The 71,732-nt window shown below is 42.5% G+C and overlaps 2 protein-coding genes across 3 annotated transcripts; both read left to right on the top strand.

Annotated features, from left to right (window-relative positions):
- The first annotated feature begins 17,098 nt into the window (after nt 1–17,098).
- Nucleotides 17,099–27,838, top strand: CRYBA2 (crystallin beta A2). Of its 2 annotated transcripts, none has more exons than XM_034433732.3 (6): nt 17,099–17,197; nt 17,637–17,694; nt 19,220–19,388; nt 21,287–21,428; nt 26,009–26,151; nt 27,580–27,838. In XM_034433732.3, exons 2-6 carry the CDS (start codon nt 17,649–17,651, stop codon nt 27,725–27,727), a joined length of 648 nt encoding a protein of 215 aa, XP_034289623.1. In that variant the 5' UTR covers nt 17,099–17,197; nt 17,637–17,648; the 3' UTR covers nt 27,728–27,838. The 2 variants fall into 2 exon arrangements, with proteins under 2 accessions (XP_034289623.1, XP_034289622.1); XM_034433731.3 differs by having other exon boundaries at nt 17,101–17,197; nt 17,634–17,694.
- An 11,899-nt stretch (nt 27,839–39,737) lies between these two features.
- Nucleotides 39,738–52,758, top strand: FEV (FEV transcription factor, ETS family member). Its single transcript, XM_034433733.2, has 3 exons — nt 39,738–40,009; nt 40,495–40,569; nt 50,779–52,758. The coding sequence occupies exons 1-3, from the start codon at nt 39,961–39,963 to the stop codon at nt 51,279–51,281; spliced, it is 627 nt and encodes a 208-aa protein (XP_034289624.1). The 5' UTR covers nt 39,738–39,960; the 3' UTR covers nt 51,282–52,758.
- The last annotated feature ends 18,974 nt before the right edge of the window (nt 52,759–71,732 follow it).

Genomic DNA, 71,732 nt, shown 5'->3' with positions numbered 1-71,732 from the left:
TAGAGTGAATGGCACCACCATGATGCCCCCCCCCAAAAAAGAGAGAGAGAAACTAAGGAAGATTAGTTGGTAAGAACAGAAGCCAAAGTTAGCTAGTCTAGGAGCTTCTTCCTCCCAACACCCCCTGGGTATCCCAACTGTATCAACCCATATTCTCAGCCAAAGCAGAGGGACAGGTTATCTGTGGCAGATTCTTATAGATATACACCTGGAGTTTAAGTCCCATCTCGGTATTCACTGAGAGAATCCCAGAGGAAAAGCACATTCCTCTCAGCCTCAGGATTCTGCCTGTACAATGGGCAGATTGTACAGGGGCTGACTGAGGCGAACGGTGAAAAGCATTCAGGAGGCTAAGAAAACAATTAACATGAAGAATGGCCCTTGTTTCCTACTGGGTAGACCAGCGCAACAACTTTCCATATGTCTTGCAAAGTTTTCCTAGTGGTGTGCATTTATTTGCATTGGGCTGTTACCTTCCTGAGTCCCAGCCAGCCTGTGATACTCGCTAATCCCTCTAGCCCATCCCAAGGGTGCTGAGCCAAAGCACCAGAGCGCTGTTCCTCCTTCAGCAGGATTTGAACACCTCAGCCTCTCCCCGCATGAAGGAGCAGACCGCCCGCCTTCCTGCCCCACAACCTGCAGCCTTGCTCTTCTCTCAGGTGTGCAAGGCCAAAGACTTTCTAGACTTTCTTCTCTCTTGATCGCTCTCCCCGAACCTCAGCCTACTTCCTCCCAGCACCTGCCAGCCCTCCCCTGCCCTCCCGCAAAACCAGGACGTGGACATTTCCCCCTTCTCTCCCTCCCTCCCTCCCTCCTTCTGCCCTGCCTCTGCCAGCCCCTGGCCATCCCCTCCTTCCTCGTTCCCCACAGCACCCCATAGCTGCCCTGGCCTCCGCTCCCTCGCCACTCTGCCAGCCCTGGGGCAGCAAAGAGAGAGAGGCAGGTGGGTGGAAAGCGACAGCTGGTGTTGTTCCAGGGAAGGTTTAATGAGCATCTTTTCCCTTCCCTCCCCCTCTGCTCTTTGTGGAGCGAGTTGCCGGGGCTGCTGGCTCTAATCAACCCCATTAGCAAAGGCTCTGGTGCTACTCTGGGGGGCTCCCAATGCCCCCTCCCCCTGCATGCCCGGCTTGCCTTCCTGCCCTGCTGTGTCAATATTTGCCCTGAGTAAATGCAGAGCCCATGACAGGTGTGCAGGGGAGACGGCACTCTCGGTGACAACACAGCCCTCCGGCTTGTCGTCCGTGCAGCCCCCAACACCCCAGCCCCCCCTCCCTGCTGCCTGCCAAGCCAGAGCTATTTTTATCAGGCCTATAAAAGGCACTGCCAGGCCAGCATCACCCTCATTTTCCACTCGCTTGGCTGGGAAGGTGAGTCGCTCACCTGGAGCTGCCGACGTGTCACCGGAGCCAGGTGAGATCTTCCCAGCCTGAGGCTTAAGGGGGGAAGGGTGCTGGGAGGGGCTGGGCACTGGAGGCCCCAATGGCCACTGCGCACCCTAAGTGATGGGGGGTCCTTTCAGTTATGAAGCAAGGTTGGGGAGGGGGAGGCTGAGAAGAAGACTTCTTCTCAGATGAAGAGCTGCCAGGGTTGATTGCCTTAGCACTGTACTATTCGGCTTCTAGTGGCTTTTCAAGGGACAACCTAAGTCACTAAAACTTCTGCCAGCATGGTGGGAATAATTACATTTGCCAGAATCCTCCCCTCTGACATTACTATTACTATTATTCAACCTACAGCAACTAAGAAATTAATTGAGTGAAAGTGAAACTTGAGTTTCAATCCTCTGTTCTACTTCTAAGAGTAAAGCTGCTGGATCCTGCTCTAAGTGTTGCATAGTTATGGCTATTGCTCCTCCGTTTCTTTTATTTGTTTCTTTTATTCCTTTCTTCTCTCTCTCTTTTTTTTCCCCATTAATTGTACCCATTTCTTCTATTTCCCTCTTACCCGCTTTATCGATGTATGCTTTGTCCTTCACAGATGCCATCTTCCAGGAGAGCCGTGAGACCGCAAGGGGCCATACGCAGTGGCTGATGGGCCTGGCAGAGCAGGACCCTTTCCTCATCCTGGGTGCCAGCTGGGCTTGCCTGGCGTCGAGCCCCACGCACAAGACCTGACGTGAATGTTTTGTTCGTTCGGCTCGCGTTAGGCAGGTCCAGCCTGTCTGCAAACACATGCACCTCTTACATGGCATGCAAGCGTGATGAAAATGTAGCATGTATGTAGCATTCATGTCTATGTGCACAATTCAGAAGGCAAAGTGTATATAAAATTGTACACTTATCTCCAGCAGCTTATGCCTCAAGAAATCTACATTTGGCACTGAACATAGAATAAAATTGTCTGGTAAAATTGCTTGCCTGTCCCATACAAGTCTATCCACAGTGGGATATTTTGAGATTTGATGTCCCTTTTTTTTCCTGGCAGCCAGGCTTAGAAAAAGACTTTCTGGAGGCTTACAAGCCCCTTAAGGAACTGCTTTCAAAAGCCAGCACAACTTTACAATGGATGTTTGTGTGCTGCCAATTTTGTTCTCCATCTACAACATCTACTAATTTACCTTAACCATTCCAAATTCTTTCCCTTGCCACCAATTTCTCTGAATTCCCACCAAGCCCAAGGGATTTGGGGTTCATTTCAAAGAAGGAAACGGAATGCTTATCTCTACTTACGATCCTTTGGAGTTTAGCTTTCTTGGCTGGTGAATTCACGTTGTCAAAAATTCAGATTCTTTCTCCCATTTTGCTTATCTTTTAGACAGAAAGGATGACCTTCCCTATGGGGTTGCGACAAGAGAGACACAGTTCTTTCTTTCCTTGCAAATGGTTCGCCCGCTACAAGATGCTACTGAGAAAACAGGCTGTGTTTGAAGGTTCAAAAAAGGGTCACCATCCCCTTCTGCTCAGACACAAAATTAGATTAGGAATCAACTAGGGATGTGGATGGGAGTCTAGTGGGAATGGAATTTCTAGTAACAGGCTGTTATAGAATGGCTGGATAAGTGAGCCTGAGGACATCCCCCCCTGCCTCTCAGCCCCATTGGTCCAGCATTCTAGAAAGTTCCTAGAGTGCCTCAGGTAGAGAGCAAAAGAGCCTAGGGTTCTTCTCTTTTACATAAGGTCTCTGTTCTCTCTGAGAGAAACCAGAGGAATCGTTTGCATCTGGGAAAGATTAGTTCAGCCAGCTCCAGTTTTGAATAAAAAATTACCTGACTGTGAGCTATTTTGGGAAAAGCCAGAGTGCAGTGATAGACCTACTAACATGTGCAAGAAAATACACACCCAAGGAGGGTGACGATGCCATGTCAGTGAAATTCTTTACACAGAGCAATGTTTGCTATTACTATTGCTGTAGTTAGAAAGAAAAGAGAGTGACTCCCTTCAACACAACTAGATAAAGATTTTAGGGTTGAGATATATTACATGGATCTCATTGTAGCTTAGTTCAATGAGATCCATGATTAATCTGATTAACAGACTAATTCCTTATGTATATCTCCTTGGTACCATTGTTTTAGGAACATATTCATATGATCTCAGTTTAAAGATGTCAGTCTTTTATATACTTCCTTGACATTTCCATAAATGACGTGCATATTGCTCTCTTGAACTCTGGCAAGTTTATCAATAATTCCATACAATATTTTTTATCGTAGTCAGTTTTTTCTTGTCACAAAGAAATTGACAATTTCTCTTTTAGGTCTTACAGACTTCCATATCAACTTCTAGTTATAATCCACCTACAAATACACTAGAGAGCTGGAACAAATGGTGTACATTAGGAATCTCTCAGATGGCATCTAATATTTCATGCATGATCATATATACATTATTTATTGTGCATAAAAAGGTCCCTTAATCCAAATCCCTGTATTTTCAGAAGACAAATAGTTTCAGTGTTACTACTCATACATAGCAGGATGAGTTGAGGATCCAACTTCAATATGAATTTCTTATTTTTGTCAGAGCTCATTAGGGCTGTAACTAGCCCTTTTCTTGGCAGGATTTACTTTTACACCAATGACAAACAGAATTCAAAAATATGATGATCTTTCAAGTATGGATAGGGAAAAATAAATATACAAAACAAATAATAAATAGCCACCCGTCTTCCTTGGCCCAGTCTCATAAAAACAGCAGAAAGCTTTGTAATCCATTCAGATGCAATTAAATGGGGCTTCTGCACAACGCTTAGTAAACGTTCTTACTTTTCAAGCAGACCTTGAAGAGTGTGATGTGCAGATATTATCAGGGGATGATGCTGATCTCCACGTTGTAAAGATTTTTATCTCCTGATTTCTTGCATCAAGGGGATGTTACAGGCATCAGCGCAGGTCAAGACATTTCTTATCCTCCTGGTGATCAACCTTTGCTTTCTGTTGCCTTTCCCTAAAGATTCAGAGATTCAGAATAGGTTATTCAAACAGGAGCACTTAGTGTCTTGGTGTCTGTACAAAATCAAGTTCATCAGCTATTAAACTTGGTTCACTTGTTAGAGTTCAAATCCAAAGGTTCAGAATATAAAGTTGCCACGTTGTTGTCTGGAGATGGCATTTAATTATTTAAATGCCTTTGTTTCTTCACATATTATTTCTTTGATTATTGGGTATTTTCTCTCCAAAAAGAAAAAAAGCAGTTCTCTCTCTCTCTCTCTCTCTCTCTCTCTCTCTCTCTCACACACACACACACACACATGCACACACGCATGCACACACACACGGAGTGGGAGAGAGGGGGGGAGGGAGAGAGAGAAGAAAAATATTGTCAGAGAAATGGCTGATTTACTCAAAAATAATTGCAGTTTCCCCCAACATAGTGTATCCCACCCATGTAGGATTCCAAAATTCTCCAATTCCAGAAAATGTTGGTTTATATGTTTGCTATGCTTCCTGGATCTCAAGCATAATAAAAAAATTATAGCATAAATGTAAATGATCTTTAGGAAGTTTACCCCACTCACTAAAACGACAAGCTGCTCCTCTGAAAGGATAGCAAATTTTACTTTCTTGTAAGATCACGTGATGAATTCTGCCTATTTAATCCAGCCTCTCTTTCCCACTATGACCCTCCCCAGAGGAAATAAACAGGTAGAAGAATCCTGATCTTGTTATGGTGGTTCTCCAGCAACTTGCCCTGGTTCCAAAAGTAACACATATTAGCTTCTGATCATTCACACTGTCTTTATTGATCAGGGGTGAAAAAATCCAGCAGGTTCTGACAGGTTCTGGAGAACTGGTAGTGGAAATTTTGAGTAATTCGAAGAACCAGCAAATACCACCTCTGGCTGGTCCCAGAGTGGGGTGGGAATGGAGATTTTGCAATATCCTTCCCCCAGGAGTGGGGAGGGAATGGGGATTTTGCGGTATCCTTCCCCTGGAGTGGGGTGGGAATGGAGATTTTGCAGTAGCCATCCCCTGCCACGCCCACCAAGCCACACCATGCCCACCAAGCCACGCCCACAGAACCAGTAGTAAAAAAAAATTGGATTTCACCACTGTTATTGATGTATCAGTTTGTTTCTCTGTTAAAGATGCTGAAAATGGTAGTCATCACCAAAGGATCTTACCTCACCTACCCTGGTTTAGCAAGTCACTGTTTGCTAAATAATTGTTTGGTGTTTTTTACATCTGCCATCATTCAGCTTCTTTGGACGAAACCTCAGTAAATGGATATGGAGCAGAGTGTTGTTATACTTCATGAAACAAAAAGAAATACATTCTATAACCTGTAATATTTGTATGTTTGCTAAATTGGAAAGCTCTTCAAAGCAGCCACTTTGAATCAAAGTGATAAATAGCCAAGCAATAATGTATCTACTATCATCTCCCCGTCAACTCAATTCTTCCAAGCGAATCTGTCTGGTAAAGGACAAAGAGATAACTGTGATAACTAATTATCACAGACTTTTTTCACCCAACATACTATCCCCAGGCTTCAACATAAAATGTAAAAAAGGCCCTGTTTTTCATGGGTTCCTCTAATCTTGTAAGAGTTCCTGTGTGTGTAAAAATTAACATTTAGGGGAAAAATGATTGATGTTTATTCTCTCATCACTATTGCATTTTGATAGGAAAAAACACCAAGTTATTTCACTTTTTGGTACAACTTTTACAGATATCAAATAAGGCCAAACCAGATATTTTGTCAGATGAGAAAACCCTCAAGATTATTTTCTGTCTCGATTTTTACACACACCGTTGAGTGGAGCGCACTGGTAGCTGACTCTTTCTTCAACGTTGTTCAAGAATCGCATCCTCCATCATGTCCGAAGACAAGCTAGTTTCAGAGGCACCCATCTGGCACACAAAGTTTGTCCTCTGATAGATAGACAACTGCTGGCACCCAATCCCACCTTACTACCTGTTGCATCTGCCCTCTGACTGACGCTAAGGCTGGCTTGAAACAAGGAGCTCTTTTAGAATCTGAACTTTGCACCTCTCTCCCAAAGAGCTGGCCTTTGTTTTTTACATTTTTGACCTGGTATCTTTCGTCAGGTTTTTTTTAAACCCTTCCACTCAGGAAAAAAAAATAATAATAGTGAAAATAAGTTCCCAGTTGGAAAGGGTGAGCCACCAGGATGTGGTAATCCTGCAGCGATTTCTAGACTGTTTGACATCTTATTAGGCAAGCAAATACAAAGCAGGAATGCAAATGTAGGCAAAATAGGATTTCACAGGGTGGCATGATGTAAAAGGAAACGAAGCTCCTGTGTCTTGACAGAAGAAGTGGGGTGTGGTGGTGGGAGGCTTGGTAGATGTATCTTATCAAGCAGAAATGATCATTAGCTTTTTGCTCATGCTCCCCCCAACTCTAATCTCTGATTTGTTACCCTTTGGGAGCAGGTAGAAAATAGTTCTCTTGTCATGTCCCACAACCAGTAAAATTTGGAATAACTTGTATTCACAAGAGCACTAAATAGACCAGTGATGGCTAACCTTTTTCGGACCGAGTGCCCAAAGCCCCCCCATGCATGCACACATGCCCCCACACATGTGCCCCACCCCTGCACATGTATGCACCCCTCCATGTGCCGCACAGCCCATGCATGCACGTGCGGGGGTCCCCATGTGCCTACCCCGTGCATGCATCACAGAGACCTGAAGACCAGCTGGCTGGCGGGATGCACATCAGAGCTGAACTGGAGCAACGGCTCGCATGCCATTAGAGAAGGCGCTGCATGCCACCTCTGACACGCGTGCCATAGGTTCACCATCACGGAAATAGACAAACCATATACAGTAAATACCAAACCAGGATAAAAAATACATATTTTAAATAGTCATATTGAGTGACATTTCTGCATTGTCTACAGCAGCCAATAATTCAAAAGTCTCAAGCTTAATGCAGAGGATGACTGGAGAGGGGGGCTTTTGTTGTAATTTGGAGCAATATACCCATTGAAAACAAAACTGCTACCAGATATATTTTATACTGTTATCTTAGAAGCGTGCATTTTCCTAAAATCTGGAAAGCACACTTTAATGTTAACACAGGCAATCCTCATTTTACGACCACAGTTGAGCCCAAAATTTCTGTTGTTAAGTGAGACAGTTGTTAAGTGAGTTTTGCCCCATTTTACGACCTTTCTTGACTCAGTTGTTAAGTGAATCACTGCAGTCAATAAGTTAGTAACACGGTTATTAAGTGAATCTGGCTTACCCCATTGACTTTGTTTCTCAGAAGATCGCACACAGCAATGGTCATAAATATGAACCAGTTACCCAGCATCTGAATTTTGATCACATGAACATGGGGATGCTGCAAAGGCTATAACCTTTGTGTTAAAAATGGTCATAAGTCACTTTTTTTCAGTGCCGTTGTAACTTTGAACGGTCACTAAACAAACTGTTGTAAGTCGAGGACTACCTGTACAATACATTGAGAGGGGGAAAACTGTACACTGAGTGTTACATAAAGAAGAACAGTCAACTCAAACTTTCTGAATGTGTGCCTATTGATTATTGATTTTAAAAGGGGGAGTTTCTGGTTCTAGATATTGTAGAAGGAACTCCGTTGTCAGTTTATGGCATTCAAAAATCAGTCTGGTGACATCACCAAATTTTATTAAAAGTTATAGTTTTGTAAGATCAAATGTGATGTGCACGTGTCCATAGGCAGACTCAGCTAATTCTGTTTCTGCTCTCTGATTTGACAAAGGGAGCCAATCCCCTCCATCTTTTAATACGCAATAAGGAAGGAAAGCAAATGAGCCAGGCACAAAAATATCTAAGCATTATTCCCAGGGCTTGCACTGAACTTCTTACTGCCTGAGGTGAAGAACAAGGAGGCACTGCCTCCAGTGAAAGCACAAAGCTGGTCAGACTAGCAGGAGCACCTTACTTGAACGTTGGCAAAGAGCCAGTATCTTTTTACCACATGGCAGACAGCTGGCAAACCAGGGAAATGATAGGCCATTTGCGTATAAACACATACAGCCGTGTCTTCCAAACCTCTTGGCATTGCCTCTAAATATAGCTATTTTGTTCTCTTCAATGGCCAGCCCTATTTACCCCTCTATCTTTCATAAGGCAATAGAAATACTTCACTTCTATATCACCTCTACTATCAGCTCACTGAAGAATGATTTCAGTGGGCATTGAGAAAACCTACTAGTGAAAAATTGGACTGTGAGCAGGGGTGAAATCCAGCAGGTTCTGACAGGTTCTGGAGAACCGGTAGCGGAAATTTTGAGTAGTTTGGAGAACTGGCAAATGCCACCTCTGGCTGGTCCCAGAGTGGGGTGGGAATGGAGATTTTGCAATATTCTTCCCAGTGGTGAAATCCATTTTTTTTTTTTACTACCAGTTCTGTGGGTGTGGTATGGCTTGGTGGGCATGGTAGGGGAAGGATACTGCAAAATCCCCATTCCCTCCCCACTCCTGAGGGAAGGATATTGCAAAATCTCCATTCCCACTCCATTCTGGGGCCAGCCAGAGGTGGCATTTGCCGGTTCTCTGAACTGCTCAAAATTTCCGCTACCGGTTCTCCAGAACCTGTCAGAACCTGCTGGATTTCACCCCTGATCCTTCCCCTGGAGTGGGGTGGGAATGGAGATTTTGCAGTATCCTTCTCCTGGAGTCAGATGGGAATGGAGATTTTGCAGTAGCCTTTTCTGCCATGCCTACAAGCCACACCCATCAAGCCATGCCCTCAGAATTGATAGTAAAAAAATTTGAATTTTACCACTGACTGTGAGGAAGTAATACCTATGGCTTCAAGTTGCTATTTGCTTTGAAAATAGCCTGGGGCAGGTGTATTTTTCCAACTTTTAGCAAAGACCTGCATTTTAGGGGTCCAGAACGTTCTTGCAGTCATAGATCTTCTACCTTGTTAGACCAAGAAGTGGTATTTGTAAAAAAAAAAAAAAAAACTGAGTGAGCAGCTTTCCATGGCTGATTGAACATTACTACACTCCTTAACAGGTCACCTTAACCCTATTTGGCTAGTACCTGGCACTACTTTTCTAAGGCTCCTTCAGACAATGTCCTGGCTGTGAGACAGGGAGTGGTTGCCATCCTGGACCATGTTGGGGGTCACCCAAACTAAATACTATTCAGTGAGCAGATCAGTGAATCCATTTTGACAATGGCGTGACTCATGTGAACAGATTTCTGTTGGGGGCATAAAAGGGAGATAAGTTTTTAAAAGAGCAACGTTTTGTCTTAGGGTGAAGTGGTGAATGAAAATGGAATTGTGTTAGCGTAGCTGGGCTCCTCTGCTTTTTCCCCCTTTCCAGTTTGGGAAACGTTTATAACATTCACAAATTGGTGCTCAAGCCATATATTTAGGATGCCGTGTTTATTTCTTAATTTTATATAGCCACCTATCTCACTGCCATAACTCTGTCTTGAAGTAATCCAGGAGACCGCTAGAAAGTAGCAAAGAGGTTGAATTCTCTGAATCTATTTGTTGCTATTGAGGGGTCACTCAGATTTCTGCCGCCCACCTATGGCCAACCTATAGCTCTCTTAAAAAAGAAAAGAAAAAAAAGAACAAAGCCACAAGTTTCTTCATAGAAAAAGCCAGGATAGACCTTGTCTTCATTGAATCTCAAAAATAAGAAATGGAAAAAAAACGAAAGACCCACAAATTCAAAAGAATGAAAAGGTAAATAAACTATGCACAGTTCAAGAACAGGACACACAACTTGAAACTGCTGCTGGTTCTAATCTCACATCTTGGCTGTGAACCAAGAAGGTGAATGAAGGAAGGAAGGACAAAATAGTCAGGAACTGTATCGGCCCTGTTTTCCAAGCCCAGTTGCCAGGCTGGGAGCCCTCAGGCACAAGAATGTTCTGTTCTCACACAATTTTTCCTGTGTGTTTTCATGGATGGGAGGAACAGATTTACCTAGCAGAGTTTTCATTCACGAGATATTGCAGGCAGGTTTTATTGCTGATGATATCAGTTTTTGTTCTGCTCCCCTTATTATCTAATCTGTTTGATTCTTTCTCCAAAGGCAACCTCTATTTCCCTCACTTAAAAGACTGCCATTTTATTTATTAGGAAGAGTTAGAAATTATTAGTCAAAATGCTTTCTTGGCTACAGCTGCTGATTTCATGCAGCTACTGAAAACACAAAGCCTCTGATGATAATAATAATAAGTGGCATCTTCTGCCCCAGGGTTGCCAACTTCTTTACCAATTTATTCTGGGCCATGAATATCAGTGTGAACTGCAGACATAAGAAGATGATCACTTCTGTCTATCAAAAACTTCACCAGTAATTCTGTTTTTTTTTTAAAAAAAGAGCTAAGGATGAATCCTTATGGTGACATATTTTTTTTGCGGACTTTTTATTTGACTGAGAGATGGAACAAATTTTCAGGTGGAAGAAAATTCAATAATAATAAAAACAAGCGTTATTCTTTAAAATTCAGTGCATTTATTGATGCAATTCTATGAAGTTTGACAGCTTGAACTGTGGCATGGCATCAATTAGATACCCTTGCTTCAGTTCCAATAGGCAGGCATTGGGAGACGTCATCATCTGCATGGGAACAGCTGGCTGGTCCTTTGTGGCCTTCTAGGTGGATTAGTCCCCATAGCAATCAGAGAGGCCAGATAGGTAACCTGATGTTGGTTTGTGTGTGTGTGTGTGTGTGTTTGTGCTATACTTAGGATGGTTGCTGCTCTGTTTCTTTTCAGCCATCCAAGGGCAGAGTAATATGTTTCTCAGCATCCAAATGCAGCCATACATTAAACTAGCACTCCTTTTAGATGGCTCTTCAAAGAACACTTCTCCTTCAAAAGTTCCCTCTTGGTAGAACTCAAGAACCAATCAAGAAGAAGGTAGATCCAGCTTTTACTTAGACAGATTTCAGTGGATGCCCTTAGATGAACTGCTGTCTCACCTTTCTTCCTGATCTGCAATCCCTGGCCAGCCTCACAGGAAAAGATTGTCACGATTAATCTGATGTATATGTAATGTGTTCTTTGGTAAAGAGCTCTGTAAATGTTCTTTAAATCATGACTCACTTAAATCAGGACTGGGCTAGTTAAAGCTACTTTTCACAGCCCTCGGAGCTCCCTAGGACTATGACGGACGACTCAGTTTCTCACCATTTTGATGTGGGAAGCAGAACAAAATAATATAAGCTGTAAAATAGGCAAATCATAACTAAAAACTGAACAAAATTTTTGCATGTGTGGTGTGACCACATTTGTTTTGCAGCCCCCACCTCCCACAAATGTTAATAATGCCCTTTGGCATTAGGATGCTGAAAAAGTTGTGCGTCTCTTCCATTTCACTGTTGTTTTCATCCCCCAGTTTAAAATGGTTTAGATATGACTTCCTTTTGTCTTCTAGTTTTGAGAGCTGAGGGGTTGGAGTCTAAAGAAACGCAGAAGGTACTTATTAAGGACAGGAGAGGCTCACACATTCCCATCAGACAGATAGGCTATCAGAAGCAGCAATATATAGTGGCCACCTATAGCAGAAAATATGGCTTCTCTTGGCTTATAATAAGGGAATAATTAGCAAAATTCCCTTCTTCTACATCTTTATTTGAGATATCGTAACCATCAAAGCTGACACCAGCCAAAGCACAGAAAAACACAAAGTAGTGCAAGATAGAAAGATTGGGGGAGATCTGGTCCAGAGAATTGCCAGTTGGACATGACTGGATAGATAACAACATCATCAATCTTGCTGCATTCGACAATCCTCAAATAGGCCCAAGCAAAAGCCAAAATAAGAGTCTTAGACCTTTTCCCTACTAGAGTCTTAGAGCATCATGAATCCACCCATGGTGCCAGTGGGAACAAAGACTATGAAGGCAAGCCTGGTCTAAATTTTCTTCCAAAAATTTACACTGGTAAAAAAGGACTAGATAGCTAAGACAGGAGAATTGTGGAAACTGCTGTGCTGGAAAAATATGCCAGGCAGCTCAAACAGGTAGAAAGGCCTGTCTCTAACCATCCAAGTGGCAGTGAGGCTTAAGAACTAGAAGCACAGTTGGGGGACAGAGGCTAATAAACACCAGTTCAGTATATTATCCCCACCTGAGACAATTGAAGTAACTGGAGAAATGATGGCTGCATTAACCATGGTCAAGCCGGTTATGCAAACACAGTTTGAATGTCTGGCATGGCTATCTCAAACTTAAGGGAAGGCAGTATTTCTTCCACTGCTGCTCTTGCTCCTGGCATGATAGGAGAAATCACATCCCTCTCTTCTCTGCATTTTCTTCCTTTGGGTGCAGAGTGACCCCTTAGTGAAATGAGATGGGAAAGAAAGAGAGAGCGAAGGGCAGCAGCAGGAGGGATTCCTGATCTAATCAACCAGGCCTGGCAAATAAACCCAGCTGTGCCTCTGCCTGCAGCAGGAAACAACTTTTGGAGCAAACACTGCACCGGGCAACCGGTGGCAAAATAAACAGGGTTGGCGCTACTTCCATCTGCTCTAGGCAAGGAGGGAAGGATGAGATGGGGCTCAAGAAAAACTGCTCCCCCTGGAAGAAAGTGGAAAACAATCTACATTGCCCCAAAGGGCTCAAAACATTCATTGTAGTACAATGTAGTAGCACACTTTTTCATAATGTATTTTCCAGCTCCTTTGGCCATGAAAATCTAGACAAGGATCATCCTTACCTCGTTTAGCATTTCTTATTGCCTCACTTCCTTATTGAAGATGCATCTAATTTATAAGTGCAATGTAAATGGCACAGTCACAAAATATGGAAGAAGTTTCTTCAGTGGTTGGGTTGCTTTTAACGAAATAAAAAATTTGGTCTCATTTCCCAGCTCAGCAAATGAAATTATGCCTTGTAAATTTATGACAGCCTTGTGCTTCAGAAAACAAAGTAAATAATATTTTGTTCTTTGTAGATCACTTAGAGGTTTATTAAATGAAACAAAGTCCATATAATATAGAAACAAATTTACAAACTGTTATTTTTAAGCTTATGTTAGATTTAAAACAGGTATTTTGTCTGCTGAATATGTCCATCAATATTGGTAGGATGGTCAAGTGCAGACAGATACTGCTTCACTTGCTTTTGGAATATATCAAAATGGGGTGGGGGTGGGGAATGACAGCTTAAAAATTGGTGATGTGAAATCAGCCTTTGTGGTAATTTGATCCATAGCTTCCCACAAATTAAATCCAAGCAAATCTTCAATTAAAAAAAAAAATCATTAACCCAGGATTTTTAAGTGATAGTTTCTTCAACAAGCTATAATGCCTTGTTTGGCATAAAATGCTAAGGCATAATGGATACATGGTACTAAGCTAATGAACAAAGTACACAATAGTTTAACACAAAGAGTGAACTCAAGTCTTTTATTCAATCATGCCAAGCCAGTAAGCATAAAGGACAGTGAAATAGGAAGGCCAAAATAGAGGTTATATAAGTAGCTTGGCCCTTTAGTATAGCTTGTAGGGAGTGGGAAATGTGCCTTCAAGTCAGTGTTGACTTGTGGGACTACCTGGACAAGTGCCTGCAGTTTTCTTGGCAAGATTTCAGAAGTGGTTTGCCATTGGGTCCTTCTTAGGGCTCAGAGGCAAGGACTAGCCCAAAATCACCCAAGTGAGTTTGTGCCTAGGGTGAGACTACAATTCACAGCCTCCTGGTTTCTAACCTGGTGCCCTAACCAGTACACCAAATTGACTGTTCTTTAACATGTAAACCTGACATTGTTTTTAGGGGGAAATGCAGTTGCAGGTAATCCTTGCTTAGCAACCATTCACAGTTACGGCAGTGATGGAAAAGTAACTTTATGACCAGTCCTCACACTTATGACCTTTGTATGTCTGTAAAGCAAAGAAAAGCTGAAGCAAAATAAGAAGCACACTTGTAGTTTCACTCAGCAACAAGTTCATTGCCAGGCCTAACTGTGGTCACTAAACAAGGTCTACCTAAACTATTTCTTGCCGGGTATAGCATTCTGTTTTTCTGCAGTGTAGAATGGGCTAGACCAATCCAACTGACTTACACAGTAGAACCAAACAATGTAAAAGTAGCAAGTAAGCTCAGAGAACATTTAGTCCAACCTTCACTGCAAGAGTCCACAACTGTCCCATCCATGACAGATAGCCATCCAGCCTGTTTAAGTCCTCCAGCAAATGAGAGACTCTTCCATCTCTGGAAGAAGTAATGATTAGCCCTGACATAATCAGGGAGAGTGAAAACTTGATCAGAAAGAAAAGATTTCCAGCTGCAAGGCTAGATGCTATTCAGAATATCTTGGAGATAACATTAAGTAGCCACAATGGAGCAATTGTTCTCCAAGCAGCTTTCCACAATCTGTAGAATGTAGAATTTTCAGAGATGTAGAATTACAGCTCCCACAATTTCCAGCCGAGATTAGGTTTGCTAAAGGTTCTAAGAATTATACTGGAGTCAAACATCTCTAGATGTTTCAACATCTTCAGATACTGAATCAGGCAAAAGATGTTAGAAAACATCTAATTTTTTCTTTTTTTCATCCCATCTCCTTTTTCCTGATAGTAAACAAATTCACAATCTCGCTATGATTCGATTCTATTTCTCCATCTGATGTTGGCTTTTTATTGGGTGGAAGCACAATTCACAACAAATCCATATTCCTCTTAAGAGTACGGCAAGCAACAAAGTGATGGACAGCCTGTGAATAGGGTCAAGGTAAAGTACAGAATGACACAAAGAGAACATTCAAGGGGCCTCAAATAAAATACACCAGTAGCACAACTGTAGTCCTAAACAATTAGGCAGGAAATCCCAGAAAAAAAGCAGTGTGAGGTACATTGTATAGTGCTTCTCTTTATCTGCCATGCTTTGTGCCTCACCTTGGGGAACCTTTATTTTTGTTCAACTCATAAGCCTTTTCCCAGGGGCATGAACTGTTCAGGAATTGGATTTTTTCACCTTTTCATCCCACTAAAGAGGTTAAACAAATACACAGCTTAAACACTTTTTTAAACAAATGCTGTTTTAAATTTATGTACTCAGCATTTAAACAAAAATCAAGGAGCTTCTGGTAGCAGCTTTTCCAATGAGCAAATTTATTAAAATTGAGCTTGAAAAAGCTACTACTAGTTTCTCACTAAAATAGATTAACACAGGTCTCCTATAATACAATCAGAATTTGACATGTCATTTCCATGTATAAAACGGCTCACTAAGGTTGGGCAATTTTTAAAAAATGCACCCCATTCTAGCTTAATCACTATAAAGCACTGCCTGATATAATATATAAATATATTTCAATAGAAGAATCGATCAAAGTTTATTAAAATATATTACTTTATTTCCCTGGGCAAAAACCTCATTAGCTTGATATATTCTTGAATTTATTTCAGGTTTATTTTGATCAGATCAAATTTCAGACACATTGTAATTTTTAAAACACCTAAAATGCCTTAAAATGCTACACAAAATCGCACAAAGCACAGGATCAGGATCATATGTATACATTTTTTTCAAAATGTATACATTTTTCAAAAAAAAAAATTTCAAAATTGTTTCAAAAGATCTGAGAGAAGAATACCACAATAGAGGTGAACAGTGGGCGGTGGGACTAACCCACCTTAATATGTATTTGTATTTGTATTTGTATTTGTATTTGTATTTGTATTTGTATTTAACATGTATTTGGGAATTATCATTAGGGAGAACTCCACGAAAGAAAATGAAGTTTTAATTATTTCTTAGGAAATAAACTGCCAGCTAGTCTCCTCGATTGCAGTTCCATGTACAATTCCTGCCTTTTTATGCCCTCTAGTGGGACCTGAAGAGATTGTACAATGACTAGCAAATCTTAATGGAACCGATTTTGGTTCTGGGACACAAAATTCAGTGTGGCTCCCATAGGGCTTTCTCTGGAAATGCAAAGGATCGAGCCGTGCTCACTTTCCACCCAACTACGAACTTTTGCAGATGGAAGGGAAACCCCGGTGGTTGTGAAACGACTGACATTTTTATCCATGATTTCCCGACCCCGTTTGCTGCTGCCTTCTGCCTCCCGACCAACCTCACAGGGCGAGGCCTGCTGATTTGGGGGGGGGGAGATATCTCTAGTTCCTGCTGTGAAACGAAGGAAAACCTTCCCGCGAGTTTAAAAAACAAACAAAAACGCGTGTAAAAAGTGCTCTTGAGAAGCGTGGAGCCCGCTCCTTGGGGGGGGGGTATGATTTAAGAGGGAAAAGCAGCCGTCGAAGCAGGCCAGCTTGGTTCCCCCTCCGCTAGGTAGTAAAAGCCAGGTCATTTGGAGGGTCCTCGAAGAACCGGCTTAAGCGCGACTCTTTCTGAAGGGGGGGAAAAGGCCGGCCATTTCGAGGGAAGGCCTGGCGCTTAATCACGCCTAGCGACGGCGCCACGGGCGCTTTCCCCCTGCGCTTTGGAAGGGCGGCCGGTCGGTCCCCCCCGCCGCGCAATGGCCTGGGAAAAGGGCGGCGAGCTTAATCCTCCAGCTGAGCTGGGCTTTGTTCCGAGGTGAAAGGGAATCGGTGCGTCAGGGCCTTTATCTTTCGCTCTTCGACTGCTAAGCTAACATGCCCGCTTCATCCCTTTATGGGCCTCGGGGAGGCGAGGCATCTCGCCAGGATGGGCAAGAGGAATGGACAGGGCCCGGCTGACCGCCCTCCCATAGTTGCCCCTTCGCTGACTCAGCGCAACCTGTTGTGCTCTCCCCTTGTCACTTGGCCAGGCCAGGCTATATAATGCGGCCGGGGACCCCCAGCCACCTATCTCCAATCTTTGCCCTTGTCTGCTCCGCCAACGGTAAGTCCCTGCGCGCTGCTTTGAGGGGGTATCCTGGCACTCCTTTTTTTTTTTTTTGCGGATTCCCCCGCCTTCCCTGAACTTGGGGAAGCGCTCTTTTTTTGCGGTGGGGCGGTGGGGTTTAGGGGTGAATGGTGGTGGCGGTGGCTTTTCTGGGACGTTAAGTCTGCAGTTGGTCGGTCGGTCGGCGGAGGATCAGCGCGCTGCGCCGAGACGTGGCGCTTTCTTGGCCTTGGATTGCCTTAGAAGCCCTTTGAGAGGCGCCGGCGCTGGATGGCTGATGCTGCTGTACTTCGCTGGCTTGGGGCAGGGGTGCTGCGGTCGGAATGCAGGGGGAAGCCTCTTTCGCAACTGGACGGCTCGACCTGGAATGCCGACGGGGTCCGATGGCATTTCAACTTTCCTTTCTAATTCTTCGCGTCTCGCATATTCTCAGCAGGGCTATTAGACTATGTCGACAGAGCGAGAGAGAAGAAGCGGAGCGCCGAGGTCTGCAGGTGTGTGCGCGCCCGCATTTGAGCGCATGCCTACACTCCTCCCTATACACTTGGGATTGGGAGCAGTGGTGAAATCCAATTTTTTTTTTACTACCGGTTCTGTGGGCGTGGCTTGGTGGGCGTGGCAAGGGAAGGATACTGCAAAATCTCCCATTCCCACCCCACTCAGGGGTCAGCCAGAGGTGGTATTTGCCGGTTCTCCGAACTGCTCAAAATTTCCACTACCGGTTCTCCAGAACCTGTCAGAACCTGCTGGATTTCACCCCTGATTGGGAAGCGTGCGTAGAATTCCGCGGGTGCAAAATCTTGACACCAGGGTAGCGAACAAGGCAACCTTAAAGGAAAGGCTCTTGGCTTTGGCTTACCTTACGCAATTGGGAGGCAAGAGAAAAGTTCCTTGAATTTGGGAATTCCCTTTGGCCAGGCTCCTTCTATTCCAGAATCCTCTGGTGTTCCTCCAGATCAGGGATTTATGAATTCAAAGAAGGATTCGGGATTGCTGAAGGCATTTGGCGCCCAATTCAGAAAATTAAAATGCCCCTGCCCAAATACTATACTATACTGTATGTTCAGGCTGTCTTTGCCACATACTAAACCCTGCTCAACCTTAAACAAGTTTAAAGCATGCTGTGTGAATATAACCACTAATTCTTCAGTAGATCTAGCTAAGAGTATTGAGTGAATGCTGGCAATTTTAATCATGCTAATAAATAATGCCAACTTTTTGACTATGCTGCTCTTGAATGATACTCCTAAACATGCTCCTCAGGGTAAGACTCTCCTTCCTGTCTAATATAATTGCTGTTGGCATGTGTATGTCTTTATGGCTGAGTGCATAGCATCACAAGTAAGGTGTAATATAGTTTGATTCTGTCTTGGTGTGTTGTGTGACCTCACTTATGCTTTCTAATTCTCTGTTTATGGTTAAGCATTATGTTTGAATCCAGCCAATGGTGGCATAATCAGTAAATTAGTGTTTAGTCTAGAAAAATGAAAAATGCCTCGCATGAGAGTATCCAAGACTACTTGATGTATAAGAGCTGAGATGCCATGTCATCCAATGAATGAATCTCTTAAGGCCTTCGTTGGTGTCACACTCTTAATTACCACCTCTGTGACTTCAGTCTCTGCATGGCCAGTAGAAAATAGGGCTCCATTATGTAAATTAGTCAGGGAGAAAGATAATTAACATAAAGGGAGAAGAAAAGTAGATGAGAAGGAAGACTACTTATCTGTGCTTGCAATCCATCCAGTAGCCATGCAATCCTGTTTTGCTCAAAAACAAAGTTTTGAACAGTTTTCCTTTTCTCAGCCTCTAAGGTGTTCCCTAAGTCTTCCTTTTCTCTTTTTTGGCAATCTTGCATAATGCTTGCCACTGTTCCTCCTTGACATCTTGGTCCATAGTTGAGGGGCTTTGCCAGAAGGGACAGATGTGACTCACACATATGCATCTCTCCCCTTCTACACATACAATCTCCAGCTGCTCCACAAATGGATTCCTAACCATCCTATTCCACCTCCACAGCCAAAGATCTACCCATGACCAGCCACATGGAGAGCATGGGGCAGTTCAAGATCATTGTCTGGGAAGAAGAAAATTTCCAGGGAAAGCGTTCCGAATTCCTGATGGAATGCCCCAATGTCATGGAACGTGGTTTCCGCAAGATTCGCTCCATCAAAGTGGAAAATGGCCCGTAAGTGTTTTTGCAGTTCACAGTGTACAACGGGAAGCCCACAGCAGTTTCTGGTCTTTTCAACCAATTCTTTTTAAAAAAAGTTTATAATATGATAAAGTAAAAACTGAAACAGACTTAGGAAAGTTAAAGAGGAAAGAAGTGAAAAAAGAAAAAGAAAATAAAGATCATTGCATCCCACTTTTTCAGGGCAGTAGAATACAAAAACAGTTACAATTTCAACCTTTGGCTTTACATTTCTAAATGTTTCATGCCATGTCTCTAAGAGTGAAGTCATCCTAGTCATCAAAATCTAAAATCAAAGCTTCGTTTTTTCAGTTTTGAGTACAAAATCGAGAAGTGGTTTCCAAATGGAAACAAAACTAGTCTTTTTTTTTAATTAGAGTAGTCAATTTTGCCATCTCAGCTAATTACACTACCTTTATAGTCTTTTCAGTCAATTCTGAGAACCTTTTCAGTCAATTCTGAGAACCTTTCACATGGAGTATGGATGAATAAAGGAACAGTCATCTTTAAAGCTGATCAGGAAATTGATCGATGGAAGGAAATCTTAGAAAATCAGACATTAAAGATAGCACTGCTACAAATTTTAACAATTTGTGTTTTTGCTTACTAAATTCCTAGGTATCTTATTCTGCCATTGACACTTTAAAAAACCTCTGTTGAGTTATAGAGGTATATAAAGGTAAAGATAAAGGTTATCCTTGCAAATATGTGCTAGTCATTCCCGACTATACATGTGATATTTAAATACATCTGTAGAGGTATATAGATGTATTTAAATATCACATATGTATCATGTATATATTGCTTAATTTCTCTAAACAGAATTGAATCGTTGGAAATCACTGAGCCGTTTTTAGAATATGATCCTGTGGGTTTTGAGAAAATACTAATTCTTTTAATGAACTATTTGTAGATAGCAAAGTCAAAATATGAATTACTTTTCCAGATTACTTTTGCTTTGGTACTCTGCATTACATACTTCCATAAACAAGCTATTTAAAAGGGAAATAAATAGAAGATAAACTCTACCAAAGAGTTACACAAAGTGAGGGAAAGCGTAATTCTGTAGTAAAGCACCTGCTTTACATGCAAGGGTCACAGGTTTAATATTTTGCACCTGGGATGAGAGGCCATTCATTTGAAATAACTCTGCTTGAATTCTTAAAACTCTTCTGGCAATGAGAATCCATGTAGGTTTGAAAGGACAATAGTTTGTTTGATTGCAAAGCAACTTCTTCTATGTTTACCCCAAACATCAAATAATATTTACAGCAATCACAGTGCTGCAGAGAAGATAATCATATATGTAGGAAGTAGGGTGACCAATCTTTTTTAACTCTTTTTTTAAAAAAAAATTATTAAACATTTTTTAAAAAACAAACAAAAGGAAAGCTTTAACACTTTTTCTGTTTCAACAGTTTCACAGCCGACAAAAATTTCATAGTTATACATATGTTCCCTCCCTTATTTCTACTATATCATTTATACATATACTTCTAAACTTTATTTACATATATACATAACAATATCCGTGTACCCACTTTCATTTCTACAATTTTTGTTTCCTCATATTAACAATTATACTTCAACTCCTACTTCTACTGTATTTTAACTCTTAAAGAACATGTATGCTTTTTACCGCGGTAGTTATGTTAAAAAGAGGCACAGCAAATACTTGCTTCACCAAATAATATTTGCAGAACTAAAAAAATGTGCATTCGTTATCATTACTGTGGAGGAGAAATTGGGACAAATGTCCTATATCATATATCTTTTTTTTCCATAACTTTTTGGGTGATGCTATTAAGATTTGAGCTGAATTTGAGTTTGATTTTAGAATCTGAAACCACACGTCCTCATGCTTCCCCCCCCTCTCTTTTCTTGACCCATAGCTGGGTAGGCTTTGAGTATCCTGAATATCAAGGACAGCAATTCATTTTGGAGAAAGGAGACTATCCTCACTGGGAGGCCTGGAGTGGAAACAGTGCTTATAGGACCGAGCACCTACTCTCCTTCCGCACTATCAGATGTGCCGTGAGTGCTCTTTAAAATACTCAAAAAGTATTTTAAATACTTCAGGACCCATCCTGAATTTCTCCCATGGGCAAAAGGCTCCTTTTTGTTTAAAAAGAGGGCCACCAGACAAAGGAAGCCCAAAACATGGGAGGGGGGAATGGGGGCAAATGCTGCACTTGAATTGATCTTTTAGGAAAATAACTGCACAAAAGGGTATTGCATACTAATTTATTCCTTGAAAATAGCTAATTTGCAGGTAGAAATGGAATGCTGTCTCTGCTGGGATTTGGGCTTCGGCATTCAAACTGACGGTGCAATCATGTGCCCGATTGGGAAGGGGTTGGGTAGCAGAGCTGTCTCTTCCTCTCCAAACATATCTGCAAAGTCTGCATATTTTTTTGGTTTGTTCTGCATTGGAGGGAGGTGGAGGATAAGCTTTCATTGCCTGCAAGCAATGTTGCGGGCATTTTAGGGGAGTGGAATGAGAGGGTCACTTGTGTCCAACTTACATGTGGATCATGCGGCTGAAGTCGCTCTATTCCAAAGATGGTGGGCGCTTGAAGGAGGGAGTGGCATAGAGCATTATGAGCTCTGTGTGATCTTTGATGGTAAACTGCACCCGAGCCATGAGTTGCAGAATTAGCCCTGCTTTTAGTGGCTGTCCATCAATCATCTCAACTATTATTGGGCTTTCTATAACTTTAGTTTCTATATTATTTCTGTATCTATGAAATCAGTGGTTGCCTCAGACTCTACGATGACAGAAATTTCCACCCTCCACTTGGAATCTAAATAACAATAACAGGAGTATTTAAATAAGTTTGTCTTATCTGAACTATCCTCAAATTGTGAAAGGTCTTCCTTCAGAGTTCTTGGGAGATGTGTATGTGTATGTGTGTGTGTGTGTGGTGGGGGCTAATGAAGTTTCCTTGAAATGCTGCTTCAGACCTGGGCATTTACTGGCTACATGCTTTTTTCGTTTACAACTTCTGCATCTCGTTGCTGTGTTTGATGAAACTTCATTTGATGTTTTCACCGGGCATTATCTGGCTATGTGTCCTGGGATCCCACAGTCCTGGGGTCCCTTCTTCTTTGTTTCTCTCCTGATGACAGGGATCTCTCAGTTGCTCAGATCTCCATGGGTTCTCCCATGCTGGATTTAGAGGAAGCCACTGGGAGGGAGACAAGCTGTAGGGTTTTTTCCCCTTCCTGTCCCTTCCCTGCCTTAACTCTTCTGGTCAGCAGCCCATTAGTACACAATGCTAACATAGCTCTTCCAGGGTATTTGGGGTCCCTTGCATCATTAGCTTATCTCTTAGGTCCTCAGCCAGCCCCAGGTCAATCGGGGCTAAGTCATTCCTTCCACCCTGCATTGCCAGCAAGTAACTTAAAGTCCAAAATATATGACCTTACTCTCCTCTGTGTCTGCTTGAGCTTCCAGTTCTCTCTCCTAGCAATTACTCTCTGTATGGGATCCCCAAAGTGTCCTTGGAGTTTATGCATGAAATCCTGATAAGTTGTCCTGCACCAGTTTGTTGCCTTCCATGAGCAATATTGCCCACTTAGCTGCTGCTTTCTTTAGCAAGCTTAGCACAAAAGTCACTTTGGGTGCAATCAGTGGAAAACTCCACCGGGCCTGCCTGTCATAAACGTTTTCACATTCACATCAAATTCTGCCCCCAGCTCTGTTGCATTAGTTATATCATGGCATTCTGCAAATTGATCATTTATGCATCCACTTCTGCTGGTGTAGCAACAAAGCAGCCAGGTGCTTGGCACATAGCAGAGTTCCTTGAGGTTAGGAGGCCATTCCTGAAATTCCTCTCTTTGTACGAGACTACCAGACTTGCAAGATTGATGTCAGTTCGTCTAGGTAGACCAGACAGGAAACACCACCAGGTAAACTGGTGGTAAACTAATTCTACTTTACTGTAGAATAAACTAATTCTACTTTACTGTAAAGAATCCTGCAAGTCTGAAAGTTAAGTTCTCCCACTGCTGCTTACATTTATCTCAAAGCTAGCCAATCAGATTTTTGCCTTATGTTGTGTTAATCCTGTCCAAATTTGCCCATCCAAAAGATTACTGGGTGGGGCTAAGGTCACCTTTGTGGGAAATTTTTTTTAATGCATTCATAATAATTTAGTCTTGGGTGGAAGACAAACAAGTAAGTTAGGCACTTTGAATTTAGGTGAAAGATTTTAAAAAGACCATATTACAAAGCTACCCGAAGCAAATGACCAGTATGAGCAGGAGTGTTATTTATTAGGATTTTAAAAGGGGCATAATGGAGAGGTGTGTGTGTGTGAGAGAGAGAGTCAGAATATATAACACCCATTGCCACAAAGCTATATCCAGCACGTATCATTCCATCTCGAAAGCAGCTGCTTCAGTTCTGAACTGGGCTTTAAAATCTCTGCACGTCCCCATCTGTGGGCTTTAATAAGAACCAGCCAGATTATGTCCACACTTTAATAAAGGACTGCAAGATAGCATCTCCTTCTCGGCTGGCAGGATCACTTGGCGGAGTTCAGGCTGCAGGATGTGCAATGGAAGGAAGAGAGAGAGACGAAATGATGCCAGCTTAACCCCTTAGATCCATGGGATCCTACAAATCCTAAACACTTGAAAAAGGGCCTGGTGGCTCAGCAGACTGAAAGCATTGTGATTAACACCAGCTGTCTGCAATTACTGTAAGTTCGAATCTCACCAGGCTCAAAGTTGACTCAGCCTTCCATCCTTTCTAAGGTAGTTAAAATGAGGACCCAGTTTGTGGGGGCAATAAGCTGACTTTGTATAAATATACAAAAGTATGAAGGCTATTGCTTAACTCATTGTAAGCCGCCCTGAGTCTCCGGAGAAGGGCGGCATATAAATCAGATTTAAAAAAAAAAAAAAGTTGGAAGGCATTTTCTTCATATAATATCTGGGGCTTCAATTCCGTCCCCCCTCCCCCCTGAGAAGCAGGTTATCAGATGTTTCCATGCATGCACACTCACAATAATTGACAGAAATTCACAATAGCTGCTTGGGGAGAATTAAGGTTGTCCTCGACTTAATGACCACAATGGGGATCAGAATTTCCATGCCTAAGCAAGACTGTTATTGAGTGAGTTGCCACTCAATTTTATGACCTTTTTACCATGTTTGTTAAGCAAATCACTGCCATTGTTAAGTGAATCATGTTGTTAAGCAAATCCGGCTTCCCTGATTGACTTTGCTTGTCAGAAGCTGGCTGAGAAGGTTGCAAATTGCCTGCAACTGTTGTAAAAACAGGCTGTTGGCTATGCGCTTAAATTTTGATCGTGAGAGTGTGGGGATGCTATGATGGTCATAAGCGTGAGGATCAGTCGTAATTCACTTTTTTCAGTGCCGTTGTAACTTCGCATGGTTGCTAAGCAAATGGTTGTAAATCGAGGACTATCTGGTTATAAACACAAGTTGTTATCCAAGGAAGATGCAGAGTTAAGCTACATGAGAGTCGGCGACCTTAATTTAGAAGGAAAAAATAAATAGTCTCCATACATTAGTCAATTTTAGTCTAATATGTTGTCTGAACTTGGTCTCTGTGGATCATTTTGGATACAATGAATTGCATAAGTCCAGAAGATTAATAACATGATGGATAAATGTAGTAAATGAGCTATGAGTTAATTTGCTAGGGATTCACTTGTGCATAGCGCATTATGTATACGAAGTCTAAACTACAATTCACATAAGCCCTTATCTTCCTTTTCATTAATTCTGCAATATCTAGCTATTAGAGGGCCACTGAAATAGAAAAAAGGATTAATAGAAGGGGGGGGGGAAATGAAGATGAAAAGAAAGAATGATGAAAGTCATGGGGTAACTGATGCAGTTGTTTATCTCCAAGGAACTTTGCTTTCTCTCCCCCTCCCCCCCCATATTGACAGGGTTTATAATCCCGCTAAACCATAATGTGATTTGTTTGGTTTTTGCTTGGTTTTAGTTTTAAATGTCGAAGAATGAGAATAGCAATCACCACCACTGTCGTCCACTTAAATTATGAACTCCTGAAAGAACCTGCCAACTGCTATTGGACTGACAGATTAGACAAGCTTCCCAATTGGTTCTGACCCAGCAAAGCAATTAATAGTGCTCTGTTTTGACATAGGAGGCAGAAAGCTTTAAAATAGGGGCAAGTCTCAAAATAAGGATATGGCCTTCTCCAATCCTGCTGCCCCCAGATGTGTTCTAGGACAACACCTGTCAACATCTGTCAACATAGACAACATCTGTCTATACTGTCAGCCAGTCTAGTTGTTGAGGCTTCTGACTGGGAACTCTTGAGAGTTGAGATCCCAACACGCTGAAGGACATATTAGGAAGGGGAGGGCCAGGACAAGTCAAAGCAGTAAGCATGAACCATGTTGCCCTATCTTTAAACAAATTTGAGGAAAGATGGAAACAGATCTGGGCGCTACCAACATCCATATCTCTTTGGAGAGGCATTCCAAAAATATCTAAAAGTACAAGATGGCGAAAGGAAGCCCTGAGACTTGGAAAAACCATTGTGATCTCTTTTGCTTGTGTTTATTCCTACTCTGAGACATCTTCCACTTTATGCTATGTTGCAGAATCACAATGACAGCAGAGTGACCCTATATGAGTCAGAGAACTTCCAAGGATACAAGTTTGAGCTAACTGATGATTATCCATCATTGCAAGCCATGGGATGGAGCAGCAAGGAAGTAGCCTCTATCAGAGTTTTCTCTGGAGCGTAAGTGATGTCTTCTGTTTCTCTTGGTGCAATTTTCTGTTCAAGATAGTAAGTATCAGAGAGCATCTATTGAGTATACCTTGATTTAATAAGACCATCTGTCCTACAGTTCTGGTATCTTCTGTATATGTATTGGGCTACTTTACTCACAAGCAAAATAGCTATGATGATAGTGCACAATGATCACTGTAAATCTGAAGATCCCCAAAAGAGGAAGCTGACCTTACATTTTTCTAGCAGAGAGTTTGCTGGTCACTTTTCTCCGTAGTTTTAAATTCAGTGGTGGGATTCAAATAACTTAACAACCGGTTCTCTGCCCTAAAGAACAGCTGGATAGGCGTGGCTCGGTGGTCATGTGACCATGTGGCTCGGTGGTCATGTGACTGTGTGAGCGTGACCAACTCAATGTCACTCAGGTTGATGGGTGCTTCACCTTAGCTGTTACAATGTAATAAGGCTTAACCAGAGAGGCAGTTTCTTTAAGCAGGGCAATAAAAATTAGGCTAGAAACACCAGAATGTTTCCTTCTTGCCTTCCTTACAGGATTAGCCCTCTAAGGTGGAAAAAAACTAAATTAGTTTTCTTCCAACAACCGGTTTTCCGCACTGCTTAGAAAGTTAACAACCGGTTCTCCTGAATAGGTGCGAAGTGGCTGAATCCCACCACTGTTTAAATTCCATAATCAGATTTGGACTGGAAACAGAGGCTTCTTCTGTTTCTGATCACACATTGTATTAAGCCATAAGGGGGTTATTTGGCTTTGGCTGAGTATGTTAAACTGGTTACTGAGGTGGGTAAATTATGGTTTATGAGTTAGTATTCCTATAGTGGCTTATTTAACAAAGAACAATTATAACAAGCAATGGCTGTGTGAACTCAGAAAGCCAACTCTTTTCAAGAGACCTAAAGGAGTTACAAGGAAGTTTTCTTTCTTGTGTCAAATGTTCTCATATTGTATGAGATTAAATATATTTCTCAGTGTTCGGTGGCTGTATAAAAATCGACAGTACTGCTCTATCATATAAAAAATACGAATACAACAGATCCACAGACACAACTGATGGAATAGATCTTCCAAAATTGATTTCTGCATTTCAAAAAAGCAACAATTACTACAATGTCTCATTCCCCTACTCCCAGTCCTTTTTACGGTGTCTCTCCTTTGGGACTGGTTACCTAGTCCAAGGACTGGAGGAGTTGGGATCCAAAGGACTAAAGACAATCAAAGTGCTATGCTACTCCAACCTACCACCCTCCAGATACATTGAGATTATATCACTTAGCCTTCACAACCAATACAATTTAGGTTGTTGCACTATCAACACATTCCCAAAACACCAGCCTAGGAAAAGATGTGCTCTTCCCTTTCCAATGAAGGAACGTGTGTCAAATTGCTTATCATCCCTATGTTCTGTTTTATCCTCCTAGGTGGGTGGCATATCAATATCCAGGCTACCGAGGCTACCAATATATCCTGGAACGGGATCGACAGAATGGTGAATATCGGAAGTACACTGACTATAGCAACCAAGCCCATAGCAGCCAGATCCAGTCCATCCGCCGTGTCCAGCATTGAGCCAGGTCTTAGCAGCAGAAACAGTAGTATTATATTTCCTGTGCAACCCCCACCCTCACTTTGGCCAAGTAGTAGACCTGCACCCAGTAGCTAATAAAGGCATTTACCAAACTCCTTTTTCGTTTTGTCCATCTGTCAATGAAAACTCTGTGCCGCGATTCTTAGGATTTGCTACAGTTCTTACCACAGACTGCCGATGCGGGTCCAGTTACTTTGGAAAGTTGAAAATAATAAATAAATGAGAATCCTATTTGGTTAGCCAATCCAGGAAGGATTGGTTAAGGAAGCCCTTTGCAATAGAGAAAAGATGCCAGAATATGTATTTTTGTAAAATGTATTCTACCTCCTTCTTTCCTTCTCCTACAAAAAGAAAAAAAAAAGTAAATGCATGTTAGCACATTATTTTGAGATTGGCTCATGATCAGGACCACAAATGAACAAACAGCATTTAGCAAGAAGCTGAACTGAAAACATTTCCAAGAGGGTTAATCATATAAATCTTTTGTTGCACATACAAATAGAAAAACAAAGATTTTTTTGGCAATTTGAAGATTGATTTATTATCGCATAAACTTTAGTCAAAAGCCTCATCCTTCAGCTATAACATTGTCTGAAGAGCCCTATTAGCAACGTTGACTGGCAAATGATGTTTACTTAGTAGCCTCCTTCCCAACTGTTAAAATGATCAAGGGTGGACTTACCCAATTTGGGGTAAGGTTACCAACTTTAAAATTAAGCAGGCACAAATGTGTCCTAAATTTACTAGGTTGAATAGTTGTTAGATGTGCAGGATCAGCAGATAAAGGTTTTCACTTCTAAAAATACTGGATTAATTAAAAACAGTAACCTTTGGGAGAACTTAAGACTGCAATGAAACCATGCTCACTTATTCATACATGAATCGCTGGGCATCAGTAGCTAGTTAGACAGCCCAAGATCTCTGCAGATCCAGGCTCATTATAGCCTCTCAGTGGGCTTCCTGAGTTGGGAGGAAGTGTGGCTACTGGAAAATATGTGAACCAAATGTATACCAGTCATAGTCTCTTTCCAAACTGGAAGATCTTAGTGCTGTTCCCAGATCTGCGGTAATAACAAGGTGTACGATAATACATGATAATACAAAAAAACATACTCTGTAGATGCTCAGAGGCGGTCTCTTCATTTTTAATTTCTCTCAAGGCTGAACCGATTGGCCGCATTTCCCAGTCAATGATTTGTGGTTAAATGGCAACTGTTGAAAGAAAAGGTCATTTTTTTTGGTCACAAGTCATGCTGGCATGCTGTTTGATTTCAAGAAATGGGTTCATACAGGCTGTTTCCTACAACATTTCACGTATGTCAGCTCACAGAGCTTGGAGCATGCTTTTTGACAGGGTGAGAGAACAGTAGCTCAGGCTTTGACTCCAATGGGAAAGCTTTGCTTTCACTCGGAGAGGCATTTGTGCCTTTGCAAATCACTCCTCTTTCTGTGTGGCTTGGCAAACTACATAATTGAGTCCTGCACACAGAAGCATACCATCCCCAACAGTAGCCCTGGTTGGCTCCACCTCTCAGGCTCAGCTATGTGTTCACATCCGTCTAGATATCCGGGACTGGACAAATCTTTTGATTTGTAATGAGCCTCTCCACCCTGAATAGAGGAAGAACATGCAAACACCCTGGAATGGAGCTGGGAAATGTTCTTATTCTTTGCCCCCTTCTCCCCCGGTCACACCCAACACACACACACTACAGAACATGTAAGCAGCCCCTGCAATCCGATAGTTCAATTTTCTAACAGTGGACCGACTTTGTAACAAAAATTCCCCCCTCTGCTTAAATCTATTGCAATGTCCCACCTTAAGAATATTATTCCTGCCAAATACCTACCTGCGATTGTTGTTGGGTTGTTTTTTTTTTTAGTGTCAGTTTCCTGATCGGCAAGTAGAACATTGTCTGAATAGGAGCAGGCTTTGTTGCTAGCTCTGCACAATTCATCTTGGTGGATGATGTTTATTTATTTATTTCTTTATCGTAGTTGTATAACTAGTCCTCTCACATGAAAGTGACTCAGGCCAGCACACAACACTTGTATTACTTTAGAGTGAGCCCATCTGCCACCATCTGATGGAAATCCAATGGGACCCGAATGCAGGTGATGCTTCCAAGGCAAACCTCGTGTCCAGAAGAGGTGGAGCCACGTAATTGCATTTTTGCACCATAGACATAATGTGAGAATGCAGAAGCAACCCCTGACAACCTCAGAGCCATGACTGGAATGAAAATCCATCATTAAAACCATGGCACAGAAGGCTACAGCTTTTCTTATTATTTGATTCTCAGAGGAGATAGCCTTCAAGTTACAAATTCAGCACAAATACAGACATCCCAAACAAGTAACGAGTAATAGCTATCCCACCGTGAAAAGCTAATAAGCACCAACATCCTACAGCCCGGAGAATCTGAGATCTTAGATTAGCAATACGGACAATATTGTAAAGAAATTTACAGTTGCTTAATGCCAGCTACATTCTGCTTTCTTCATTGGTTACCACCGCTACCATTCCAAAGACAATCACTAAGTTTGCAAAGATGCTAAACTTAGTGCATGGGTTTATCTTGCTGTATGCAAAGTGATTGGTCTGCAAAGTGATGACCAGTTCTGACACCCTGCAAATGACACAAGACTACAGAAGCTTAGCCATGCTGTGTTTGTGTGTGTGCGTGGGGGGTGCACACTTTTTAAAGGAAAATGTTATCAAATAACTATTCCGAGAAGCCTCTCTGCCATTACCAGTGACCCACTAGTAGTTCAGCTAACTTGCTGGACTTACTGCGATAATGGGGTCTGGCTCAGCTAGTCTCTTTTCATTTGTCACACAGCCTCTGAAACCAAAACAGATGGCTGCCTCCTCCTCTGTATTGTTTGGCACAGACAATCTATTTTGAGGCTGTTCCTTTCCAGTCTCCAATAAGGAAGTGCCGGCTGCAGGCCTCTCCCCTTGCACAAACATTCCTCCGCACCTCCAGCCTCCTATCCAAAGCTCTGTGGTCTACCCTCCCTTCCCTTTCCAAACAGGTAGCAAACCTGCAGCTCTCTCAGCCAGGGCCACGTCAGCTTCTGTCCTAACGGTAAGTAGAAACAAGGTACCTGGTGGATTGTGCTATGGGCATATGCTCCAATGCCTGATGCGTGAGAGAAGGGAAGAGAGTTTCAGAAGGAGCCACTGCACTTTCTTGCTTCAAGAGAGAGAAAACTTCCTGGAGTAGTGCAGGTGTACAAGATTGCTTTATTCTGGTGAGAAAGGGGAGGTCAGGAAAACTGAACTGTTCTTACAGCCAAAGTGGTTTAATCTTTCATTTTTGATCTGTACATAGAGATGAAGTGCTAGCTACTGTAGCTACTTCTAACTTTGTGGGAGAGCCATAGATTATGGTTTTCTTGATCTCAACAGAAAAAAAAAAAGTTCATAAGCTGTGTAATTTATTATGCCTGTCTCAGGTTGGGCTAAGATCACCTTTCTGCCTCCCAGTGCCTCATTTCTGGAAGCTGGAATTTATCTTGCCTCTCTACCTCACTCCCCCATCCCCAAATCTCCAGATCACTCCCAGAGGCAGTCCTAATCTTCAGACTAATGGGGTTTTGGGGCAAAACAAAGTGATCCCAATTTGTTAAGATTTTAGAAAGGTTTTCTTTGACTACAAGCGTCTTACATATCCCAGGGCTCTTTCCATAATTCAGTTCATTTCCAGGCTTTTGCCATAGATACCCAGCACTTGGTTTAGGGCAGAGAATATCAGAAACGAGGTGGAGCACCAAGGAGGATTCCCTGTGATAAAGAGTCTCTTTAGCACTCCATACAACCAGCAGAAGCAAAATCCAGTTGTTAAAAGTAATATACAACTGATTTGGCTTTGGGGGCCTCAAATTTTATATTGAGATAGATGTTTGTTCATAAGGCTCCACAGTTTTATGCAGGTGATCGTAAATATTTATTCCTAACTTCTTTTTTACCCATCCTTCCTATTCCCTAGTTAATGAAAATGGTTTGTTCCAAGTCTCTGTGTTACCCCTTCATATCCTGTGCATGGGCAGCGTTCAAACAGAGAGTGCAGAACGAGCAGATGATTATTCACCAATTTTGAGGTTCTCTTCCAAGTATCTGCCTTAAAACTAAATGCAGAGAAGGGAGAATCTGTGACCTTCCAGATGTTACTCTCAGCATTCCTTGTATCAACCATACTTTGGTTGGATCTAGAATTCTGCATCTCTCTTAGAGAGCAGGTGGGATCTCCTGGGCTCCAAGCAGATCTTGAGGATGCATTGACTGCAGGGGTGGGTTCTAAATTTTTTTACTACTGGTTCTGTGGGCATGACTTATTTTGTGGGCGTGGCTTGATGGTCATGTGACAGTGGGTGTGGCTTGATGGTCATGTGACTGGGTGGGCATGGCCAACTCAATGTCACTCACATCAAGGGGTGCCACGTCTGGCCACTCCCCTCCCAGCCATTCCTTGTCACACTCAGCCTCAACGTATCTATAGTTCTGTAAAAATGTTGTTCACCTTTTTTCAACTTTATTATCTACATACTATAGATTTACTTTCATGGACCACTGAAACAGTGGTGGGTTTCAAAAATTTTTACTACCGGTTCTGTGGGTGTGGCTTGGTGGGCATGGCGTGGCTTGGTGGGAGTGACAGGGGAAAGATGCTGCAAAATCCCCATTCCCTCCCCACTCAAGGGGAAGGTTACTTCAAAATCCCCATTCCCTCCCCACCCCACTAACCTGCTCTGGGAAGGAATCAAATTCCCCCCTCTTCATTTCCCCAAATAAAATATTACTCATAAGAAAAGGCTCCCAGAAAAGGAAGGAAAAATCAAGCTTCTAACAAGGAACCTGCCTGATACTCATTCCACATTCCTGCCAGCTGCATAAAGGAAACTTTGTAAGAAGAAAACAGCTACTGGTGCTTAGAGATAATAGAAGGTGGAAGCCGGAAGTTCGGCTCCATTTACAAGCAGGCAGAAAACTCATTCAAGACAGGATATTTCACAATGGAAATCGCCCAAACCTTTTAAAAAACACAAAGCCCATGTTGCACAAACCCCAAAACTTCAAAAACATAGAACCATATAAGAATCCCTCCTCTTAGCCAGTTTGTTGTTCAGCTGACCCAGAAACGAACTGCTGAATGTCATTTCGCTTCTGCAAGTAAAAACCTCCTTCCAGCAGCTGCTTCTTGGCTTGTCAATTTAAAGCAACGGTGTCTTCCCCCACACTCTTCTTTGTCAAGTGAGCCCTGATTTTTTCCTTCTAGCCGATCAGCTGGGAGACTGGGAGGCAGTGAATAGATTGGGGGCGGGGCCAGGGAGAGGTGGTATTTACCAGTTCTCCGAACTACTCAAAATTTCCACTACCGGTTGGCAAGAACCGGAGAGAACCGGTAGCAACCCACCACTGATTGACTGCCTGTTCTGCAAATCAAGCTGTTCATCCAGGTGGAGAAGGCCTTTAATAGCCACTCCACATCCATTACTGGCTCAGGACAGCATTTCTCCAGAGGCCACACAGGAAGCTTCGGGAAGCAAGAATCCAAACTGATCACGACTGCTCTGTGCCATATACCTACTTGTACTGGGCTTGTTTTCAGTTGCCTGCGGCTGGCTAATAGGACTCAGGCAGCTAAAGCAAGTCTGGGGCATGAAAGGTGAATCAGCAGAAATGCATCTTCCATTCATTAAGTATTGGGGGCCTCCAAACACTGGGACAGACGAGAATGTCCAGGGTACAATCTTCTGACTCTGTATACCCTGGGGACAAGGAGTCACATCACAAAAAGTGATATTTGACATTTCTTCCCACTTTTTAAAATGAACTTGAGGAGTTATCCATTTCCTTCTGCTTTTGTGAGTTCAGTTCTTAGGGTAGAATTAGTGGGTAATGACTCAGGCCAAGTCCAAGAAGTCTTTCTTTCAAGGGTGAAAGGAAATACTATATAACCTGCTTGGTTTTGTATGTTGGTTAAAAAAGAAAGAGTGCAGGAAGCAGAGAACTTCTCTTCCAAACCATCCCCCACCAGTCCTAATCTTGATATTTAAGAAAGTGCCAGAGGCAAAGTGCCAAAGGCCGAGTGATAGAGCAACAGAACTAATGATATGGAAACCAACTGGGTTTGAACACTTAACCTCACATGCTCCCAAGTGTTTGTTTTTCTAGTAAAGCTCACATGCTGTGTTTACAAAAAAGGTACAGCCTATTTATTTACCTTAGAAACACCTTTATCCAGGAAATTCAGTCTCCAGTCTTGCTTTGTTCTTTCCTGTTATTTTTAAGAGGGAAGGAGTATAAGGAAAGAATGGGAGAGCAGGCTGTTCTCAGGGAATGCAGGCTCAGTGTCCCATTCTGGGTCCATGTTCCAAGTCAACCCAGTGCCTGGTCAGCTGATTTTCAGGGTCCCTGGCTTTTGGCTGCTGTTGCTAAATGCCAAGGTCAGCCTATAATAAGGTCTCCTTCATTTGTGATTTAGTCACAGATGAGAGGACCAGCCTGACATGTATTACTACGGTCTGGTTGTGTCTAGAAAAAGGGAACAGCCCTTTCTTAAACATGCCCAGCTGGGTTTCAGGTGTGGCATCAGATGAGTCTCCAGGCCATGCATGGAAGTGTGATGGTTGTCATCCAAAAGTCTCTTAAGGTTTTCAGAGGTACTGCTCCACCGATTGCTAGGTGTGAGACTCTGTTCATTAAGTTGGGCTTTATGGATCTGTAGGAAGTTAGCACCCACCCCTTTCCTAGAAGAATGAAATATTTTGGGAAATATTAAAAAGGCAGAATATTATGTTTCCCTGGATGAGAAATGGAGAAGCATGTTTTAAAGACAGAGCAGCTCCCACCTTCCTGCCCCCCCACCCTTTGTTAATGGGCCAGAGGCAGAAACCCAATCCTTTGTCAAAGGACATCTGCAACACAATGGGGCCCATCTAGGACAGAAACTCACCACATGGCACCTGGGAAGATTACATCAGCCAGCAAGGCTAACTAAGATCACCACCCCCTGGGAGTCTAACAACCAATCAGGATACTCTTTTGGGGCCCCAGGAAGTTCAAAGCCAGAGAAAGCATAAAACCCGGGGACTCGCTGTATCTCGACCCTTTTCTGTTCAGGACCTCAAACCATGTGATCCTGTCCACCATTAAACCATCTTTCCAAGCAGTCTCCATGTTTCCAGTGTCTTTTTCTCCACTTGGAGCTGAACCCAGAAGGATATTTCTTCCAACAGATCGGTCAGATTTTTGCTGTTGTACCAGCTTCTCTACTGCATAGCAACCTTTCTGCCTGAGATGCTTGTTTGCATTGCTGCGTTAGCTCCCCCAGATGATGGTTCTGGAAGATGTCAATCTGCCTTCTCTGGACACTGGGTCAGATACAGCTCAGGAGTTCATGTCTACCATGACAGCCAAGAGCCCAGCCAAGTTATCCAGACCTCAGCACAGAACAGTGATCACACACCTGATCTGTTTTCCTGGCAAATCAATGACAGCGTGATCTGGAATTGAGGAATGTCTTGTGTCCGCCTTGTCCTGGTCAGATCATGTCCTGATTACCATGGATTCTCTAGCACCACTTTCCACCACAGGAAGGCAGGACCTATTAGATTGGTCTTCCCTGATGGGTTTTAGAGGGAATTGGGGACTGTTCCAGCTGCTCTGTTGCACACTCCATCTGAGATCTTGACAAGAAGTAAATGAGGCTTTGGATTGGATCGCGCCTATGTGACCTCCCCTGTCTCATGGATCCCATCCCTCTTCATGTACACAGAAGTACTGCGGGAGATGAAACAGGAGAAGAGACATCTAGAATGTTGCTGAGGTTCAGTGTGGGACAAACTCAGCTAAACACTGGTTAGAGCCACTATTAAGGCCTACCTCATGGCAATGAGGGAAGTGAAGTCACAATACTTGTCCACCCCTACTGCATCTGTAGATCAATGGTGGGTTGCCCCTGGTTCGGACCAGTTTGCAAGAACCGGTAGTAAAGCCGGTGGGAGGCTCTGCCCACCGACCTGGACATCATCAGGAAGTTTCCGTAGATAGTCGTTTTACTGCCCTATTTTGAATAATCTGTGCCCTCTTAATAAGGGTGCCTCGGAAACCCTTCTGAAGACTCATGCAGAAGAATTTGCTATGCATTTGTTGGTCAAAATGGCCACAATTCATTCACAGTTGGATGCTGGCCATGTTGTAGTTCCCAAGATAGAGTTTTGCCCTATTATGTGGAAATGAACCTATTGGGCCTAAGGAAGTAGACAGGGTGCTCTTTAGATCCACGCTCCTCCTGGCTAATTAAAGTTGTATGGGAAGCGAGGAATGTCATGTGAGTTGGTTCTAAGTGTGGTGAATTCTTCCTTGGGTGAGGGGGTTCATTCCTTTGCCTTTCAAAGAAGTGTTGGTTTGCACTTTCCTCAAAAAAATGTCACTGGGCTCACCAGACTGGACAATTTTCATCCAAGTATCTACCCTCCCCTTTTTAGACAAGATGGTAGAGTAGATGCAACAGTTTCAGAGGTTCTGGGATGAAGTGAATTATTTGGACCCCTTTCACTCAGGTTTCAGGCTTCGGTATTGGATGGAATCAGTATTGGTTGTGCGTTTTATTGGTATTGGGAAAAGCGCAACGAAGATTGTGCATCCATCCTAGCTCTGTTTGACCTTTCATTGGCCTTTGATACAATCAATCATGATTTTCTTTTGGACCAATTCTGAGGATTGGTATGTGCGTGTGTGTGTGTCAGAGAGAGAGAGAGGGAGGGAGGGAGGGAGGGAGGGAGGGAGGGAGAGAGAGAGAGAGAGAGAGAGAGAGAGAGAGAGAGAGAGAGAGAGAAAGAGAGATGGGGTGTCTTATGGAGTGTCCCCATTGTTTGTAATCTAATGCTCCCTCTTTGCTTTTTTATAGCAATATTAATTTTTGTATTTCCTGAATGTTTTTAAAATTGTTTTTTGTTTGTTTCTATGCATCCAGTCATATCACCAGAAATGGGTGACCATACTCATATGATAAATAAATAAATACATAAATAAATAGTCTTCTGCACATTTTTAGTTTATAGGGAAGAGAATCCCTTGAAGATCTCTCAGAACAGGCACTGAGGCCTCTTATCAGCAGTCTATGTTGCAGCATTTGGGAACATGTGAGCACCAGCTGAACAAAGCCATTGATCCATATTAACAGTAAATGAAATGAATCCATAATTACTGTAAATCATTTTTATTTACCAGGTGTCATAAATATAACCCACATGGATAAGAGGAGAAAAAGAAATTATAGAATTTTTGGCCATCCCTGAAGTGCCTTCTCTTCTCTTCTCTTCTCTTCTCTTCTCTTCTCTTCTCTTCTCTTCTCTTCTCTTCTCTTCTCTTCTCTTCTCTTCTCCTCTCCTCTCCTCTCCTCTCCTCTCCTCTCCTCTCCTCTCTCTTCCTCTCCCTCTACCCCACCCTACTCCACTCCACTCCTTTCTTTTGATTCACCAAAACCTATCCTTTTCTACTCCTGCCACCTGCTCTCTTGATCACAAAATGCGCCTCACTTTTCCCACAAGCATCCACTAGATGTCTCTGCTGTGTAGAGATGCAAATTTAAAATAATAAAGGTTTGGTGAACAAATGGGGTGATTCAAGCAGATGGAGGGGGGAAGGTAGGATAAAGTTTTGATAATATATTTGTAAATAAATATTTATTTTTAAATCCACTCTCTGTGTCTTATATTTTAACCCTGGGGTTAGGTGAACCCTCTGGAGTCAGGGTCTGGTTATAGATAATGCTATTGCATCATTGGTAAAAATTGCAGTTTATTGTAAGTTTGGGAGCTACTCCAAAAAAAAATAAAAAAAATCACAGGCTTAGTTTAAAAAAAATCCCTGCATTTCAAAAAGCTTTTTTTTCATGAAAAAGTTTTGAAAAAACATTGTGCTAACTAACGCAATACTATTCTTCTACCTCTATTTTCAGTGGAACATCATGTGAAACTCACAAGAACCCACTATTATGAGTTAGGAACAATGCTATGCGACACAAGTTGTTCAATGCAACAGCCTTAAATCAAAGAAAAATTTCCCTGAAGTCTTGATTTTTGGAAAATGAAATGAAATAATATGAAGAGATACACTGCACGCTGACAGCTTTTCCTCACCTGAATCTCCCCATGGCAAAATACCATGCCCTACCAACAGTATTTTTCTGCTGGATCTGCATGACATTACTTTTACCTTGAATGAGACAGATTTATGCCAACTTTAGCAGTACAGGTGTTAAGGTTGCATTCTTCCTCCCCTCCCCACCTCTGACACCTTCTAAGGGCAGCCTCAAGGTGTTAGATTGGATCATCCATTGCCTTGGAGAGAAGTCAGGTGATTGTATGACTGGGAATTCAAACAGGATGAGATGTGGGGAAGGTTTCCTGCCAGCTCAACAAACAAGAGGAAAAGCCCCCAGCCTCCTTCCACAGTTACAGAATAGAAATGACCCAAGGATTACCAAGGGTACTGGGTACATCTATGCATAGCAACCTCATCAGATGCATAGTGGAGGCTAAATAGACATCTCTTTCAGTTACTTTGATTTGGATTATTACACAGAGCAGGCAAGTGCTGAAACTGTTCCCTTCCACCTCTATGCTTCTACGGTTATTCCCTGTTAGGTTATAGTTAGAAGCTGCTGAATGCATATATGAAAACAAATGGAAACTGTGAAGCCTGAAATCTAAGCGACCTCAATGCCAGAACTCTAAGAAGTCTGTGAGATTTTCCCCAGAAGTGAAGCAGGATAAACATCTTGCATGATAGGCTGTTCATATAGGTACTGATTGCATTTAACAGTGTAATACAGCTACCAGGTGTATTAACCAGCCTACCTGGGAATGATAGAGACTGGAATCTAAAAAATATGGATGATATCAGGTAGGCAAAGCAAAGTCTATAAGCTATTCATGATCCCCTCATTGATTTGGCTTTCATTTATTAGGCTCTGAGTGGCCATTTAGTGTAGTGGTTAAAGCATCAGGTAAGAAACCCCCGGCGGAGACTAGGAATTCTAGTTCCACCTTAGTCAGGAAGCCATCTTGGTGACCTTGGACCAGTCACTTTCTCTCAACTCTAGGAAACCCCTCCTGAAAACCCTTAAGAAAAACACAGAACTTAAGAAAACTAGACAGTCTCAGCAGAAGAAAAAAAAGTAGGCTTTATAAAGGCTCAGCTGAACTACTCTATTATTGGCATTTGAGCCTCAGCACAGTGGTTAGAGTGCAGTACTGCAGGCTACTTCTGCTGACTACCGGCTGCCTGCAATTTGGCAGTTCAAATCCCACCAGGCTCAAGGTTGCCTTCCATCCTTCTGAGGTGGGTAAAATGAGGACCCAAATTGTTGAGAGCAATATACTGACTCTGTAAAACCGCTTAGAGAGGGCTGTAAAGCACTGCGAAGCGATATATAAGTCTAAGTCCTATTGCTAAATGCTATTTCTCCCTAGCCTAGGCTTTGAATGACATTTGTGCCCTTATAAAACCAAATGAATTTGGAGAGGGCTTTTTCTCTGTACTAGAAAGCTGGAAAAAAAAATAATTGAATGAAAAAGTTTAGGCCCAGAGCCTTGGAGTCTCCAGCCAGGTTTTCCACCCCGCTGCCCACCTCCACGCCCGCCCAAACTGGAGCTCTCCTTTTGGCCTGGGTGGACCGGACCCGGCGGGCTTCCCCAACCCCCCCCCCACCCCAATCCCCCGTCCCTCAGCCGAGATTCGCGCGCTTGTTGGCTCAGAAGCGTTGGAGCAGAAGCGCCGCCGGAGCCGTCCGGGCCTTGCCAGGCCAGGCCAGGCGCTGCCTGTTTGCAAAGAGTTAAGGAGGCGGAAAAACGCGTTGGCCACGGCCGCCTCTCTCCATAGAAACGGCGATCTTTAACGGGGGAAACTTTATTAAAGTCTGATGGGCCGATAAGCGCCCGCGCCGCGCCTTTAATTAAAGCGCAGAGGAAATTGCAGGCGCGCGCCCCTCGCGCGTTGCCAGGCTACTGCTGCCCCCCCTCCCCCCGGCCGCCCCATCTCGCCCCTCCTCTCCGCCCCCCTCCTCCCCGAACCTGCGCTCGGCCTCGGCGGGTGGCGGCAATGGCAATACATAATAATAACAACCGCAGCCGCAGCCACCCTCTTCCCGGGCGAAGGCCATAATACCCCCCGCGGCCGCGGGGTGCGCGCAGAGCTGCCATGAGACGCGGCGCGGCCCGGACCCTGCTGCTCAACATGTACCTGCCAGGTAGGGCAGAAGCGGGCTCGGCCGCCCAGCCGCTCGAAAGTCCTCCCGGGCCCGGCTGCTTTCTGCCTGGGGTGGTGGTGGTGACTGGGGGAATCGGGCCGTTGCCTCCCCCTCGCTTGTCTCTTTGCTACCCAGGAGGCGCTGGGAGGCGCGCGGGAAAGCCGCCTCGGCCTTCCCTCTTTAAAGCGGCCCCGACGGCTCCCGTCGGAAGTCGGATTTCCTTTTTCCTGGACGCGTTTCCTGGCTTCATAGCGGCTTGGCGGGGAGGCGGGGGAGCGGCAGAGGCGGGCGGGCCGCGGGGGACGAGGAAGAAGGCGAGGCTCCTTTGGGGAACGGGCTTTTTTTTTTTTTTTGGTGTTTTCTTTCTTTTTTGCTCCCGCCAAAGGATGAGCTGACCGAAGCTGTCAGGGATAATCGGCTCCGATTTGGGGTTTTTTTGTGCACCTCAGCTACCCGCCTCCCCCCCCCTTCCTCTTTTCCTGCAGATCCGGTTGGGGAAACTTTATTCAAAGAAGGCAAAAACCAGACGTGGGGCTCGCTGGGGCCAGGGGTTCAGAAAGGTAAGCTCGGGTTGGGTTGGGTTTTGTTGTTTTTTTCCCCCACGTTTGTTACAGAAGTGATCCGGAGCAGGGCGGAAATGAAGCTTTTAAGGATCTGGCGACCCCACGGGCTTGTCCCAAACGGCTTCATTTTAAGGGTAGATGCCCGCTTTCAGCGATGGGTCTTGGTTGTCCCGTCGGTTCGGCTTCCCACTTCGCAGGGGTGAAGGGAGAGAGGGAGCATAGCTTCTCAGTGGTGAAAGAGGCGCATTGGGCAGCTTTCTTTCCCTGCTCCGCGCAGGCAGTTTATTTCACTTTTTGGTGGCCTCGAAGCCAACGGAAGGGGCATGGAAATGCGAAGGGACCAGCGGCACCGATCGCGAAGGGTAACTAAGCCAAAATGCGCCAAAGGCGAAGGCTGATCCGGGAGGGAGACGGTCTGATTTTTACCAAGAGAGGCGTTGGATCTAGAACGAGTTCCATGTCCTCGGTTAGCTATTCCCGATGCGAAAGCCCAATGAGTTGGAACTATCTGACTTCTAACATCCTCCTCGTAAGGCTGGCTTTTATTTATTTTAAGGTAAGATGAGCTCCAAAAGCCCCTTCGATTCAGAGGTTTGAGCCATTTAACCCTAACCTGAATGCCCAAGTTATTGAATTAACTCACTTTCTGATTTCACACAATACACGTTTAGTAACCCAATGGCCTGTTTTCTTAACATAAACTAATCAGATTGAACGCTAAGTCAAGTTTAGCGTGCTTTTTCCGGCAGCCGCGAAGTCTCTAACTGGTCGGGTAAGTGTCTTGTGCCCTTTGGCAAGCGGACTGTCAGGGTCTGTCTTAATCCTCCCTTTAGATGCTGATGCTTGAACCTGATAAGATTTTTTCCGGTCACCCCTCGCCTTTGAAGGAGGATGTGATTCTTTTGAATCACTCCTTTATCGCTAGGTATAGTTTATCGATGTAGATAGTTTGACCACTGGAGTCAAGTGATCCAATAAATGGAACTAAGAAGCAAACCAAGCTTGTGGACAAAATCTTGGGATTCTTTTGTTAACTGATTAATTTTACCGTTTTAAATGAGAATATCGATCTATCGGGTTGTCTTAAATTCGGAACCATACTTTGGATCCTCCTTCTCTAAAACGCCTTTTACTAAAGATCGGCGCACCCAAGTTTTGGCTCCAAAGAGCTGCTTTGGAAAGAAGCTGTCTCTGTTGGAAGGGAAACTGCTTCCACTCGGCTCAAAAGCCCATCACTTGGTATCCTTCGCTTCTCGATAACTCTTTGGATGCAGAAAACGCGCATTCATCTCCCATCCTGTACTGAACGAAGCTTGTGCTGCGGCGCTCACAGTGGCCAGCACTGAAGCCGGGCATCGTCAAGAGGGAAAACCCGCCCGCTCATTTTATGCCTTTTGGATCGGAGGTGAAACCGAAAGAGCACACGACTCTTTAAAGGCCGAGGCCACTTGGATGGTGCCGAGCCGGTGAACGCTTGCAAGGGGCTCTTGTCTCCCTTTTCCCTTAAGCTCCAATTTTTAGGAGAGCTTTGCAAAACTGCCCCCCCCCCCCGTTCCCAGGTCCGTAATCTTGTTTGCAAGTGGTGCAAAAAGGTGTTTGGACAAATTTGACTTGTGGGTGTGTGTGTATGTGTGTGTTGGCTGATTGGTCAACTTATTTTCCAAGAACAAAAGGTGCTCCCCTTCATTATAGGAACCCGTCTTTCTTCCGTTCCCCTTCCTTCCTACATTATATTTGGAGGCTTCTCCTCCCCTACCTACTTAAGGAAGGGTGTAGGGCACCCCACCCACCTACCATGCACATCCTTTGCCTAAAGCGGTAGATACAGCCAAGGTGGAAAACATTTCTAACCCATTCTGATTGGGTGAAATCAGCTGAATTTTAAATACTCCCAGAAATAATATGCCTAGTTCAATGAATTGTGAATGCCGTGTGGGACTGAAACACAAAAGCAATCTGGAATTAGGAGAAATAATTTTTAAAAAGTAGCTTTGAATATTGCAATGGAAGGATGATTATTTCAAAAAGTCACAGCAACACGGATATGGCTGTTCCTTTGAAGAGATGTTTTATCCAGCGGAACATCAAATTAACTTGACTTTATTTGTTCCTCTATCACACACACATTTGACGCAAAGCAAACGAACAATCTCATCTAATCGAGGCAGAGCACTTAATGCAGATGTACTTTCAGCTTTCGTTTTATTTTTTAATATAGTCCTTGGAAATTTGCGCCACAGTAACTCTGACGACCTTTCAAAAGGATGTCTTCCTGCAAGAGGGGAAAACACCTCTCTTTTTCTCTGAAAACGACGTCAGTTTGGGGAGATCGCATTGCTTAAAAATAAAGGTATAAAAACTCCCGGGTTCCCAGAACCACGTCTTCTGATTAATGTGATATCCTCCTTAACGGGAGTTTCTGATTCAACGCACTAGGGCTTAAAACAGACAATTCACTCGGAAATATAAATTCCCTTAAAGGGATTGGGAAAACCAGTTTCTTTTGGAACGGCCCTCCTTTCTGGAGTGCTAAATGCCCTTTTTAACACCTTTACCTAAGAGCGGGGACGTACCCAACGAAAATTCTTGCGGCTTCTTAAAGACGCCACGTTTAGTATCTACTCTCGCTCACATTTCTCATAACGGGGGAATACAGTCCGGAGAGGGCAACATTATGCATGTGGGGTGGGGGAAGGAAAGGAAGAGGAAAATAATGGGAAAAAGATTGCTGAGAGAGTCATCTGCAACTGGGTGTGACCCAGACATCGAACGGCTAAATTGGATTGAAGATAAGAAACCGGGGTCTACAGTTGGAAAGGGAGTCTTTACTTCCCTGCGTCCGTCCGTCCGACGTTCTGCGATCCACCAATGCTCCAGCAAAGATACCGGGGGCGAATTTTAAGGTGCCCCCCCCAGACTTTCTAAGGCTGTGCCGGGTTTCCTTCCGACGAGGCCAGAATCTCAAGAAATAGCCCTGCAAAAATATGGAAGGGCATCCAAAACTCCTCTTCTTCCCACGTATCGCGGGTTTGTTACTGAATCGCAGAGCAAATGCTCCCAGATCAAGCGCCGGCGTAGGAACCAGACCAGCGCCAGCAACCCCCCTCTTGGACGGCGGTGCTCTCCGCCGTTCCTCATCCCTGGGCGAAATTGCTCCCCGAGCCTTCAGCAACAACAAGCCCATCTTCAAGCACATCTTCAAGCGTCAGCATCCGAAGAAGCAGCCGCGGAGAAACGGCTCCTTTCACGGGGCCCTGCTTCGAACGCGTCTTTTTTTTCTCATTTGTAAATATTACAAATATTGTAACTATTTTATACGCATTTCAAAAATCGGCCAAAACGATCTCCCTAAACCGCGAAAGCAAAGGTTAGAAGAGGAAGGTCAGCGGCCCCAAGGCAGGTCTCCTCCTGACGTCTAGGAAAGGCTCCGTGTGTGAACGGGCCAGCCTCTCTCTCTCTCTCTCTGGCCGAGGAAGAAGCCCTCCAGCTTCCAGCGGGACGGATTCCCACGCATCCAGCTAGTTTGGGATTTTATTTTATTTTATTTTGCCTCGGAAAGTGAGCAGGAAGGAAGTGACATGCGACTGCTGGGAGAAGGTTTGAAATTTACTTTTGTTTTCCTGGCTCCTCCAGAGACAAGGTCTGGCACCTTGGCTGACCCTCAAGAATCCTTTGGTCCCGAAGATCTGGAAGAGAGACAAGGAAGAGCCAGGCTAGAATTTACCGGCAATATCCAACAGAAGCTCACAATAGGATGGGAAAGGAATCTATTCTCTGAGTAATGTTCTGGCTTCCCCACCCTGCCACCTTTCCTTTCCTTCTTGAACTAGCTGGACCACAAACCACTGAATTGGGCAGGTTGCTCAGTCCGCCAAGATGCGCAGGCATTGCCTGGATTTGGCCTGATTCTAGGCCCAGGACTCCTTTGGCTGCATCTGGTTTATTTTTTCCCCTCTTTTAAGTGGGAAAAGAGGAAGCACACAGCACCCTTGAGTGTAAAATACAGTAGTGGCCAAAATTGTGGAAACCTTTTGGGAAAAGTGTATTTTTGAGGTTTGATGGCTAATAACACCACTTTTTTTTTTTTTTTGGAGTTTCAAGATAATCATATTCCACTGCTGGAATGGCCTGGGAATAGCCCAGACCTTAACCCAACTGAAAATCTATGGAGAAACTTGTTAGTGAGAAGTGACCCAGCAATAAAACCCAGTTAATAGAAGCAATCATTCAATCTTGGTTTCACATTATAACAGCAGAACTAAAAGACTTGGTTCACTCCAAGGGAAGACGTCGTAGGGCCGTAATTCATGCTAAGGGTTACCCAACTAAGAATTAACTGACTTTTTGTATATTTCATTTTTTTCTAAGTGTTTCACTTTTCTTCTTTATACTGTAACTGCAAATCCTTCGTAAAAGTTATTGCATTACGTTCTTGATTAAATTATCTTTCCATTGATATATAATTTTATGGTACTACTAAAAAAAAAGTGGTGGAATTAGCTAGTTTTAGAAAATACACTTTTCCCAAAAGGTTTCCACAATTTTGGCCACTACTGTATGTGTGGACTCCCAAACGCACCTTCGGCTAAGGAAACCAGCCCAAATGTTTCAACCCCTGAACCTCTTTTAGGCTTCAGGACCAGCGAGTGCCACCGACTGGCTTCTGAGAAGACTTGGGTGGGACCCAACTCTTTATTTTACTGTATTTTTTAAAAAAACGAAATCGAAGTTGGAGTTTATATCGCTTCTAAATATGAAGGATGCCTAAAGGAAAGCAGAACAGAGGCAACACAGTTTTATAAAAGCAAAACCGTAGGGTTTGTTTTAACTGAAATGATGATTCAACCCAGAACAAGCTAAGACTTCAACCAGCATTGAGAGAAGGAGGACCTTCCAGGGCTGCTTGCTGCAGTCCTTCCAGACCTGGGGGCTGGGGCTGGGGCTGTGGCAACTGTTCCACACCAGCATTTTCCCCAAAGAGCAGCAACAATGACAACTGTGTTTTGTCCGAAGATGCAGGCCCTAAACAGAACAAGGCGTCGGGCCCAGCCTTTTCCATCACAACTTTCATTTAACTGTCCTCAAATGGAGAAGGCTCCAGATGGATCTTTTCCTAGCCTGTGACACTTTGAGATATGCCACATTGAATGCCCGTCATCACAGCCAACCAAAGAAAGCAATGGCCCACTACATGCAAGGGATGGGAACTGTAGTCCAAGGCATCCAGGGGACACAAGCTTGGAAAAAGCTGAGTCTACCAGCCTGGTGACTGCATTGGTTCCTCAAGAGGGCTGGTTGTTCTTCAGAAGTAGAGGTGATATAGTCCTTCTGAAAGGGCAGCTCTTTTCTTCCTACATCTTAGGGTTGGTTTGCACAAGCAAATAAGGAGTTTGCAGAACAGGTCCCATCCAACACTCCTCTCTTTTATTTATTCATTGGGAAGAGTTGTATGTAACTAACCCAGAGATCAGAAGTGAAAAGGTGGCTCACCCGTCCCCCTGATGTAGTACAGCCAGTCCTCGACTTACGACCACAATGGAAGTTTATGTGAGACATTTGTTAAATGAGTTTTGCCCCATTTTACAACCTTTCTTGCCTCGGTTGTTAAATGAATCACTGCAGTTGATAAGTTAGCAGCCCTGTTGTTAAGTGAATCTGGCTTCCCCATTGATGTTGTTTATCAGAAGGTCGCAAAAGGGGATCACATTGGGATAAAGCAACGGTCATAAGTATGAACCAGTTGCCAAGCATCTGAATTTTGATCACATGACTATGGGGATGCTGCAAAGATAACTGTGAAAAACAGTCATGAGTCACTTTTTTCAGTGCTATTGTAACTTTGAATGGTCACTAAATGAACTGTTGTAAGTCGAGAACTACTTGTACTTTCATTATTGTTATTGGTACAAGGAAGTTTAAAAGATGCCCATTTCCTCAAATTTTAAAGGCCATTGTCTATTTTACATCCACTGTGAAATCCCACCTATTCATCCTGCTACAAGCCTGAAAAATCTCTGTTTAGATTTGAGTTAAAAATGGAAAGCTTAAATACCACCCCCCCCATTAAAATTCACATTATTTCAAAATACTCCTGGTGAAAATTGCTGGTTTAACCAACCATCATGCATTACTCCCATAGCTGTGGCAATGAAGCTTCAAGGCCCTAGTGATGTGTGATCCAGCCCTAGAAAAATAAGCCAAGACATCCAACTTCCATACTTAGATACCAGCAGGATTGGATTAATCACATTTATAAATACTTAGCTTCCCCAATGCCTCTCAGCCATCAGCTCTTTCATTTTGTTTCCCTTGGTAGCTGAACTCCTTTTTTTTTTTTTTACCATGGTTGCAGTAAAAAAATATTGATTATTTAGTCTGGTTAACAAGATTTTGGTTTGATTTGGTGGGCTTTTTGTTTTTATCCTTACTCAGGATAGGCCTTAAAATTTCATCTAAAAATGAATGTTATTAGTTATTTGTATTAATGATTTATAGCTAATATTCTCATTTATTTCCTAGAAGGAATTTAAAGGAATGTGCTTCTGAGCAATGCTAGTTGTATACTGATTTTAAGTTCTTAGCTAATTTCTTTGGAAATAAGTAGACTCCGTTTTGAATAAAAGTGTATAGGAGTGCAATAATAAATTGCTAGGCTATTTCTAAATATAGAATAGCTTTATATGGGTAAAAAAAATTCTGTTTCCTAATTCTTATTTAATCTCTTACATCAGATATTCTAATCCTAGAAATGCTGGTCTGTGACTGTAATATAAATTATCATTATTCCAGTCCTAGAAAGAAAACAGAACTTTAACCATTTCTAGCTAAATAATTTTGCTAAGAATTGTCATCACCTCAAGCATCCAACAGGAAGTTAGGAATCTTATTTTTATATTGCAAATGCTCACAATTGTCAGCTCCTCACACCTACAAATGGCTTTTAAGATTTGGGGATTGTATCAGAAAGTTATTGTATCTCCCATAATTTGAACAGGTCACCTCCTGTCTGTTGAATCTCAAGATAAATGGGGCTGGGCCTATAGGTTAGAGAAATAAAAGAAAAAAGAAATCCTGGAAGCAGATAATTGTAAACGATGTCCTTATTGTAAATAGATACAGTAGAAGATAGATAGATAGATAGATAGATAGATAGATAGATAGATAGATAGATAGATAGATAGACAGACAGACAGACAGACTATAAGCATATATTCATGTCATATGTCACCATGTTACCATGTACAGTCCCTAGTTATCTCATATAAAGCTAAGTAAGATCAAAACCTATCAATAGTCAATGCTGGATGGTAGACTAGGAAGAAGAAGAAGAAGAAGAAGGAGAAGGAGAAGGAGAAGGAGAAGGAGAAGGAGAAGGAGAAGGAGAAGGAGAAGGAGAAGGAGAAGGAGAAGAACAAACAGTAATAACAAACTACTTGGTGATTACTTCCACACTCAAAAGGTACACAAAATGTACCTTTGTTTACCATTAAAGCGTCAGTAGTTTCCCTCGCCATTAAGGAATGCTTCTGAAGTAATGCTTCTTCTTCCAAGAAGAAAAAAGCATGTGATTGTGTGGCAAAATCAGAAAATGCTAAATAGACCCAGGTTTCAAAGCCAGATTGTTACTAACCATGCTTGAATTGAACCATGCAGTTCAAGGAAGGATCTGGCAGCTGCATATTTCTGTTTCATGTTAATAAAATATCAGCAACCCATCTAGTCTAGAGAGTAACTCTCTATCTGAGTTTTGGAATAATTGTTGTGGAAAATTTAGAAGCACAGAGCAAAACCCACATGAGGATTTTAAAAAATCATGTTTATTGCATTCATTACATTACATTACATTACATTACATTACATTACATTACATTACATTACATTACATTACATTACAAGAAAGAAAGAAAGACCCGGTTTACCGAATGGCGGAATGCATCCAATGATAAAAACTCTCTGGGAAGCTTTTAAAAAGATGCTTCCACAGAAAGCCGTATGTTGCACTGCTTTTAGTTCTGGAATGAATTTGCTCGCCTCTCCCTACCCTCCTCTTAGTCATGTTGTATCTTTTTCGCCAGCTTTTCATTGTAAAATGACTGGAGTATCTAATTTCATGTTAATCTATGTCCTGATGTTATTTAAAATCTTTTTAAACTATTGTTAGCTGCCTTCAAAATTTGCCATAATAGTAAGACAGGATGTAAATTAAACTGTTAAATAGCAAATGATATTTGCTATAATTCCTTGTGTGAAATTGTTAATGTGTTTTGTAAAATGTTGGGAACAATTTCAGGACATCAACAATAAAAATGATAAACAAATGGAATAATCCTATTCAAAATGTGGGGTAGAAATTGGAATCATCAAATTAAATCCTAGTTAGATGTTTAATCATCATAGTCTGTTGGAACGTAGCACTGCCTTAATCCTATAATGCCCACTGAAATTAGAATAAATTAATTTAGTGCAGTTCAGCAGAAATCACGTGCTTTGCATTCAGAAAGTCTCAGGTACAAATCTCAGCATTGCCGGGAAAAGTGTTTGCTATCTGTTGGTTTTCAGACTGAGTCAGAGGTTGCCCAGGGGTCTTACTGTGTTAACACAGCTGCAGTGCAATACACTATTGTGTGCAATAAAAGTGCAGTGTGCCGAAGTTAGTGTAATATGTGAGTGTGCTGAATGAAAATCAATTCCTTAATTCCCATATTAAAATAATCTGGAAGCTATAATGGGGAAGCCTGATTTTGGGAATCCAAAGGGAGAGTAGAAGTTTACACATGCAAACATATATATTGGCAGTTGACTAGGGTATCCTTTGTGCACCTTTTTATTGTATGTCAGTTGTACTAATTCGTGGCCTGGGAGGCCTCTGCTCACAGTCACTCATGCCCTCATGACCTCCGATTTAGATTACTGCAATGCACTCTACATGGGGTTTCCCTTGAAGAGTATTTGGAAGCTTCAGCTGGTGCAGAATAGCACAGGTAGTAAATGGGGCCATTTATTCAACACATGTAACACCACTGCTTCATGAGTTGCGTTGGTTGCCAGTGTGTTTCTGGGAGCAATTTAAATGCTGGTTGTCACCTTTAGAGCCCTTCGTGGCTTGGGACTGAGTTACCTGAGATACTATCTTCTCCTGGGTTTCTATTCATCCAGTCTGGTCCACTAGGACGGACATTCTTGGATCCTATCAGCCAAGGAATGTCAGCTGCCAAGGAACAGGAGATGTGCCTTTCCTGCTATTGCTTCTTCCCATCGGAACATCCTTCCTCCTGAGATTAATTGGTTGTGACCCTGATGGCTATTCATAAGACCTGATTATGTGTCCAGGCTTGGGACCCTGAATATATTAATGACTTTGTTTCCTGGTTTACATTTTTTTGTACTCTGTTTGTATTTGGTTTAAATTGATTGTATGATTGTTCACTGTCTAGAGCAGGGGTGTCAAACTCAAAGCCTGGGGGCTGGATTTGGCCTGCGGGGTGGTTAGATCTGGCCCCTCGGGGCTGCCCTGGAAACAGCGAAGGACTGGCCTGCAGTGCCTCTGCCAGGGAAAACGGAGCTTGGGAAGGCTGTGTACGGCCCTCCCGAGCTCCATTTTTGCTGGCAGAGGGTTGCAGGAGGCTGTCACAGCCAAAAACAGAGGTTGGGAACCTGTTTTCGCTGGCAGAGTGCTTGGGCCTCCACAGGCATCCCCGATACAAGTGATGTCAAGCAGGACATGCCCACCCTGGCCATACCCACCCCACGCCCCCAAGGCCAAACACAACCCTGATGTGACCCTCAATGAAATCGAGTTTGACACCCCTGGTCTAGAGTCACTTGAGATGGCAGCCATAGACATGCAATAAATAAATATACACATGAATAGACACCGTAAGAGAAGACCCCTGTTAGCAAAGTAAGGTAGCAAAAGTTCACAACAACTTTTAATAGAACTTGTGTGTCAGAAAAGGTACTAACAAGCTCCTCCTCCTGAGCATTTTGCACCCATACTGATAGTACAAATGGAGATGGGTTCTAGAATTTGTTGCTTTCACCAGTAAAAGTGTGCTTATATCTGCAGAACATATTGTTCTGGCTGTCAACCTCGATAAGCTGGACTTGCAACAGAGGTTGGACTCTATTTGGTTCTTGTGTTCATTGGGGAGTGGGGGGGCAGAGGGGGAGTGGGAGCTTCTCTAACCCCCTCCCTTGGCTTTACAGGCAGTGGGCAAATCCAGCTGTGGCAATTCCTCCTGGAGCTGCTTTCGGACCGGGCCAACCTCAACTGCATTGCCTGGGAAGGCACCAATGGCGAATTCAAACTGCTCGATCCCGATGAGGTGGCCAGGCGCTGGGGCGAACGCAAGAGCAAACCTAACATGAACTATGACAAGTTGAGCAGGGCCCTGCGCTACTATTACGACAAGAACATCATGACCAAGGTTCATGGCAAGCGCTATGCCTACAAGTTTGACTTCCAAGGCTTGGCCCAGGTCTGCCAGCCAGCCACACCTGACCACACCTTGTACAAATTCCAGGCACCACTCCCCTTCTCTGGCATCTCCAAACTCAACATCATGGCTTCAGGAGTGACCCCAACCAGTTTCTCTTACTGGCCAGGCTCTGCCCCTGCCCTGTATCCCAGCCATGGCTTGCAGGCTTCAACACCCTTCAGCACCATGGCAACATCTCATATCAACAATATGAACAGCCATTACCACTAGACTTCTTCTGGTTGCATGGGGTATGGTGAGGAGCTGGGAGAATAAATTTTGACCCCTAAATTTCAGTTTAAGATATTTCCAGTGCAGAAAAAAAAAAGAATATTTATTAGCTTCACCCATCGTGTTAAAACACAAGGTGGTTTTTGCCTGGTTTTGGTTTCATGTAATACATGAAATCAGCTATTTATGGTTTGTGGCATAGCACAATGTGTCAATCTAGCCACTGCAACCTATTCAATAACAACACTGAAACAGACCAGGGGTTAGGCAGATGGCTGAATCTAGCTATTTTGTAAAGTGGAAAGAGAAATTTTATTGAGACAGTCTGGATCTCAGCACAGTAGCTGAATCCATCCAGAGCCATTTTGGACTGGATTCTCACCCCAATGAATCCATATTTTCCAGGGAACATTTAAGTAATTTCCCTATTTTTTCATTTTAAAAATATCCACAATATATTGTCTGAAACTGTCTTGTAGTTGGAACTTTTGGAACTGTGAAAATTTGTACAGCCCCTTCTTCCCCCTGCAAAGTTACACACATGTAATCACACATCTTAAGAGACTGATGAAGAAGCATCAGTACCAGCAAGATACTTTACTCTGAGGCAAGTTGGTGACAGTGATATCCATTTAGCCCGAATATCTCTGGGTAAAATGGGCAAAGCTATCTCTGACCATTCTATTATAGTCCACATAGATCATACACAATCTGTCAAATATATGCCACCACTTGGCTTTCAATTGAATCAGAGATCTACTAAATATTAATCTGGAGGTCAATGCCTTACAAAATTCAAATGACATGAATGTTTTTGATTTTCTCAACCCAGCTCAATTTCTAAACCTAACATGAACTAAGGCTTCTTTAGGGCCTGTGATTGTATAGAATGGAAGAATATGCCTAGACTTACATGGTTATAATTAGAATGATCTACCTTCCTGCTCAACAGACAAACAAATGCTGCCCTTTTAAACAAGGTGCTTTCCCATGTGGGAACTTCATGAGAGTTTAATAAAAAATAAATCCTACATTGGCAAGAATATATTATAAACATCTTGCCTTTGTTTTTGTTCTAAGTGAATCTCAGTCAGAAATTTGAAAGGATTAGAAAGCTTTAAGTATGAAAAGGTTGGTGGTTGACAATTTTCTATCAGGTCCCAAAAAGTCAAATTAAGGCTCCCTGTTCTTCACACATTTATTTATTTTTAATCGACCCTGTTCCTTGGATATTCAAATTGTGATATTGTGGTTGCTTTTTGCCCTCTGGTTTTGGATTATGACCTTCCCCTTCGTAACACATCTCCATTGATTCCATTCTTAGGTTGATGGGCATCCACACTGTTTCCCTTGATGTAAGATAAAAACACTGTTCCAGGTTTCTGTGTGTGTATATGTGTTGGAAGGTTGAGGAGAAATGACATTAAAAGATCTACTCTGAATTATTTGAAGATTAAATTGCAATCATAGCTATGAATTTACACAGTACCTGTCATTCCTTTTTTAAAAAAAACAAAAAACCTTCAATTCAAAAAAGGCAGAACATTCAAAAACTCAGTTCAAAAAAGGCAGTGATTTTTGATAAATAACACCATGTGATATTAAATACAGGTCCGGGGAATTCTCTATGTGAATGCCTGCCCCACAGGGCTCAATAGTACTGGATAGAAGCCCCCCTCCCATGAATGAAATTACATTGATTTTTACTTTGGTTTTGCTTAAACCTACAGTGCCACCTGCAGGAGCAGGACAGAGAAGCAGCTGGGAAAACCCCTTCAAAGGGCTACTTCCTTACTTATTATTATTATTATTTAAATTTCTATACCGCCCTTCTCCAAAAAAATTCTGCCTTGGTCCTTCCCTTTGAGGTCATAAGGAGAGCGGTAGATCAGGGTGAAATCCAGCAGGTTCTGACAGGTTTTGGAGAACCAGTAGCTGAATTTTTGAGCAGTTTGGACAATCGGCAGCGGAAATTTTGAATAATTCGGAGAACCGACAAATACCACCTTTGACTGGCCCCAGAGTGGGGTGGGAATGGAGATTTTGCACTATCCTCCCCCTGCCATGCCCACCATGCCACGTCCACAGAACCGGTAGTAAAAAAATTTGGATTTCATCACTGGGGCAGATGCTAAGAGTTTGAAGCAAGGGGCCTCCTGCTTTTTATATCTGGCCAGGAAATGGGCTGAAAGCAGAAAGAAAAGTAGGATTGGGAGCCTTTGGGAATTAACATTGGCCCTTGTTGATCATTAGAAAATGCTGATGCTGGCCTCCAAAGCACATTGTAGAGGCTTCCGTCTTTTTCACAGCTGAAATGGTTCCCTCAACAGAATCTCTTAATTGCATGACCAAATAGGTTATATACTTGAGCACTTTTCTTATTGCCATTTCCAAGTTAGAGATTGAAGGGTTTTCAACTCAGGCTTTGTGCAAAGTCAAGGATACCTTTCAAGGGTGCTGAAATCTGACTTCTGTCTCCATTCCCAAGAAGTAATTTCCTTCTGAAGTCCCAGAATAAGAAGCCCTGCTTTCAAAGAAGATTGGTGTCCCTAGAACAGTGATGACTAACCTTTTTGCTGTCACATGCCAAAAGCGGGGGGAGACTGGGGGATTGCACGTGTGCGTGCCCACACCCATAATTCAATGCGACCTGCCCCACCCCGCGCATGTACATGTGACGCTCCCTCGCTCCCCCGCTTTTGGCGCTTGATGGCACAGTGGACCCAGTAGGCTCATTTTTCGATCTCCCCAGGCTCCCGAGGCTTTCTAGGAGCCTGGGGAGGGCAAAAACAGCCTTCCCCATCTCACTGGAGGCCCTCTTGAGGCCAGAAACAGCCTGTTTCCCAACTTCCGATGGGTCCGGAAGGCCCGAAAATCAGCTGGCCGGCTTGTGCATGCACGCTGGAGCTGAGCTAGGGCAACGCTCGCGTGCCCACAGATATGGCTCTGCGTGCCACCTGTGGCACGCGTGCCATAGGTTCACCATCACGGCCCTGGAACCTTAATGGTTAAGTTAGATTAAAAAAGGGCATTCCTGAAGGTGTAGCTTGCCATCTTCATCTACATACCTATCCAAGGCATAGGATAGTATGTCTCCTTTGTAAATAATCAAGTGGCAAAAGGAATTTCATGACCCTTTGAATGAGTCATGTTTCATACCATATGGTGGGATTCATCTACTTCTTGTCCAGTCTGGCTTGGACCCATTGGGGCCTTTTCCTGTTTGGATCCCTTGCAACTTGTCTGACCCTTCCTCACTGTTTTTGTTTGTCCATCATCTCCTCTATAGGATCCCCTGACACAAGTCTCCAGTGATGGTGCCTTGAATTTACCATGATATTCTCTCTTCATTTATCATTGATTCCAATGTACTTAGTGACTTCCCCAGAGGATACTTTTCCACAGTCACACTGGTGATTAGGAAGTGGAACCTCTTTCCTGTCTGGCAATCCCTGGAAAGCGATGCAAAAGTCCATCCCCCTCAGAATTTTGGGGTTCAAAACTGGCAAGCAGTCTGGATCATTTTCCATGTTTTCATACGGGTTCCAGTTGCACTAAACCAGAGGGCATTCTTCTGGGGAAGCAATGTTGGGTTTTTAAATGCATGCTTGGAAGCAAGAACAACAATTAAACAGTGTGCTTCACATGCTCCTTCTTTACCTTCCGCTCACCAACACCTTAAACCGCTGCTCTTCTATTTTTAAATGTTTGTACTTGGGTTCAGAATGGCTTGCGTATTGCCGAACGCTTTGATTGTCCAGCAGGGAGCAGTAGTGCCACATCAGTACCCTCCTCCCTTTCTCCCCAAGATACTATTAAATTATGACAAATTCCAGATAGTAGCATCTCTACGTAATCTAAAAAAGAAAAAGTTAAAGAATGTGGATCTAGTGAATAAAAATAAAGCAAGTGGATCATCAGGAAAGAAAACCATTTAAAGATTAAAATGATCCAATTGGAGATAGTGGGAGAAGAACCTTGAGGAAGAGGGAAGAATGGAATTTGAGAAAGCATCTCAGAGTTGAACCTTCTTGGTTCTCTTTGGGATAAAGCAGGGGTGAAATCCAGCAGCTTCTGACAGGTTCTGGAGAACCGGTAGCGGAAATTTTCAGTAGTTCGGAGAACCGGCAAATGCCACCTCTGGCTGGCCCCAGAGTGGGAAGGGAATGGGGATTTTGCAGTATCCTTCCCCTGGAGTGGGAAGGGAATGGGGATTTTGCAATATCCTTCCCTCAGGAGCTGGGAGGGAATGGGGATTTTTTAAAAAAATTTTGATTTATATGCCGCCCTTCTCCAGAGACTCAGGGCGGCTTACAATGCGCTAAGCAATAGCCTTCATTCTTTTGTATATTTATACAAAGTCAGCTTATTGCCCCCACAACTGGGTCCTCAATTTACCTACCTTAGAAAGGATGGAAGGCCGAGTCAACCTTGAGCCTTAGCGAGATTCGAACCTGCAGTAATTGCAGGCAGCTGGTCTTAATAACAGGGTGCTGTTATAGGGTTATTTTGCAGTACCCTTCCCCTGGAGTGGGGTGGAAATGGGGATTTTGCAGTATCCTTCCCCTGGAGTGGGGTGGGAATGGGGATTTAGCAGTATCCTTCCCCTGGAGTGTGGAAGGAATGGGGATTTTGCAATATCCTTCCCCCAGGAGTGGGGAGGGAATGGGGATTTTGCAGTATCCTTCCCCTGCCATACCCACCAAGCCACACCACGCCCACCAAGTCACACCTGCAGAACCGGTAGTAAAAAAATTTGGATTTCACCACTGGGATAAAGAAATGGAGAGTTGTAAGATTCTGATATTGTAACCCTATAATAAAAGTAGTTTTAGTATTCATGATGTTGGTATTCAACTCTGGTCTAGAGCTGAGATCAGTCTTGTAAGTTTCAATCTGCCTCCTCTCTCCCAGCCTTTATCTTAAAGAGAACAATGGATGGTCAAGTCAGATGTTTTCTCAAATAGAAATCAATCAATCAAATAAATTCTGTTCTTCCTCTTCCTCCAGGTTACTCTTATAAATCATTGCAGTTTGATTCCGTGTACCTACAGATGGATGGTTGCTACAATACCAGTCAAAGATGATTTCCAGTTTTTGTCCTAAATGATTTTTTTTTTCTTGTTGGTGTGTGTTGAATCAGAATTAGAAATAGAAGATTATATTATAGGAGTGCCCCCATTCTCTGAGTTCCCAACAAAATTCTGTTTTAAGTAGAGCATTACTCTATAAAAGTTTCATCTGGTTAGGAAAAAACCTGTATTGCCTTTTTCTGACATACTATGAGGACTAAAAGTAGTCCTGTACATATAAAATTCAGTTACCTCACAAATTAATACAACTCTTTTAAACTAAACTGAGGAAAATTATTATTTACAATTTAATAATGGAGTGGCATATTGTGACATACAGATTAACAATGCACAATACATTACATTGAAATTACATATTTGAAAGTTCTTCGAGCAGTCCTCTTGGTATACTTCCCAAGAAGCATCCAATCACTAACTGCTTCGGAGAAGTCTAATCCCACAAAAAATAATAAATACAGCAAGGCACTTTCCATTTCTGGACCATTGCATTAATCAAATTTTACTAGAATGCAGAGTGAATGGTCTCTACCACTTGTGATTTATATTTTGGTGCAGAGCTTTTCCGAGGCCAAAGAAACCTGAGGTAAATCTGTACAGACAGCCTGGGCTACTACTACGTTTTTTCATGTTTTATATTTTAATTTCTGTTGCTGTTATGAACGGAAAACAATGGGGGCACTTTTTAATAACCACGGAAGTAGAATGAACATGGTAAACAGTCAAAAAGGCAGCAAAGGCAGGGAAGCAGCAGTTGTCTTCACATAAGACACAACATATCTTGATCAAAAATTGCCTCCCAGCTTCTGCTATATCCTCCGAGCAATGCAGGTGTGATGCAAGATCCTACCACACGGTGTCCCACTACCAGAGCATCATAAATTCAAGGAAGGATTTGTTATTGATGAGGGCGAAACCAAACAATAGAGCTTGTGCATTCCTTCTCTGGCCGCAGACTGCCATAATATAATAGCGTCTGGGTATGATGGAATTCATCTCACCTCGTTCTGTTTTCTGTCTATGTAAGTGCAGATTGTGCCATCTATCCCATTCTGCTTTGAAACTCTACCCTTCCGTTTCACCACATTACTACCTGGCATGTTTCCACATAATCGGCTTTCCCATCTTTTCTTTAGTTTCGTTGCTGCATTTTGTATCACAGAATAATGTAAGTCTTTACTTTAAACCTCTGTTTTAGCATCTCAGGGTCAATGCTTAAATCACTCTTGCAAATGCCATTCAGTTTTCTTCTTCTTTTTAAAAAATCTGCCAGTTTCAGCCATCAAAATATAGAAAAACGGAAGACCACAACTGCGTAAAACGTGGTATCATTGTCAACATGCATTTTCTGATGCCAGAAGAAGCATACAGGGATTGACTGATAAATGATTAATTCTGTTCAATTCCAGACAGAAATATATAATATTATTGATTGTGATAGAATCCAGCTATACACATTGGCAAATAAATGGGAAGCACATGCAAGCCAGTTTTTTTAGGGCTCGGATTTTGCATTTTCTGCTCTTCATAAATCCTCCCTGAGCAAAAGTCACTGCCTTTCCTCTTCCCTGGGTCCACTAGCTTGTTGCCTGGATCATGGCATGGGGTTCCTCCCTAGATTTGCTGGAGCTGACATAATTTCTCCTTGTGCGACTTTGGTAATTGGCCCCCTGCCAGATGCTCTGACTCCCTAAGGCTTTCAGCCAAAAGCTGCTGGTTGTTCAAATCATTCTGCAAGAGAGGGGAAGAGCAGAGACATACTGTCCCTTTAGTTAGAACCGGAATGGGACAATTGGCCGCAGCAGCCTGGAACAGCCTCCTGAAGAGCCTGTTTGTTATACTCCAGTACCATAGAGAGGTATTGACTACACTTTGTGGTTGGAGTATTGCGGTGGGCTTTACATGGAGCTACCCTTGATAAATATCAGGAAACTTCAGTTGGTACAGACTGCAGCTGTGAGCAAATTTGGGCACCCCAAATATGGCACATGTCACACCTCTGCTGCGTAGGCTGCATTGGATGTTGGTTTGCTTCTGGTTCCAGTTCAAGCTATGGCCTTTAAAGTCCTACATGGCATGAGACAGATTACTTGCAAAACTGTCTATTCCCCATTATATTGGCCTATGACACCCAGGCACAGAAGGAAAGTTATGGACCCTGTCGGTTAAATAATTTCAGAGCCCAGGAAGAGAGCCTTCTCTGCTATCACCCTCATCTTTTAAAATATCTTTGTCCCCCTACCAAGGTGAGGCAACCTTCCCCTCACCCCGCCCTTTCAGAAGACTTTGAAGAACTGGCTCTGCAGATTCAACTGGGATGAGTAGACGAGCCTGCAACCTTGGAGTTGGTTACATCTGGAAGGCCCTCCCCCTGCCTTTTTAACTTTAAGTATCCTCTCATTGGTTAAACTGATTTCTTTGACTGAGATGTAATATTATATATGTTTTTGATTGTACACCACCCAGAGTTATTCCGTGAGTTAGATAAGTGGTCCCTAAATGCGATAAATAATAATAAATAATAATACCCAGAATCATGAGACCATCAGCGCATCAAGCCTGCCATTATTTGGGGATAGATGTGCTAACTGCTAAACTGATCGAGCATTCCTCGCTGTCTCTCCAACTTCTGCATGAACTGGTAGCTCTTGAAAATTATTCCTCTCTTAGAAACTGGATCTAAGATGAAGGAAACAGAACAGAGTGCTTATAAACCAGTTTCTTGAATGAAATCTGGCACCGAACCTGAGTTCTAGCCAGCATTGAGGCTCCTCGGTCTCTGAAAGCTCACTGCCTTTTCTTTGGGCAGCTTTTGGAAGGTACTCCTTTTTTGAAATGAATTCCTTGACCCAGGCCTACCCTGAAATTTATGACTTTTCCCCAGTAGTAGAATTCAATTTTTTTTACTACAGGTTCTGTGGGTATTGCTTGGTAGGCGTGGTGTGGTTTGGTGGGCATGGCAGGGAAAGGATACTGCAAAATCCCCATTCCCACCCCACTCTGGGGCCAGCCAGAGGTGGTATTTGCCAGTTCTCTGAACTATTCAAAATTTCCGCTACCGGTTCTCCAGAACCTGTCAGAACCTGCTGAATAGCCCCCCTGCTTTCCCCCCTTGCCATCTTTTTATCTAACATGAATTTATACTAATGTTCTAATATTTATATTTATACTAATAAATAGTATTTGGACCGTTATTAATTTATGGTATTGTTTTGTTTTAATATTTTTATTTGGTTATCTGTACACTACTTTGAGATATATGGTCCCCCTAAATGAGGGACCAGCAATAGGGGCCAGCAATTCAGTTACCTAAATGAAGCAGTTAAACATGAAAACATGTTTGTGAAAACATGATTGTGCTTATGATATTACTTTCAGCTTCCCTTTACTTTACAGACCTGCAAATGTCATAAATGTGAGGATTGGTCATTACGTTACTTTTCATAACCTTTGTAACTACAAATGGTCGTTAAATGAGGCAGTCTTAATTGAGGACTACCTGTAATTACATAGAAAGTGATGTCAAACATATTCAGGAAGTGAATGAATGAAGCTGGTGATTTATAAAGGTGTCCATCAACCCAGAATAGATCCCCCCATGACCACGACAAGAGAGCATATTCCCTAGGTCCATCTCTGATTCTCTGAAATACTTCCCCAAAATCATTGATGGCTATCAATTGATTCACATGTCCTGCTAAGACCTGATTTTGATCACGGGTTATTGAATAAGCTATAACTCAATACATTCACAATGACGGAAGGAATACAATATGCTAAACTTAAACCATATCGTGACTTGATGTGTTGTGTGAACCAGGCCTCTCAACGTAGAAAGTATAACAATTAAAGATCTTGTTGCTTATTCTTTTTTATGAACCTGGAATTTGGTACAGAGCTATCCTAGAGTTTGTTCACTGTTGGCCTCATTTGTTAATATGAGCATAATGGCTGTAGAACAACTGGCTGTGTTAGCATAGTGTACGTGTTGAAGGGCAGCCAATTAGCTAGAGTCTTTATTTATTTAGCAGTGGGACTGGATTTAATATGTAATCTGTATGTGTGCATGTGCCATACAATCAGACAGCAATATTCACAACTTCTAAATGCCCATCACGTCTATAATATCCTCCATAGACCCTTCCCATTCACAATTAAGCCAGTAACAATAGGTTTGGCAACTTCTGGAGGCATTCTGAATAATCTGAAACCAGTGAATAAATACTACCCAATATATAACAAACTACATAGGTACACAGGTTAGACAATAAATCATCCCCCTTTAACTGAACTGTCCTGCAACTTTGTGCATCATCAATAATTATATTTTACCCATGAACAGACCAGGAGAGAGAACACAATTCTAAATTTCCAGTAAGGTCTACTTGGGTTTCCAGAATTTTACTGATACTATGGTGAGTGATAAAATAACCTCTCTGTTTGGCTAATCCTATGACTTTTAGCCAGAGGAATGGCCTATTTCTTCTATTTTCTCTAAGGGCATATATGGCACATAAGGAACAATCTCTATCACTTAGCAACTGGGCACTGGTTACTTGTAATATGCAGTAGCTCCCTTACATAATGCCAATCATTCACCAATTCCATAACAACCTTATATATGATTCAATCATTATTAAGGGAAGGCAAAGACTGTTTAGCCTGAATAAATAAACAAATAATAAAAATGACCAGCAACTTCTCCTCTATCACACCCTTATTTTCATCAAGTATTTGATTGATAATTTTGCCTCTGGTTGATATAATTCTTTTATTGAATATTTTTCTCTCTATTTATCATCCCTATTAGCAATAGAAATTTACACACACACACACACACACACACACACACACACACACACACACACTCCTCCTGCTTCTCCTCCTCCTCCCTTCTTTCCTTTTAGGATCTACGTGATGTTAAAATCTGGACAGGAACCAGATTCACCATGTCTCTCATCTAGCCTGATCATCTCTGCTAATCTTCACCATTTCATCTCATAGAGAACGTTGCCCTTTCCTGTTTTTCATCTGCCTTATTTACCTTATTTCATTTACCTTGTTTACCTAATTCAAATGTTCTACCACCCTTAAAATACTATTTGCTATTTGCTGTCTTTGGGATTTTTCTAAGTTACAGAGCATATTTCAATTTATTTTCCAGCATATCTTTTGTTTTATTAGCAACACAATCCGGTTCATGATGTTCTTCAAACAGAGGATCCATGTATTTGCATCAGGAAGTGCATCAGGAATTGGGGAATGCATTGCAGATCACTCTCTCCTTTGGAGGGAAGCAAATTCCAGTTTTGATGTCCTTTATCCTTTTGCTGACATCACAACTAGCTGCCTGGTTCTCTTGATATCCCTCAATTCTGCCCTGTGCGCATACATATTCTCTCTGTATCTTTCTCTCTGTGTCTCTCTGTGTCTTTCTATCTCATCCATAGAGAAAGAGAGAGAGAAAGATAATACATGCTGGATTCCAACAAATAAGCCGCATGGCACTCCCATACAACACCTCTCCTGCATGAGCTGCACTGGCTCCCAGTGGTCTTCCGGGTGCGCTTCAAGGTGTTGGTTATCACCTTTAAAGCGCTCCATGGCATAGGACCTAGTTATCTTCGAGACCGCCTGCTGCTACCGACGGCCTCCCATCGACCTGTGCGCTCCCACAGAGAGGGCCTCCTCGGGGTGCCATCAGCCAAACAATGTAGGCTGGTGACCCCCAGGGGGAGGGCTTTCTCTGTGGGGGCACCTACCCTCTGGAATCAGCTGCCCCCAGAGATAAGGAGAATCCAAGACCTCGGTGCCTTCCGCCGTGCCCTTAAAACCTTCTTTTTCCAGCAAGCCGGGCTGGCCTAACACTTTTTAAAATGTTTTTAATTGTTTGTTATTGTTTTTAATCATGGGGCCAAATTTATATATATCTTTTTAATTGTATTTTAATGTTTGTAGTTTATGCTTTTACTTGGCTGTTCACCGCCCTGAGTCCTCAGGGAGAAGGGCGGTATACAAATTTAAAAATAAATAAATAAATAAATAAATAAATAAATAAATAAATAAATAAATAAATGCACAAAGTAATAGATGTCACTGAAATTAGCCCAGTATGGGGCAGGCATCATGAGCGGGCAGACATTCCAGACTTTGAGGGCAAAGCTACATGCATATTGCTAATTATTAATTATTAATATATATGAACCTGATTATATAGAGCTTCCCAATGCCTTCTCCCTTTTACATAATCTGCAGAGCAGCCTGGGTGGGTTCTACCTTTTATTCCCAAATGGGGAAAAAAAATAAAGTAAAAATGGAACAAATTATCTAATGAAGAAGTGAGGAAAATCTGGTAGTCTAGATCTTTAAAATTCTAATTCCAGCTTTCCCAGTCAGCATGGGAAAATAGTTACTACTGATAGGAGTTGTAGTCCAGCAATTGCAAAGGTACTTATTTCCCTAACAACTCCGAAGACATGGAAACAAAATCGAATTGTTTTAATCATGAATTTATACAATACTTTCTGTCTTTTGTCACCCTACTGTGTGTTTTCTTCATTTTTTTTTCTTTTCAGATTACAGAGTTTAGATTTAGGAAAACCAGTGGAGAATCAGTGTTAGAGCAATTCGAACATGTTGCTCTTATATGTGACAGATCCAAACACACTCCTAAGTAATAGATGAAGGAAATGCATCTCCCTTTAGGTAGTGTGATGACACAGAATGGTTGGAGGTTTACTGATAGACAGATTTCTCTAAAGTCAATACATGTTTTTCTTTAACTTGAATAGCTGGAGAAGCTTTGTTTTCTCTGAGATTTGATTGTGTCCTTCTTTGATAGGAGAAACCAATCAAAGCATATGATAAAAACACTGCGAAAGCTATTGCTAAAGTCCACTATTTGCTAAAAGGTGTGGTTGTGGGTTGGAGGGGGAGAAATATTAAAGTGGAACTGGATTTTTAGAAATCACAGAACCATTTTGCCTCTGCTAAGCAATCTATCATTCTCCAATACTTGGTTGAAACTCATCTCTTCCTGCCTTCGCTATCCTAATCACAACCAGGTATGCTCAAGGTTCCCCAGGTATCTGCAACTGGCAGGATAAAGTTCCTGGGGCTTTAGATAGTTCCAGGCTGGTATGTTTTCACAAAAAAACAAAAAACAAAAACCCTTGAACAACAGTAAAGATTGTGTGTGTGGGGTGGGGTGAGGTGGGGAGAATGGATTACAAACCCCAGGTTCTGCTTTGTTCCTGAAGAATGAAAAAAAGCTAAAAGGGGCAGCCCTTTGATCTGGGCTTCCTGTTTGGCTGCCCTATTTCTTCTTGGCTATAATCTTGTCCCTTGTCTCTGCTATGAGTGAGTCTCAAGGAACAGAAGTTTGGTGTAAATGGGTTGATTCCTGAAAGGTATCAGGCACCCTGCAGTTTCAGTTTGGGGAGGTCTTCTCATCAGGGGTGAAATCCAGCAGGTCTGACAAGTTCTGGAGAACCGGTAGCGGAAATTTTGAGTAGTTCAGAGAACCAGCAAATGTCACCTCTGGCTGGCCCCAGAATGGGGTGGGAATGGAGATTTTTTTTTATTTTTTTATTTTTTATTTTATTTTTTAAATTTGATTTATATGCCGCCCTTCTCCGGAGACTCAGGGCGGCTTACAATGCGTTAAGCAATAGCCTTCATACTTTTGTATATTTATACAAAGTCAGCTTATTTCCCCCACAAACTGGGTCCTCATTTCACCTACCTTAGAAAGGATGGAAGGCTGAGTCAACCTTGAGCCTTGGAGAGATTCGAACCAGCAGTAAATTGCAGGCAGCTGTGTTAATAACAGGGTGCGTAGACCACTGTACTATCAAGGCTCTTTTGCAATATCCTTCCCCCAGGAGTGGGGTGGAAATGGAGATTTTACAGTATCCTTCCCCTGCCACACCCACCAAGCCATGCCCACCAAGCCGCACCACGCCCACCACGCCACGCCACACCACGCCCACCAAGCCACGCCCACAGAACCGGTAGTAAAAAAATTTGGATTTCACCACTGCTTTAAATGTACACTTTCCCCCTCCATAGGTCTTTATAAATTGAGAGTCTTTATAAAGTAGTCAATATAATTAATAAAAACAGGATCGTGATTTATTTATTATCTTTATTTTTTAACCAGCCAATGACATAAGTATATTACAAAACCATAAAAACTCCCTTACGACACTGTAATCCCTTAATTCAAAGAGAGATCAAAGTGATATATATTGATTCAAAAACAAGAGCATCCTAAAAGCATAAAAATAAAAATAATTCCAAACCATTAAATCAACAATAAAACATATCTAGAGCATAAGTAATGTAAGAGGTGAAGCTCTGTAGAAATCAGAAAATCCTGAAGATGATAATAAAACATTCTGAGCGCAATCCATTAAAAAATAAACCAAACCTCTCAGCTCTTTTAAAACCAATTTAAGCAGTCTGAGACAGGCTTAGGTGTGTCAAATTAGCATTTCAATATAAGGATCTTTTTTTTTTTCTTTCACTCATTTCAACTGTTTTTAAAAAGAGGCCAACAATTCTTCTGTGGGGTGTTTTTTGTTTTTTTTGGGGGGGGGGGGCAGGGAGGAAATGCTTTCGTGATGGAAATATGTCCAGAGCTTAAATGATATGGGTCACCCGGGACGTCAGCACCATGGACAGAAGCTTGTTTGGATTGCAGCTCCTGAAAATCTTATCTGTGTGTCCACGTGGCCTGCACATGTGCCTTTATCCAAGAGTGAATGACACTCCCTCAGCTGGTGTCTGCCAGTTCTCAGAGTAAAGAGGATGTAGTAGGGTAAGGAAGGGTCAGCTGGATAACTGGAAGAAGCAGAGACAGGCTCTACTGAATGTCTTTTCTCTTTAGCATCCGGCTGAGGCTACAAAGGTACTTGGTCTTTTATTAGGTCTGATAAGCCCCTACATATGTAAGCCATGAACCAGGAAAAACAATCACTGCATGAAGAAAATTATCTGCTCATTTAAGAGCCTTTACTTAGTGTTTAAAATTATAAATCCGAGGACTAGACTTTTGTCTTTTGTTTTGTCATTCTAGAAATAACTACTTAGATTGTTTTTAAGAACAACACTGCCCTACAAAGAGATTTCTCAGACCTGGACATGACGTCTACCTTGTAATGCCTATCTACACCCCAAATGCATATGAATAGCAGCTCTTGGAGTACCTACAAGCTAGTTAGCATTGGCTTCTGTGTACGTGGAACAATTGAACTGTATGGTCTGTTTGTATTAGAAGCACCCAGGAGACATTCAGGCATTTCAGTGATAGAAGCCAAGGAGATACCCAATTAAACAGTGATGCTGGGAAATGATACCATGGTGATGTTACCATAGGAACCAAGGATGCTTCAGTTGAAGAATCCTAACCATTGTTAGGCTGAATAAGCACAGCCTTGAACAAATATGTGCATACTAGTTCACTTCTGTACACCTATACAATGATGCACATGCTTTTTCTCAGCAGCAGTAGCCCATCGTTAACATGTGGCAGTGGCTCTCTTCCATTATCCATTAGCCTTTGACTCAGCCGAGGCATTGAGTATGATGCATGTTTCAGTCAGTAAATGACAGCTTGGAATAGACTGCAGCAAAATCCAGCCAATCAGAAAGCAGGCGCTCCCTCGGCAATGTGGTGCATGCTTTATTCACAATTTTCAGAAAGGAATCCCTAATGAAGTCCCCGCCCTATTACAATTAGCTACTGCAGACTGGAGGCAGGGTGGGGTTCGTCTTACTCCATAGCCAAGGACGCAATAAAGCAAACAAATGGCTGTTTAGGGAGGGGGGAGATGGAATAGAAAGAGGCATCTCCAATCCCCATATTTGTTAGGAGTCTGGTTTGTCTTTCTGGGCACATTTGCCTGTGACATCTGGCTGTGTAAGTGGAAAATGAGGTTGCAGGAAAAAGGGAAGATTTTCAGACCCCTCGGGGGAGTAAAGGTGCTAATAAGAGGAAAGGGATATAATGAGAAGCTTTAAAGAACTGCACAAAAAATCATTCCCCACCCCCAATAAGGACCCATATTTTGTATATGTGCCTCTGTGTCTTTTTCTAAAATACAGAAAATATCTGGGACAAGGGCTGTTATCCAGGTCTCTGGAACGACTAGCCTAACATAACAAACACAGCCTATTTGAGGTAAAATGTAGGTCCCTAGAGAGTGACAGTGATTAATCATTAATGCTACAAAAGGATATCCCAGGGAAGGATAAATGGAGGCAATTCTGGATAAACAGAGTTATCTGTACTGATTTCAGATTTAGGGACATTCTAAAGAGAGAAGAGTATAAGAAAAAATAAAATAAAATTAGAAAACTAAATGCTCTATACTGTATTAGCACACACACACACAAATACTGGCATAAAGAATTAGACTAAAACAGGTGTAAAATCCATGGATTTTGTCATCCTTTTCTGTTATTCTCCTTTAATTTCACCTGTACCTTCCCCTGTCAGCTTCAAATTCCCCTCCAGAGGGCCTGTTTCAAAGCTAAGTGATGCATTTCCATGGGCTTTGGATATATTCATATTGATTCTGTGCACGCAGGCAAAGATGCTGAACAGCAGCATCTTAACTAAGAGTCCAGCAATTTGCAGGATTTAGAATAATCCACAAGACTGTAGAGGCATCACATATGAATTGGGTAAATGCCACCGACTTCTCTTCTAGGTAACCAATCATTTATGTTGCTTTCAGCACCGCCTTGTAATACATCTGCAAGAGGTTTTCAGTCTGCTCATGCATTTGTAATGGTCTTGATGCAATTAAAATTTTATATTTCAAAGGGAATCAATAATCCCTTGGCCAATATCCTTAAATTAAAATGTGGCATGTATAAGAAAGCAAATAAGCATCAGGTTCAATTGTCTACATGGCCATAAAATTCCCTAGATCACTGTGAGCCAGGTAACCTAACTTTCTTCCCATGGAGATTGAGAAGATAAAGGGATCCTCTAGGATTATGTGCAGGACATTGAACTGGTTGGGGAAAAATCAGAACGGATGGCAAAGATAATCATGCAGCTTTTATTGCCAGAGCACTGAAGAGGTTTGTTCTTGCTATCCTTTAGATGCTTGTTCTTTCAATTCCTCAGTGTGGTAGGCTACAACTCTCAAATTCTCATCCAAATGCTAATCAGATTCAAGTTTACTTAATTTTCAAGCCCAGAAAAGGCCAATAATAAACAAACAAGCAAATAAATAAATGTCTGCCCATTTCAGCTGTTGATTAGGTAGAAATAATCCTCTTACCGTGTTTCCCCCAAAATAAGACCGTCTTATATTTTTTGAACCCTGAAATAAGCACTTGGCCTTATTGCCATGAGCTTAAAAGCCCGATTGGGCTTATTATCAGGGGATGTCTTATTTTGGGGGAAAATAGGGTACCTGGATATATTCTTTCTTTCCTGTTGCTGTTGTCACTGTCCAATGGCCAATTTTTGGATTACATCCATGGACAAAAATAAAAAACAACACATTTACCAAATCTCATGACACTTTTAAGAAGGTTTCTGGAGAAATAGACTGTCTATACACAGATAGCTGCATTTGCTCCCTTTTTAGGCACTTTAAAGAAAATACTATTGTATTCTTTAATAGCATTCAGTATCTACAGCTTCTGCAAAACTCTGATAATAAGAGGAATGAATAAAATTCAGAGTTTTATTACTTCCAGTTCTAAGTCCAAAAATACTGGTGACCATTCCAAAACGTATGTACAAACAAGTTTTACTTGCATATATTTGCATCTTGCATTTTTACAGAATTAATCTATATTACTGCATCATTTCCCTGACACCAGGATATTTGTAATCTCACAGGTTTGCACATGCAAGATTGCATCAGGAGCAAGAAAATATGTGTTCTTAACTATGATACATATGCAGAGGACTGTAAAATCTTAGAGCACCTAGATCAGGGGTGTCAAACTGACATTGTCACGTGACATATCATGACTTCCCCCCCTTCACTAAAAGAGGAGTGGGTGTGGCCAACGCGTGACGCATCTGGGTCACGGGCCATGAGTTTGACACACCTGGCCTAGATCCATGTTTAGCCAGGCATCAGCAGCAGAATAAAAATTAGAGATGGACTGTCAAAGAATCCAGAAAAGTGTATAACATTTAGAAATAACCATTTATTTCAGCAATGGTTAGGTTCATAAGGAGAGGGTCGGAGAACAATAGAAGAGTAAGATCTTTTATAAGGATTTTGGATCGTAGAATGAGAATTCTTGGGTTCTGATTCATGGTCAGGATCTTGGGACCAAATGGAGAAAACAAGATAAGTTTCCTTGCGTAAGGAGACTCATTTTATTGTTAAAAAAAAAACGTCCTTTTTTAAAAAGAGGCAGCAGTTAAAAAATAACAGTTGTCCCCTCTTAGCCAGGAGAGGATCATTGATTGGATTAGGCACTTATCACCCAGTACTTTGTTGCAATGTGATTATTAGTTCTGCCTTAGTCAATTGCACAGCTACTTCCAATCAATTTCATTCGGGTCCTTGGTGCTCTCTGAGTTGGGTTGTTTTCTTGCAGACATTTCTTACTCAAACTAGGTAGTATCATCAGTGCTTGTAAGCAATAGGGTTTGCTCTCAGTTTACATTCTTGTGGCTTGCCCTGGGGTGGCCTTAGAGATTCTTTGGTTGGGTTGTTTACTGTTGGCTTTTTGGCGGTTCCTTGACTGGGGTATTGTTTACTTGATTGTTAGTTTGATGTTAAGCTTGGAGTTAATCTATGCTCATCTGGTTGCTAATTGCTGGTGGGGAGGTGTTTTGGTCTTTTGTTCCCTTTTGGCTTGTTGGTTGTCTCTTTTGCATAGTGTATAGATATGCCTATGTGTCTATTGATGGCTAATTTGTGCCCTAGGCTTCTAGAAATTCCCTTGTGGTTTTTGGACTTGGCCTGGTCTAGGATGATCACAGTTTCCCAATGGAAACTATGGTTAAGTCTGTCCATATGTTATGAAATTAAAGAGTTTTCATCGTGTCTTTTGTTCATGGATGAGTTCTGCCAATCTTCTGCCTGTTTGTCCTACATAGTGACTGTTGCAGTCATTACCCTGCATGTTGTAAATGGCTCCTATTTTTTGTCTTGGATCTTTTGGTTTATTTAGCATGTTTCGAATTATTTCATTCATTGAATTCATTCAAGGTGATTTCATTTTGAATTTCACTCTGGATGTGTTAATCATAGGAAATACTACATTCTTTTCGTCAAGGAAAGGATCAGGGAAGGCTTTGTTAATGGGCAGAACTAGTTTTTGGGGTTTGATAATGTAAGATGGGGCGCTTGTCCTTGGTTCATGTCATGCTTGCATGGCCAGGGGCAAATAAAACTCTTTTTCCCATTTCAGTCTTAATAAAATGCCACTACTATGCGATGGGATATCAATTCTCACCTCCTAAAAGTTCCCCAGAATGGCCTCCAACTCAAACAACCTTTGCTTAACATTAGGTGCCTTCACCGCTTCATTCTGTGCAGATGCACTTGGAAAAAGTGCGTCTTACCCCATTCCAGTGGTGAAATCTAAATTTTTTTACTACCAGTTCTGTGGGCGTGGCTTGGTGGGCATGGTGTGGCTTTGTGGGCGTGGCTTGGTGGGCATGGCAGGGGAAGGATACTGCAAAATCTCCATTCCCTCCTCACTCCTGGGGGAAGGATATTGCAAAATCTCCATTCCCACCCCACTCTGGGGCCAGCCAGAGGTGGTATTTGCCGGTTCTCTGAACTACTCAAAATTTCCGCTACCGGTTCTCCGGAACCTGTCAGAACCTGCTGGATTTCACCCCTGCCCTATTCACTTATAAGTAGGCACATGATTGGCACTTTCATACTTTTTTCCCTTACTTCAGTGTGACCCAAGATAGTTATTGGGTTTATACATTGAGTAGAGGGATTAGTACACTCTGCTTGAGTAATAAAGGGAAAAACGTGACAGAATTACAGGGTTTTTTTCAAAGAAAGAAGGTTAAGGGAGTGCTTTGATCATCTCTTGGTGTGTAAACATTGCTCCAGCCTCACTGAGACTGAAATAGCATCCTCACCTGCATGCAGGTGATCCTGCATCTACCGGTACATGCAGGTGATCCTTACCAAAAGGCAAGACAAGAAACAAAGGTTGGAAACTAATCAAGGAGAGAAGCAACTTATAACTAAGGAGAAATTTCCTAATGGTGAGAGCAATCAACCAAAGAAATAGCTTGCCTTCAGACGTTGTGGGTACACCATCACTGGAGGCTTTCAAAAAGAGATTGGACAGCCATATGTCTGAAATGATATATAGTAGTTTCCCCTGCTTGAGCAGGAGGCTGGACTAGAAGACCTCTGAGGTCCCTTCCAACTCTATTATTACATGTTCTACATGCAGCAAAGCAACAGCTTTGAAATGTCTTTGAATATTAGTAGCTCAGGTTGGTAGCTGGCAATTTGGTTACAAATGTTTTGTCCCCATTTGAGGAGACATCTTCAATGTGCTTGTATGTGGGGGGAGCAATGGCCTTTAAATACCTTGCTGAGTCCTGGTCTGATTTCGGGTTGTGCAACAGCTTTTCCCAAGACTTGAAATACCTGATCAGGAAAGCCTTTGATATGTCTGCCTTTTTCTGATCAGAAGCTGAAGAGCATTCCAGTTTAGTTGGTTAGAGCTATGGAATCAGTGGTGGGTTTCAAAATTTTTTACTACCGGTTCTCTGGGTGTGGCTTGGTGGGCATGGCATGGCTTGATGAGCATGGCAGGGAAAGGATACTGTAAAATCCCCATTCCCACCCCACTCCAGGGGAAGGATACTGCAAAATCCCCATTTCCTCCCGATCAGCTGGGACTTGGGAGGCAGAGAATAGATGGGGGTGGGGCCAGTCAGAATTTTTACTACCGGTTCTCCGAACTACTTAAAACTTCCTCTATCGGTTCTCCAGAACTGGTCAGAACCTGCAGAAACTCACCTCTGTATGGAATTCATACTGATTGTATATGGAATAGAGATCACTGCCAGTAAAACAAAAAACTTGAGAAAGTTTTCTTACAGGTGTGCAGAAGGGGTTAAGAGAACAAGAGGAGGGGGAGAAGAAAGGAGGAGAAAACAAAGAGGAAAACGGCACTTTCCTCTTGCATTTTATAGCCTTCAAATCAATATATTTATTCAAATGCTTCCTTGTCTAAATGCTCAGACCCAAATGCATGCATTATTTTATTCCACATCTAAGTAAATCAGCACACAATTTAAAATGGGGGGGGAAAAAAACCACACTGCATTTGCATCGGTTCAATCACAGAGTTAAAGCAGTCAGTAAATATCATGTGGGACAACAAACTA

The sequence above is a fragment of the Pantherophis guttatus genome, chromosome 1 (genome assembly GCF_059756535.1).
Source record: "Pantherophis guttatus breed Tessera chromosome 1, ASM5975653v1, whole genome shotgun sequence".
Classification (NCBI taxonomy): domain Eukaryota; kingdom Metazoa; phylum Chordata; class Lepidosauria; order Squamata; family Colubridae; genus Pantherophis; species Pantherophis guttatus.
This window is presented reverse-complemented; position numbering and strand designations above follow the sequence as displayed.

What these genes read in the sequence shown, in the direction of transcription:
- FEV (XM_034433733.2), top strand. Translation starts at nt 39,961, where the DNA reads ATGAGACGCGGCGCGGCCCGGACCCTGCTGCTCAACATGTACCTGCCA. An exon ending in GCTCAACATGTACCTGCCAG is followed by an intron (nt 40,010 to 40,494) that starts GTAGGGCAGAAG and finishes CTTTTCCTGCAG; the next exon opens with ATCCGGTTGGGGAAACTTTA. An exon ending in GGGGCCAGGGGTTCAGAAAG is followed by an intron (nt 40,570 to 50,778) that starts GTAAGCTCGGGT and finishes TTGGCTTTACAG; the next exon opens with GCAGTGGGCAAATCCAGCTG.
- CRYBA2 (XM_034433732.3), top strand. Translation starts at nt 17,649, where the DNA reads ATGTCGACAGAGCGAGAGAGAAGAAGCGGAGCGCCGAGGTCTGCAG. An exon ending in CGGAGCGCCGAGGTCTGCAG is followed by an intron (nt 17,695 to 19,219) that starts GTGTGTGCGCGC and finishes CCACCTCCACAG; the next exon opens with CCAAAGATCTACCCATGACC. An exon ending in ATCAAAGTGGAAAATGGCCC is followed by an intron (nt 19,389 to 21,286) that starts GTAAGTGTTTTT and finishes CTTGACCCATAG; the next exon opens with CTGGGTAGGCTTTGAGTATC.